This window comes from Lampris incognitus, chromosome 7 (assembly GCF_029633865.1).
Source record: "Lampris incognitus isolate fLamInc1 chromosome 7, fLamInc1.hap2, whole genome shotgun sequence".
Taxonomy (NCBI): Eukaryota; Metazoa; Chordata; class Actinopteri; order Lampriformes; family Lampridae; genus Lampris; species Lampris incognitus.
In genome coordinates, this window is record NC_079217.1 from 27,636 (window position 1) to 99,001 (window position 71,366).

The window sequence follows — 71,366 nt, forward strand, 5'->3', positions numbered from 1 at the left end:
TAAAGCTCTGAATCATATGGGAAACTGCTAAGGGTCATAGATATACGTTTTAGCTGGGTTAGCTTAGTGTAAACTACTAATAAGACACGTTAGTCCCTAGCTAACGGTTCTGACCCTTTAGCCGAGCGGTTAGTGATGTCGCCTTGTGGTGCAGTACACCTCATATCGAATCCCGCACCGGGCGAGAAAATAACTGGTTACATTAGCTTAGCAACCAACCCAGCAGCTGAGGATGCACAAGCCAGCGCATCCTTAGTGCCGGTCCCAAGCCCGGACAAATGGGGAGGGTTGCGTCAGGAAGGGCATCCGGCGTAAAATCTTTGCCAAATCAAATATGCGGATCATAAATAAGACTTGCATACCGGATCGGTCGAGGCCCGGGTTACCAACGACCGCCACCGGTACTGTTAACCAGCAGGGTGTCGGTGGAAACTATGCTACTGTTGGGCGAAGGAGAAGGAGAGGGGGGAAAGCATGTCCAGAGGCAGCTAGAGAGGAGGAAGGGTAGGCATGTGGAGGTGAGAGTTGGAACTTTGAATGTTGGCACTATGACTGGTAAAGGGAAAGAGCTGGCTGACATGATGGAAAGAAGAAAGGTAGGCATACTGTGTGTGCAAGAGACCAGGTGGAAGGGGAGTAAGGCCAGCAGTATCGGAGGTGGCTTCAAACTCTTCTACCATGGTGTGAATGGGAGGAGTAAAGGGGTAGGGGTAATTCTGAAGGAAGAGTATGTCAAGAGCGTGCTGGAGGTGAAGAGAGTGTCAGACAGAGTGATGAGTATGAAGCTGGAAATTGAAGGTTTATTGCTGAATGTTATCAGCGCATATGCCCCGCAAGTTGGGTGTGAGATGGATGAAAAAGAAGAATTCTGGAATGAGTTGGACGACATGGTGGAGAGGGTACCCAAGGAGGAGAGAGTGGTGATTGGAGCGGACTTCAATGGACATGTTGGTGAAGGGAACAGAGGTGATGAGGAGGTGCTGGGAAGGTATGGAGTCAAGAAGAGAAATGTGGAAGGACAGATGGTGGTGGATTTTGCGAAAAGGATGGAAATGGCTGTGGTGAATACATATTTCAAGAAGAGGGAGGAACACAGGGTGACGTACAAGAGTGGAGGAAAGTGCACACAGGTGGACTATATCTTATGGAGAAGGCGCCATCTAAAAGGGATTGGAGACTGCAAGGTGGTGACAGGGGAGAACGTAGCTAGGCAGCATCGGATGGTGGTCTGTAGGATGACTTTGGAGACCAAGAAGAGGAAGCGAGTGAAGACACAGCTGAAGATCAAATGGTGGAAGTTGAAGAAGGAAGACTGTTGTGTGGAGTTCAGGCAGGAGTTAAGACAGGCACTGGGTGGTAGTGAAGAGTTGCCAGATGGCTGGAAAACCACTGCAGAAACAGTGAGGGAGACAGCTAGGAAGGTACTTGGTGTGTCATCAGGACAGAGGAAGGAAGACAAGGAGACTTGGTGGTGGAATGAGGAAGTACAGCAACTTATACAGAGGAAAAGGTTGGCAAAGAAGAAGTGGGATAGTAAGAGAGATGAAGAAAGTAGACAGGAGTACAAGGAGATGCAGCGTAAAGCAAAGAGAGAGGTGGCAAAGGCAAAGGAAAAGGCGTATGGTGAGTTGTATGACAGATTAGACACTAAGGAAGGAGAAAAGGACTTGTACCGATTGGCTAGACAGAGGGACCAAGCTGCAAAGGATGTGCAGCAAGTTAGGGCGATCAAGGATAGAGATGGAAATGTGCTGACAAGTGAGGAGAGTGTGCTAAGAAGGTGGAAGGAATACTTTGAGGGGCTGATGAATGAAGAAAATGAGAGAGAGAGAAGGTTGGATGATGTAGGGATAGTGAATCAGGAAGTTCAGCGGATTAGCAAGGAGGAAGTGAGGGCAGCTATGAAGAGGATGAAGAGTGGAAAGGCAGTTGGTCCTGATGACATACCTGTGGAGGCATGGAGATGTTTAGGAGAGATGGCAGTGGAGTTTTTAACTAGATTGTTTAACACAATCCTGGAAAGTGAGAGGATGCCTGAGGAGTGGAGAAGAAGCATACTGGTACCGATTTTCAAGAACAAGGGCGATGTGCAGAACTGTAACAACTACAGAGGTATAAAGTTGATCAGCCACAGCATGAAGATTTGGGAAAGAGTAATAGAAGCTAGGTTAAGAGGAGAGGTGACGATCAGCGAGCAGCAGTATGGTTTCATGCCACGAAAGAACACCACAGATACGATGTTTGCTTTGAGAATGTTGATTGAGAAGTATAGAGAAGGCCAGAAAGAGTTGCATTGTGTCTTTGTAGATTTAGAGAAAGCTTATGACAGAGTGCCGAGAGAGGAGGTGTGGTATTGTATGAGGAAGTCAGGAGTTGCAGAGAAGTATGTAGGAGTGGTGCAGGATACGTATGAGGGAAGTGTGACAATGGTGAGGTGTGCGGTTGGAATGACAGATGGGTTCAAGGTGGAGGTGGGATTACATCAAGGATCGGCTCTGAGCCCTTTCTTGTTTGCAATGGTGATGGACAGGTTGACGGACAAGATCAGGCAGGAGTCTCCATGGACGATGATGTTCGCGGATGACATTGTGATCTGTAGCGAGAGTAGGGTGCAGGTTGAGGAGAGCCTGGAGAGGTGGAGATGTGCACTGGAGAGAAGAGGAATGAAAGTCAGTAGGAGCAAGACGGAATACCTATGCGTGAATGAGAGAGAGGACAGTGGAATGGTCAGGATGCAAGGAGTGGAGGTGACAAAGGCATTTGAGTTTAAATACTTGGGTTCAACTGTCCAAAGTAACGGGGAGTGCAGTAGAGAGGTGAAAAAGAGAGTGCAGGCAGGTTGGAGTGGGTGGAGAAGAGTGTCAGGAGTGATTTGCGACAGAAGGGTACCAGCAAGAGTTAAAGGGAAGGTTTACAAGATGGTTGTGAGACCAGCTATGTTATATGGTTTGGAGACAGTGGCACTGACGAAAAGACAGGAGGCGGAGCTGGAGGTGGCAGAGTTGAAGATGCTAAGATTTTCACTGGGAGTAACGAAGAAGGACAGGATTAGGAACGATTATATTAGAGAGACCGCTCAGGTTGGACGGTTTGGAGACAAAGCAAGAGAGGCAAGATTGAGATGGCTTGGACATGTGTGGAGGAGAGATGCTGAGTATATTGGGAGAAGGATGCTGAATATGGAGCTGCCAGGGAAGAGGAGAAGAGGAAGGCCAAAGAGGAGGTTTATGGATGTGGTGAGGGAAGACATGCAGGTGGCTGGTGTGACAGAGGAAGACGCAGAAGACAGGAAGAAATGGAAACGGATGATCCGCTGTGGCGACCCCTAACGGGAGCAGCCGAAAGTAGTAGTAGATTAGCTTAGCAACCAATCGAAAATTGTCAGTCTTTAGATTTCAAGATTTTAAACTCTTAGCTCACCAGGATTCCAGCAGCGTACAACACACAAGAGACAAGAGTCTTCCTTCAACAGGAGATCATCTGTCTTTGGATAAAATCAAGATATCCTACGTAAATGGCTATGATTACATGGAACACAGGAAGCTGCTTACTTTTAGCTTTAGCTAGCGGCTCACCAAGGAAGCTTCGTGGGAGGATCTTTATGTCGTAGTGCAAATGTCCTGTAGTTCAAATATCCGTAGTTCAAATATCCGTAATTCAAGTATCCGCAGTCAAAGTTGTCCGTATTTCAAAATATCCGTATTTCTCTTCTCTTCCAGTCTTTCTCTCGTCAGATTCGCTCTCTCTTCTCTATTGTTGACGGTTGTTTGTTATGGTTTAAACTCTGTAGCTCGTGTGCCTCCTAGAGGCTACTAGTGGAACTTACATATGTCACAGGGTACATGTAATCATGTGGGTTACATTCGCACCTGGTCAACATATCTACTCATCATCTGTCCACTGTCAGGAAACGGGACCAGAAGATGACTCAACTGCAGCTGGAATCCATTTTGGTCCTAAGCCATAATTCCTTGTGTATATGGCATCCCCAGGCGCAAATCTTCTCAGCTTGGTCGTTTTGTCATGTTTTTTCTGTTTCAGCTGTTTCTGTTGGATTTTCAACATTAGGTCAGTTTTCAGTGGGTCAAACGCAGATCTCAGTCGTCTGGACAGTAGTCTGGTAGCTGAACAAAACCTGAAAACTCTGGCCTTGATGCTATCTCCTCTCATCTTTTTCATCCCTTCTTTAAAGGTCTGCACCGCCCACTCTGCTAAACCGTTAGATGAGGGGTGGAACGGCACTGAGGTGACGTGCTGAATCCCGTTCTGTGACATAAAATGGCTGAATTCGGCACTTGGGAAGAAACTGCCATTGTCAGACACTAACATCTGTGGCAATCCATGGACTGCGGAGCACTGCCGTAGCTTTTCAATTGTTGCATGTGTTGTAGAGGCCTTCAGCGGATAAACCTCTAGCCACTTCGAGTGTGCATTGATTATCACCAAGAACATCTTGCCCAAGAACGGCCCTGCCTAGCCCACATGAATGCGAGACCATGGCAGCTCGGGCCATTCCCAGGGGTGCAGTGGTGCATTAGGTGGCGATTTTCTGTTTTGCTAGCATTCCATGCATATGCTGACCTCCTTTTCGATATCCTCGTCCATCCGTGACCACCACATGTAAGACCTTGCTAAACCATTCATATGAGACATACCCGGATGTGACTGATGGAGCATCCTCAAGAGAACAGACCACCCCTGTGGAAGAATCACCATTCTGGCACCCCACAGGACACACTCATCTCACATACTCAAGTCCAGACGGCGGGTGTGATATGGCATGAGTTGAGGATCCCTTACCTCTGGCCAGCCATTCAAGACATAGCTGTGCACCAGGGACAGTGTGGCATCCCTTGCCGTCCACTTCCTGACTTGTAACATGTTCACCGGTACATCGTCCATATGATCCATCATCAGCACTTGATCCTGTAGACCGTCATCCTCAACCAGCTCTGGAACCGGGAATCTACTGAGAGCATCGGCTTACTATGATCCTTGCCCGGCTTGTAGATTATCTGATACTCGTATGCTCTTAGTAGAACTGGTCATCTCTGAATTCTTGGGGAAACCATCTGGGGGACAGGCTTCATCTCATGGAATAAGGATAGCAAGGGCTAATGATCAGTGGTGATCATGAATCTACAACCATAGAGCTATTTATGAAATCTCTGTATTCCAAAGATCACGGCCAGGACCTCTTTGTCTAGCTGAGAGTACCTTTTCTCAGAAGGAGTGAGTGTCCTTGACATAAACCCCAGTGGTTTTCTGTGCCACCGGGCATCTTGTACGAAAGCACTGCTCCCACCCCATACGATGAGGTGTCGCATGCTAGGATCAGTTCTCTGTCCACAGAGTAATGGACTAGCACGCTTGCTGATTGGAGCTCTTTTGACTTTTGGAAAGCTTCATCTTGCTTTGCAGTCCATGCCCATTTTTCATCTTTCTGGAGGAGCTGGTGCATCGGTCCAAGCAGCGTGAAGAAGTTGGGAAGGAAACGGTTATAGTAGTTAGTAAACCAAGATATGCCTTGAGCTCTGTGACATTGGATGGCGACGGAGCTTCAACAATGGCTTCAACCTTCGACTCCATGGGATGAAAACCCTGCGCGTCTACTTTATGTCCCAGATAGTACACCTCATTTTCCAGCAGTTGGCACTTGCTTCGTTTTAGCCGTAACCCAGCCTCCTCCATCCTACTAAGCACTTCATCAAGGTTTCGCAGATGTTCTTCCTTGCTAGCCCCAGTGACGAGAATGTCGTCTAAGTATACTGTGACTGTGGGTATACCCTGTAGAAGACCCTCCATTGTTCTCTGAAATACGGCCGGCGTAGACAATGCCCCAAAGGGTAGGCGGTTGTAAGTAAAAAGGCCTTTGTGAGTATTCACCGTGAGGTACTTTTTAGACTCGTCATCCATGAGAATTTGAGCGTATGCATGGCTCATGTCTAATTTAGAAAATTGCTGCCCTCCCGACAAGGCCGCAAACAAATCTTCAGTTCTCGGAATAGGATACTGCTCTAGCGGAGAGACATGATTGACAGTTAGTTTGTAGTCTCCGCAGAGTCTAATTGAGCCATCCGGTTTCAAAATTGGAACCACAGGACACACCCACTGCAAGTGTTTGACTGGCGTAATGATCTGCTCTTCTAACAGTCTGTTGATCTCTGCTTCCACTTTGGGCGCATTGCGAATGGAACAGATCGTGGGTGGAAGAATCTGGGCGTGGCGTCAGGTGCAACATGGATTGTGGCCTGAACCCGCTTTAAGGTCCCAAACTCATCTTTAAAAACATCCTCGTGCTTTGCAAGCACCTGTTGCTCTAGCCAACCTCTACCCAGCAGATGTGGACCAGTACCACCAACTACATAGACAGGTAAGATTTTCTGTTGGTTCTGGTATTGGACATTTAACTCTGCGACCCCTAATAACTTTATGCTTTCTCCTATGTAAGTCTTTAATTTAATTGCTGAGGGCTTTAATGCAGGCTTTTTTTTGCATTTGTCCACTGCACCTTACATTTTGACTCATTCATCAAAGTGATGCTACATCCAGTGTCCAGCTCAAATTCCGCCATTTTCCCATTGATTTGCATGTCCAGAAATGCAAAACCATTACAGAATTTGTTGAAAAAAAAATTCTCACACCCTTATACGAAATTAGGCAAGCCCAATAATGACTGTTGCAAGCAAGCATCGGGAAGCTGTGGATGGCCTGAAATTTGCTGTTCTCCTCGTGTCTGCGTGGGTTTCCTCCCACAGTCTAAAGACATGCAGGTCAGGTGAATCGGCCATACTAAATTGTCCCTAGGTGTGTGTGTGTGGGGGGGGGGGGCTGTGATGGCCTGGCAGCCTGTCCAGGGTGTCTCCCCGCCTGCTGCTGGGATAGGCTCCAGCATCCCCGCGACCCTGGGATAAGAATAAGCGGTTTGGATGATGGATGGATGGAAATCCATCAGTAACAGAAGAACCATGGTGTCGTATTTTACATGGAGGGGGTGATATAAAAGTATTTCTGATTCAACGTGGTATCATGTACAACATACTTTCATGTCATATACAACATCGTTAATCCCAGATGACGTGGTCGGGTGGTAACACCAACATCCTATTAGGGAAACATTGTTACTTCTGCACTGGTGGCGCTGGTTGCAGGCTGGGGATTGATGGTAGGAGGAGGCCCTTAAAGCTCAGAGCAGCTCATTTAAAACAAAAAAGAAATGAATGTGAACTTAGTGTAAAATTCAAAATAGTGAACATGAACTAGTTCATTTTAATCTCCGTAACGTTAATGTCTTTGTCTTTCTCCCCCTCACACACACACACACACACACACACACACACACACACACACACACACACACAGCATAACGTCGGTCCGACATGAACTCGACAACAGAGAACACAGTTCCACTGCTTAACCTTCAAATGTAGCTAGGCTGAAAGAAAAAGCTAACGAGTGTTATTTTAGTTACACTACTACTACTACTACTACTACTACTACTACTTTCGGCTGCTTCCGTTAGGGGGCGCCATGGCGGATCATCCGTTTCCATTTCTTCCTGTCTTCTGCGTCTTCCTCTGTCACACCAGTCACCTGCATGTCCTCCCTCCCCAAATCCATAAATCTCCTCTTTGGCCTTCCTCTTTTCCTCTTTCCTGGCAGCTCCATATTCAGTATCCTTCTCCCAATATACCCAGCATCTCTCCTCCACACATGTCCAGGTGATGTCCATGTCTCTCAATCTTGCCTCTCTTGCTTTGTCTCCAAACCGTCCAACCTTAGCTGTCCCTCTAATATACTCATTCCTAATCCTGTCCTTCTTCATCACTCCCAGTGAAAATCTTATCTTCATCTCTGCCAACTCCAGCTCCACCTCCTGTCTTTTCGTCAGTGCCACTGTCTCCAAACCATATGACATAGCTGGTCTCACTGCCATCTTGTAAACCTTCTCTTTAACTCTTGCTGGTACCCTTCTGTCGCAAATCACTCCTGACCCTCTTCTCCACCCACTCCACCCTGCCTGCACTCTCTTCTTCACCTCTCTACTGCACTCCCCATTACTTTGGACAGTTGACCCCAAGTATTTAAACTCATATGCCTTCGTCACCTCCACTCCTTGCATCCTCACCATTCCACTGTTCTCCCTCTCATTCACGCATAGGTATTCCATCTTGCTCCTACTGACTTTCATTCCTCTTCTCTCCAGTGCATACCTCCACCTCTCCAGGCTCTCCTCCACCTGCACCCTACTCTCACTACAGATCACAATGTCATCCACGAACATCATCGTCCATGGAGACTCCTGCCTGATCTTGTCCCTCAACCTGTCCATCACCATTGCAAACAAGAAAGGGCTCAGAGCCGATCCTTGATGTAATCCCACCTCCACCTTGAACCCATCTGTCATTCCAACCACACACCTCACCACTGTCACACTGCCCACATACATATCCTGCACCACTCCTACATACTTCTGTAACTCCTGACTTCCTCATACAATATCACACCTCCTCTCTCGGCACCCTGTCGTATGCTTTCTCTAAATCTACAAAGACACAATGCAACTCTTTCTGGCAGTCTCTATACTTCTCCATCAACATTCTCAAAGCAAACATCACATCTGTGGTGCTCTTTCGTGGCATGAAACCATACTGCTGCTCACTAATCATCACCTCTCCTCTTAACCTAGCTTCTATTACTCTTTCCCATATCTTCATGCTGTGGCTGATCAAATTTATACCTCTGTAGTTGCTACAGTTCTGCACATCACCCTTGTTCTTGAAAATCGGTACCAGTATGCTTCTTCTCCACTCCTCAGGCATCCTCTCACTTTCCAAGATTGTGTTAAACAATCTAGTTAAAAACCCCACTGCCATCTCTCCTAAACATCTCCATGCCTCCACAGGTATGTCATCAGGACCAACTGCCTTTCCACTCTTCATCCTCTTCATAGCTACCCTCACTTCCTCCTTGCTAATCCACTGAACTTCCTGATTCACTATCCCTACATCATCCAACCTTCTCTCTCTCTCATTTTCTTCATTCATCAGCCCCTCAAAGTATTCCTTCCACCTTCTCAGCACACTCTCCTCACTTGTCAGCACATTTCCATCTCTATCCTTCATCACCCTAACTTGCTGCACATCCTTCCCAGCTCGGTCTCTCTGTCTAGCCAATCGGTACAAGTCCTTTTCTTCTTCCTTAGTGTCCAACAACTCACCATACGCCTTTTCCTTTGCCTTTGCCACCTCTCTCTTCACTTTACGCTGCGTCTCCTTGTACTCCTGTCTACTTTCTTCATCTCTCTGACTATCCCACTTCTTCTTTGCCAACCTCTTCCTCTGTATACTTTGCTGTACTTCCTCATTCCACCACCAAGTCTCCTTGTCTTCCTTCCTCTGTCCTGATGACACACCAAGTACCTTCCTAGCTGTCTCCCTCACTATTTCTGCAGTGGTTGCCCAGCCATCTGGCAACTCTTCACTACCACCTGGTGCCTGTCTTAACTCCTGCCTGAACTCCACACAACAGTCTTCCTTCTTCAACTTCCACCATTTGATCTTCGGCTCTGCCTTCACTCGCTTCCTCTTCTTGGTCTCCAAAGTCATGTGATATTTTAGTTAAACACAGAGTGTCATTGTCGGTGTTGTGCATGAACGTGTCAGTCGGCCTTTTCATGTGGGACTACATTCTCAAGCGCAGAACGTCCGTCTGATTCTGCTGATCTGCGGTGTAATAATTTGCGCTGCATGGGTGCACTGATGGGTAAACTGATTTTATTTTTTAGGTGAGCCTTTTCTTAAGTGGCTAAAATGCGTTTTATCCGTGCCCCATTCCTCAACTTCTGTGCCGGCTACTCCTGCTGAACCTCCAAACTGGGAGCGCACAGACTCCCATCGACTGCAGGTAATACACTGACTATCGATAAGTACCTCATACAATCCCACTTTAAAACCCCCAGCCTCCACTTTAAAGATAAGAGAAAGGAACATGCCGACACTAACGCACACTTTTCCATTCAGCTCAGTCACAGCCTGCTGGAGCACTTTGACCAGTTTATGTGGCATTATTTTAACATTATAATTATTCAGTTTGATCAAAGTTCACTTCCTGCTGCCCATGCAGTTTAATTCATTCCATTTTCATGTTTTGGAAGTTATTTACTTTTATTTTTTAAAAATTCCACTCATTGTTATCTTGTGCCTTGAACATCATACATTTTTTTTTTCAAATATGTTCTGTTTTACACAAAATTCAATCAAAAATATGTTCATTTAAAGGCAGCCTTGTGTTGGGGGTTGTGTTGCTGTAAATTTTGGCAAAAATCTTTTTTTTTTTACATTTACTGCAACTGAATATCGGCCCCAAATATCGGCTAGCGGCCTCCATAACTTACCAATAATCGATATCTGTATTGGCCCTGAAAAAAAAACATATCGGTCGACCCCTAATTGTTTCGCAAGTAGCCGATACGAGTCAATGTTTCTTCAAACAATACACAAACATCGATACTTTTGTAGGTGTGTTAGGTCCAGACAACATTTCGACCTTGCGGGCTGTTACCCTTTATGCAACAAAGCATGATCCTGTAGAAATCCCCACCCACTCAAACGTGATTAGTCAGTACTACTCGAACTAAAACAGAACAGATTATATGTATACATCTATGAAAAAAAATCTCCCTCACCCTTTTTCAGGTGGTGTGTCTTCCTCAAGCTTAGGTCCTTTACCAGAGGCCCTAGGACTGTCCCTAGGACTGCACTCTTCTGGACAGAGACCTCAGATGTTGTTCCTGGAATCTGCTCTCCCAGTTTGGGGGTCACAGCCCCTAGTGCTGCTATTACCACTGGGACTACTAGGGAATTTCCCCTTTCACATCCAGTTCTTCCCTCAGCCCTTGGTGTTTCTCTAGCTTCTCATGGTCTTTCTTCCTGATGTTGCCGTCGCTCGGGATTGCTACATCCATCACTAATGCCTTCTTCTGTTTCTTGTTGACCACCACACACACACACACACACACACGTGTATATATTGTGGCAACCACGGGGGAACTTAGCACCCGACCCAGCAACGAAACAGAGACCGTCGGCAGGCTGGCCCGCTGTGGGAATTTATTCCCAAGACAAACCGAAAGAACGCTCAACACAAGTGCTGCTCCTCGTCTGAGCCGGCTGACTCCCGTCTTCGTTGGCGCCTACGCTGGGCAGCCAACACAACTCTAGCTTGCTTTCTCTCTCCCCCCCCCGGGCGGCTGTCTCTGGCTCCCTTTTATCCTGGGGCTCCTCATCAGCCTCCGATTGGGGCCAGGTGTGTCGCTCAGTCTCCCTCTCATTGAGGCCAGGTGCGTTTCTGGGCTGTGCTGGGTCGCTGGCCATGGTGCTGAAGCCGGGCTGACCCCGGGGTTGTCACTATATATATATATATATATATATATATATATATATATATATATATATATATATATATATATATATATATATATATATATATATATATATATATATACACTACCGTTCAAAAGTTTGGGATCACCCAAACAATTTCGTGTTTTCCATGAAAAGTCACACTTATTCACCACCATATGTTGTGAAATGAATAGAAAATAGAGTCAAGACATTGACAAGGTTAGAAATAATGATTTGTATTTGAAATAAGATTTTTTTTACATCAAACTTTGCTTTCGTCAAAGAATCCTCCATTTGCAGCAATTACAGCATTACAGACCTTTGGCATTCTAGCTGTTAATTTGTTGAGGTAATCTGGAGAAATTGCACCCCACGCTTCCAGAAGCAGCTCCCACAAGTTGGATTGGTTGGATGGGCACTTCTTTGAGCAGATTGAGTTTCTGGAGCATCACATTTGTGGGGTCAATTAAACGCTCAAAATGGCCAGAAAAAGAGAACTTTCATCTGAAACTCGACAGTCTATTCTTGTTCTTAGAAATGAAGGCTATTCCATGCGAGAAATTGCTAAGAAATTGAAGATTTCCTACACCGGTGTGTACTACTCCCTTCAGAGGACAGCACAAACAGGCTCTAACAGGTACTATTTAATGAAGATGCCAGTTGGGGACCTGTGAGGCGTCTGTTTCTCAAACTAGAGACTCTAATGTACTTATCTTCTTGCTCAGTTGTGCAACGCGGCCTCCCACTTCTTTTTCTACTCTGGTTAGAGCCTGTTTGTGCTGTCCTCTGAAGGGAGTAGTACACACCGGTGTAGGAAATCTTCAATTTCTTAGCAATTTCTCGCATGGAATAGCCTTCATTTCTAAGAACAAGAATAGACTGTCGAGTTTCAGATGAAAGTTCTCTTTTTCTGGCCATTTTGAGCGTTTAATTGACCCCACAAATGTGATGCTCCAGAAACTCAATCTGCTCAAAGAAGTGCCCATCCAACCAATCCAACTTGTGGGAGCTGCTTCTGGAAGCGTGGGGTGCAATTTCTCCAGATTACCTCAACAAATTAACAGCTAGAATGCCAAAGGTCTGCAATGCTGTAATTGCTGCAAATGGAGGATTCTTTGACGAAAGCAAAGTTTGATGTAAAAAAAATCTTATTTCAAATACAAATCATTATTTCTAACCTTGTCAATGTCTTGACTCTATTTTCTATTCATTTCACAACATATGGTGGTGAATAAGTGTGACTTTTCATGGAAAACACGAAATTGTTTGGGTGATCCCAAACTTTTGAACGGTAGTGTATGTGTGTGCGTGTGTAAGGCTTTTAGGCCCTGCCCACAATGCCAGAATGATCACTAGGACAACTTTTGTTTTGTTTACATCAGTGTCAAAGACCTGATTTTGCCTTTTGTGTCTGAACCGTCTGTGACCGTCCAACAGGCTTTGTGACAGTGGACCAGATTCCATCTGTCTCCGGACATGAGAGGCAGATGTCTCCCGTTGTGGTCTGCCTCCTCTGGGAAGGAATGCAGGCGTGAGGGTAAGGCCGTTTCCAGACTAACATGTGAAAACACGTCTTTTTTGTGTGTGGCTTTTTTGGCATTTTCAACCACCAAAAACCTGTCTTTTCCAAAACGCTGTCCAGAGTCGACGGATTTGAAAACACCAGTCTCACGCTGACGAGTCGACAGGGAAAGTGGAACTTTTTAAAGAAAGCTGATGTATGATTTTTATGCCCAACAGAAGAGACTTAAGTGTTTAGACATGGCCAATTGTGTCTAGGAACGCCTGACCAAGCTGGAGGTAACGCGGGTATTCGAATCAGCGATCCCTGTGTTGGTAGGTAATGGAATAGACCGCCATGCTAGCCGGACGCCCCCAACCTGTTTTTGACATGAAAACAGCTTCAGTTGGAAAACTGGAAAAACGGTTTCCCTGTTTCTCCGATTAGCGTGGACGTGGTGTAAATCAGCCCACATAGCTTCTCTTGGACCCTTGGCACTCGAGAAGAGGGACCCGTGCTTTATATCCACCACTGTTACAGTGTTGTCAGTTGTTGCAGAGAGGATCCATAATGTCTAGCCATGGTCCCATTAAAACCAATCACTGCCCCACTTGTGTTATTGACTCATTGTACTGAGAGAGATGCAGCAAAGCTTAAACATCAGCATAAACTTACCCCACCCTAACCCCAGCAACCTCCAACATCCTCTATTTGGCTTTTACTCGCTCGTCACCTGATGCACAAACCTCTTCCATAACCTTCACTTCCCCACCATCCTGCATACCACTCTGCCCTCACATATGAATTCACAGCCCCGTCTTCAACGTCTACCCGCTACACACAGAACACATCAGCAACCCAAAATATCCTCTCACTCTGCCCCCACTGGGCCTGGAGAAGGACGGGGGTCAGGTGTCGGAGATCGGGCAGAGGTCAACAGGAAATGGCTGATCTCGCAGGCATTTAGGTCTCTCCACTTTTAATTTCTCTTTCTCCCTCACCACAATCCTTTTGCTTTGTCTGTTTGTTTGGGTGGGTCCCTCTCTAATCCTCTCTTTCACCGTCACACTTCTTCTTCTTCATGTGGTCTTTCCCGAGGCACAATTATGAGCCCATAGCAGGACATGGACATGCAAGAGATTCTACATACATGCACAACACTCCTACACAAAGTTAAGTATTATGCATTCATAGCGTGTCTCACAGCAAGCGTTCCCTAGCCTAGGCTCTGTAAATGTTTATGGCGCCTCCTTGAAACACGCAAGTCATTTAACGGTTCATTTGGAATTCAATTTCATCCTCATCACATAACAAATTCTGCCCTCCGCTGGAATAACACAGAGTTGACACGTATAAAAACTCACTGCATTTGTAAAGTATAGATATTACATTTCTTTAAAGGACAGCTGTCTTTTCCTGTTCAACGACCTCAAAATAGAGACTTCTACATTTGGGGTTCTGCAGAAGTAAGTCCCCGGACAAGGATCCCTTGATGTGAAAGAAAGACCACACAGGTTGATCATGGTATAGAAATAACTCATGCATCAGACAACAGCAGTCAGTTGTACAGTTGTCCATATATTCAGTTTATGGTTGCTTCAAATGGCCATTCTTATGGTTGCTTCAGATGGCCCTTCGTATGGCTGCTTCGTATGGCCGCTTAAGATGGCCGTTCATATGGTTGCTTCAGATGACTGTTCTTGTGGTTGCTTCAGATGGCCGTTCTTGTGGTTGCTTCAGATGGCCGTTCTTATGGTTGCTTAGGATGGCGAATTCTTATGGTTGCTTCAGATGGCCGTTCTTCAGATGGCCGTTCTTGTAGTTGCTTCAGATAGCCGTTCTTGTGGTTGCTTCAGATGGCCGTTCTTGTGGTTGCTTCAGATGGCCGTTCTTGTGGTTGCTTCAGATGGCCATTCTTGTGGTTGCTTCAGATGGCCGTTCTTGTGGTTGCTTCAGATGGCCATTCTTGTGGTTGCTTCAGATGGCCGTTCTTCAGATGGCCGTTCTTGTGGTTGCTTCAGATGGCCGTTCTTGTGGCTGCTTCTGGTGGCCGTTCTTGTGGTTGCTTCAGATGGCCGTTCTTATGGTTGATTCAGATGGCCGTTCTTGTGGTTGCTTCAGATGGCCGTTCTTATGGTTGCTTCAGATGGCCGTTCTTATGGTTGCTTCAGATGGCCTTTCATATGGCTGCTTCAGATGGCCGTTCTTATGGTTGCTTCAGGTGGCCATACTTGTGGTTGCTTCAGATAACCGTTATTGTGGTTGCTTCAGATGACCATTCTTATGGTTGCTTCAGATGGCCGTTCTTCAAATGGCCGTTCTTATGGTTGCTTCATATGGCCGTTCTTGTGGTTGCTTCAGATGGCCGTTCTTGTGGTTGCTTCAGATGGCCATCTCTTGTAGTTGCCTCAGATGGCCATTCGTATGGTTGCTTCAGACGGCCGTTCGTATGGTTGCTTCAGATGGCCGTTCTTATAGTTGCTTCAGGTGCCCGTACTTGTGGTCACTTCAGATGGCTGTTTTTCTGGTTGCTTCAGATGGCTGTTCTCGTGGTTGCTTCAGGTGGCCGTTGTTGTGGTTGCTTCAGATGGCCATTCTTGTGGTTGCTCCAGATGGCTGTTCTTCTGGTTGCTTCAAATGGCCGTTCTTGTGGTTGCTTCAGATAGCCGTTCGTATGATTGCTTCAGATGGCCGTTCTTGTGGTTGCTTCAGATTTCAGATGGCCGTTCTTATGGTTGCTTCAGATGGCCGTTCTTGTGGTTGCTTCAGATGGCCGTTCTGTCATAGCCTCTCGCCCTTGACATCAAAGCGATCACCCTTGACACCTGCTACATCAGCTGACACCTGCTACATCAGCTGACACCTGCTGCCCCCTCCTTCACCCCGGCACACCAGCTGACACCTGCTACACCAGCTGACACCTGCTGACCCCCCTTCACCCCGGCATGCCAGCTGGCCTTCAAGCAATCGCCCTCACCCTTAAAAGGCCTCCACTGTGGACGAGTCTTCGCTGGAATGTCGCCATTCATGGACTTCTGCCTGCCTGCCTACCTGCCACTGAGCCAACTCCTGCTCTACCCCGAGATCGGTCACTTCAATAAAGACTTGATTCTTCCCTTACCTGGTTGTCCCGTCTGCTTTTGGGTTCCTTCCTGATACGTGACACGTTCTTATGGTTGCTTCAGATGGCTGTTGTTATGGTTGCTTCAGATGGCCGTTCGTATTGTTGCTTCAGATGGCCGTTCTTGTGGTTGCTTCAGATGGCCGTTCTTATGGTTGCTTCAGATGGCCGTTCGTATTGTTGCTTCAGATGGCCGTTCTTGTGGTTGCTTCAGATGGCCGTTCTTATGGTTGCTTTAGATGGCCGTTCATATGGTTGCTTCAGATGGCCGTTCATATGGTTGCTTCAGATGGCCGTTCTTGTGGTTGCTTCAGATGGCCGTTCTTATGGTTGCTTCAGATAGCTGTTCTTATGGTTGCTTCAGATGGCCGTTCTTGTGGTTGCTTCAGATAGCCGTTCGTATGGTTGCTTCAGATGGCCGTTCTTGTGGTTGCTTTAGATGGCCGTTCTTGTTGTTGCTTCAGATGGCCGTTCTTATGGTTGCTTCAGATGGCCGTTCGTATTGTTGCTTCAGATGGCCGTTCTTATGGTTACTTCAGATGGCCGTTCTTGTGGTTGTTTCAAATGGCCGTTCTTGTGGTTGCTTCAGATAGCCGTTCTTGTGGTTGCTTCAGTTGGCCGTTCTTATGGTTGCTTCAGATGGCCGTTCGTATTGTTGCTTCAGATGGCCGTTCTTATGGTTACTTCAGATGGCCGTTCTTGTGGTTGCTTCAGATGGCCGTTCTTGTGGTTGCTTCAGATGGCTGTTCTTGTGGTTGCTTCAGATGGCCGTTCTTATGGTTGCTTCAGATGGCCGTTCTTATGGTTGCTTCAGACGGCCGTTCTTATGGTTGCTTCAGATGGCCGTTCTTGTGGTTGCTTCAGATGGCCGTTCTTGTGGTTGCTTCAGATGGCCGTTGTTATGGTTACTTCAGATGGCCGTTCTTGTGGTTGCTTCAGATGGCCGTTCTTATGGTTACTTCAGATGGCCGTTCTTGTGGTTGCTTCAGATGGCCGTTCTTATGGTTGCTTCAGATGGCCGTTCTTATGGTTGCTTCAAATGGCCGTTCTTATGGTTGCTTCAGATGGCCGTTCTTATGGTTGCTTCAGACGGCCGTTCTTATGGTTGCTTCAGATGGCCGTTCTTGTGGTTGCTTCAGATGGCCGTTCTTGTGGTTGCTTCAGATGGCCGTTCCTATGGTTGCTTCAGATGGCCGTTCTTGTGGTTGTTTCAGATGGCCGTTCTTGTGGTTGCTTCAGATGGCCGTTCTTATGGTTACTTCAAATGGCCGTTTGTAAGGTTGCTTCAGATGGGAGTTCTTATGGTTGCTTCAGATGGTCATCTTGTGGTTGCTTCAGATGGTCATTCTTATGGTTGCTTCAGATGGCCGTTTTTATGGTTGCTTCAGATGGCCGTTCGTATGGTTGCTTCAGATGGCCGTTCGTATGGTTGCTTCAGATGGCCGTTCTTATGGTTGCTTCAGATGGCCGTTCTTATGGTTGCTTCAGATGGCTGTTCTTATGGTTGCTTCAGATGGCTGTTCTTGTGGTTGCTTCAGATGGCCGTTCTTGTGGTTACTTCAGATGGCCGTTTGTAAGGTTGCTTCAGATGGCCGTTCTTATGGTTGCTTCAGATGGTCATCTTGTGGTTGCTTCAGATGGTCATTCTTATGGTTGCTTCAGATGGCCGTTTTTATGGTTGCTTCAGATGGCCGTTTTTATGGTTGCTTCAGATGGCCGTTCGTATGGTTGCTTCAGATGGCCGTTCGTATGGTTGCTTCAGATGGCCGTTCTTATGGTTGCTTCAGATGGCCGTTCTTATGGTTGCCTCAGATGGCTGTTCTTGTGGTTGCTTCAGATGGCCGTTCTTATGGTTGCTTCAGATGGCTGTTCTTATGGTTGCTTCAGATGGCTGTTCTTGTGGTTGCTTCAGATGGCCGTTCTTATGGTTGCCTCAGATGGCTGTTCTTGTGGTTGCTTCAGATGGCCGTTCTTGTGGTTGCTTCAGATGGCTGTTCTTGGCTGACAGACTCCAACACAGTAAACTGGTGTTGTATGAAAACTGACTGGACTTTGGGGCAGGAAAGGGGGGCAGGAAAGGGGGCAGGTGGGGGGACTTTGAAATGTATTTGTATTTTGTTTGTGTGTGCATGTGTGCGTGTGTGTGTGTGTGTGTGTGTGTGTGTGTGTGTGTGTGTGTGTGTGTGTGTGTGTGTGTGTGTGTGTAGGTCAAAAGAGGATGCGTGCCTAGTAGACATAAGGAGGGGGATTGTATGCTTTCTGCACAACTACATATGATATTTTGGAAATCACCACAAATAAGAAAAGCACCAATTAAACATTTCTAATGAAAAATTAAAATATTTTGCAAGATTGATGAAGTTTCAGGTAAGCTCACAAACTGTAGAATTCGACCATATTCACATTTTTTATTGCTGTCAGACATACAAAGCGCAGCACATTGCTCAACAACATCTCCATCACTTTTTGACCCCCCCCCCCCCACAGTTTGAATTTCAACATGCGACTGCCAGGGTATTGAAACAAAATGGATACATGTGTGTAATGTGAACACATGTATGCCTGTGTGTGTCAGTACATGTCTGTGTGTGCATAAATATGTACAATTTCATCTTAACACAAAATGTGTGTGTATGTGTGTGTGTTGGGGGGAGTTGTTCTTGTGGTCATTAATCATTCAATTACACACCTGTCAGAGTTCAGACAAGTGGGGGGAGGCATGGAAGTGCTGCAGGGTGAGGGAAAGCACAGAGGAAGGTGGAGAGAAATAAAGGGAGGAAAAGAGAGTGAGAGAAAAGTTGGAGGCAGAGTGAGAGAGAGTCTGCACGTTACCAAACCAAGATTGATGTGGTAACGTGCAGACAAATTCACACACATCCACCCACACAGGATCTTGTTGCCATGACATAGCTGTATAAGTTGTTGTATTGCATGTGTTGATGTTGTGTATTCGTGCATTCTTATTGTCCTTTATGTGAAAATGCTTTGCAATACAAATGTATATTTGTCATGCTAATAAAAGCACATTTGAATTTGAATTTGAGAGAGAGAGAGAGCAAGAGAGAGAGAGAGAAAGGAGAGAGCGAGGTAGAGGGAGAGAGTAAGAGAGAGAGTAAGGACAGAGCGAGGGAGAGAGAGAGAGAGAGAGAGAGAGAGAGAGAGAGAGAGAGAGAGAGAGAGAGAGAGAGAGAGAGAGAGAGAGAGAGAGAGAGAGAGAGAGAGAGAGAGAGAGAGTAAGGACAGAGCGAGGGAGAGGGAGAGAGAGAGAGAGAGAGAGAGAGAGAGAGAGAGAGAGAGAGAGAGAGAGAGAGAGAGAGAGAGAGAGAGAGAGAGAGAGTAAGGACAGAGCGAGGGAGAGAGAGAGAGAGAGAGAGAGAGAGAGAGAGAGAGAGAGAGAGAGAGAGAGAGAGTAAGGACAGAGCGAGGGAGAGGGAGAGAGAGAGAGAGAGAGAGAGAGAGAGAGAGAGAGAGAGAGAGAGAGAGAGAGAGAGAGAGAGAGAGAGAGAGAGAGAGAGAGAGAGAGAGGAACAAAGCGTGGTGGGAGACAGAAAGCAGCGATTAAGAGAGAGAGAATAGGAGAACGTTGTACTGGGGGGGGGGGGGTGAACGGCCTAATAACAGTCCACTGACAGAGCCAAGCTGTCGGAGGGTGACAGCTGCTGAAAGGGGACAACAGACAGATAAGGACAAGGCAGAAACAGGGAGAGAAAAGCTCTTCAGTGTCTCCCACATTTCCCCGGCGACTGACCTGATTGGTGACAGCAGCAGAATACCCCGAGTCAGACACCCCCGGTGGCAGTCTGAGAACTCAGTAAGATCAAATCTGAAAAAACAAGACATTTTTGACAAGATGTTTGTTCACTGCCCCACAGCGTATTAGAACAAGTCTTGATGAGGACACACCACTGTACAGACTGTCAGTCGGGGTCGGGTAAACTCAGATTCTACAGGCTCAAGACAAATGAAAAGTGTAATTGCAGTGTGTTTGTGAGTAAAACATCCCCTCTCGTTTCTCGTGGCAGAGCGGATGTTATGAACCTTCAGTGCAGTATATTGACACAACTGGAGAACGGACTAGAAATGAAGTGGATTCAAACGAGGCAAGTCGGAGCCCTCACGTCTTTTCATCAATCTTGATGTGGTAACGCGCAAACAACAAAGGAGCGGCACTTTACCTCCTCTGTGCACATCGGCGTTGTGCATATATTGTGCGTTTTGCATTTGTAGATGGGCACATCTACCCCTCCGCTGGTCCTCTATACGGGATGTGTGTGTGGCTGTGAAGCCTCCATGTTTAGCAGCACAGCAGTGCCCAACTCAAAGTGCCTCAGGCCATAGCCATCTGTGTCTCGTCACTCCTCTTCTCCTCTCTTCTCATCTCTCCTCTCTACTCCTCTCCTCTCCTCCTCTGCCCCCTCTAACACCTCGCCACTGCCGCCATATATCTAATTTATGGCCGCCATGAGTGTGCTGCACAGACTCATGTATGCATAATATATCACACATGAAAACTGTATGGAAGGGACTCGGAGGTGACTCTCCCCAGATCTGACGATGCTAATGCACAATGCATGTGTGTGTGTGTGTGTGTGTGTGTGTGTGTATGCATAACACACGTGTAACGTTGGATGGTATTTCTTCTCTGTCTTTTCCTCAAATCTGACGATAATGTAGGAAGAGAGAGAGAGAGAATGTATGTGTGTGTGTTCTTGTACTTCTATCTCTGTGAGGACCAATTTGAGGTTTAACCATCACATTGAGGACATTTTTGCAAAGCGAGGACATTTTGGCCAGACCTCACTTCTTTAAGGGTCTGTTTTAGGGTTAGGACTTGGGTTTAAGGTGAAGGTTAGATTTAGAGTGAGGTTAAGGTCAGGGTAAGGATTAGACACAGTTCTGACGGTTAAGGTTAGGCTTAAGGGCTAGGGAATGAATGTAGTCAATGAGGGGTCCTCGCAAAGATAAGTGTGTGTGTGTGAGAGAGAGACAGAGAGAGGGAGAGACAGAGGGAGAGAGACAGAGACAGAGAGAGGGAGAGACAGAGGGAGAGAGACAGAGAGAGACAGAGACAGAGAGACAGAGAGAGGGAGAGACAGAGGGAGAGAGACAGAGACAGACAGAGGGAGAGACAGAGGGAGAGAGACAGAGAGAGACAGAGACAGAGAGACAGAGAGAGGGAGAGACAGAGGGAGAGAGACAGAGGGAGAGAGACAGAGACAGAGAGAGGGAGAGACAGAGGGAGAGAGACAGAGAGAGACAGAGAGAGGGAGACAGAGAGAGGGAGAGACAGAGGGAGAGAGACAGAGAGACAGAGACAGAGAGACAGAGAGCAAGCCTGAGAACATGCGTGAGTGTATGAAGGTCCAGCTGTTTCTGGGCTTGGCATCCATATGCAGGCACAATGCCAGATGTCTCATTAGGCAAATTTGATTGGCTTGGTCATTTAGAATTCAGCAATGAGACGGTTCCATATGTGGAGATGTGTGAAGCTGTGAGTATTTATGTGTGCTTGTGCCGAGCCCAGACATCTTCATAAGAGGCCGCCTGTATTCAGAATTTACAAGTGTATGTAGCAAATGCATATGCACTGATTAAGTCTTTGTATGTTTGTATGTTCGTTTGTGTGTGTGTGTGTGTGGGGGGGGGCGCATGTTATTGTGTGTACTTAATTTGTATGAGAATACCTAAAAGAAGACCAGCGGGGGTATGATCTAATCAAGCCATATGAAGTGCTCATGTTATGAATCTTGATTTGGAAGTTGCAGTAACATTTCTGCATTCTGCCAGTGTCATCACATGCTGTTCATAACACGTCACGTGCCTACACACTCCGAGTACGTTATAGCACCGCTGCACCATCTGCAGCTAGACATTACCGTCAATGAAACTATGTAAAGTCCCCAATGCCCTCTCAAGGCGTGCAATGCTGCGCCCTTGTGGTCAAAAGAGGGAAAACACATACCATTTCACCCGTGACAAATCTAACAGCTTTAAGGGAAACAAACAGAAGAGTTGGTATTGAGATTACTGCAAGAGTTTAATTACATGTTATGAGAACTTGTTGTTTCGATTTCGTCTTCTCTGGGTCTTGCCTTAACAGGTTTTTGGTTGCACACAAGGGAGTAACAGTAGTCTACAAGTCGTTAAGGACGAGGGGGATTTACTGTGTAAGGTGAAGCACGAACAGTTCCTACAGGACCAGTACCAATGTAGTTTACAAAGAATGGCAAGGGCCGACCTTTAAACCCAGAGCACAAAAATACCAGACATGTTCAAAAAGCATGTTGTCTTTGTTCAGTTTTCACTACAAGTGAGCCACATCAGTGTTTTTCATTTGTCTGTGCTTTATTAATTTTGTCTGATGGAACGTTATTTGTTACATTCACCAATACAAATACATAAATATAAATTAATCAACATACCATATGAAAGACTTTCTACTGCATTTCAGAAAAGCCACTTGTGTGGCTACCAAACCCTACATCAACATCGCTCCTGAATCAGCTTTATGACATTGATCAGCGTGTTTGCTGATGGTCTCTACAGGGATAGAGGGGGGGGGGGATAGAGAAAGCGAGAGAGAGAGAAGCCTAATCCCGGTGTGTCGGTTGAAGATCCAGGGGTGTCTGACTACATGACAACTTGTAACAGCTGGTAAGCTCACTCACTACTCCCCTGCCTCTAACTACTTGGTCCATGGAGTATGAAGATAATGGGCCCTCCCGTGGACAGGGGCCTGCTGCGTCTCACCCTCAGCACCCTTCCTTTTCTTTCTTCCTCAGTGTTCTCCACTGTCCTTTCCTATCTCTCTTCCTTCTCCCCCTCCTTCGCAGCAGCGGCCTCCTCACTTGCTCTACTAACTGACTGCGGATCATCATCTTCAAGCAATAGTTTCTTCTGTCCCAGAGGTGGGTGCTGCAATGATGAAGCTAACAATTTTGATTCGTCCTCAGCTCCCTGCCTTTTCTTCGTCTCCTCTCTGATTTTCTCAATGGCCTCCGTGTTGGGTACTGTCTGCTGCTGCGAGTCAGCATCATCACTTGTGGCAGCCATTTTCATGGAGTCACTTTCTCCCCCACTTTTGCCTTCCTGGTCCCCTCCTGCCGCTACCTCAGAGCTTCTGCTGTTCCTCTTATCCTTGTAGGCCTGCCGGCGAATGGTCTGGCGATGCTTGGTGCGCCGTGACTGGTTGCAGTATAGTGTGCGCCTGCGATGCCATCGGTTGATAGACTGCTGGGCTTCTATGCTGAGTTGGCGGGCAGCCAATCGTGGCTGGAAGCTGCTGATATAATAGAGAGAACTGTATAGAGTTGTCAAGTAGTAACCACCTGTTGGGATGGAGGAACACAGAGAGACAAGATGAGAGAGAGAGCAAGAGAGAGATTATATGGTGACACGTGTGAGCACAGTGGAGTGTCTTTGTCTCTGTTTGAGGAGTTCTGTGTTGGTGTGTGTGCGTTTGCCTCACCCTCTCCCTGTAGCTGTGTGGGGTCCAGCAGCTCCATCATGTAGTCAGTGTCCAGCTGTAAGGTGACCAAGTCACTACGGAGCAGCACCCATGTCAGACAGGGCAAGAAATCATCTGCTCCAAACACCACACCTAGAGGAGATGAGAGGAAAGTATAAAGTATGTTAGGAGAAAATGGGAATAAATGTGACTTATCAAAAGAAATAGAATGCACACAGCACAAAAACTTTAAATCAGGTGCTGGACCAAAAACAAAGATGTCCAAAATTTATTTGGACATCCACAAAATGACGTTTCGAGAACGTCACTTTGTGGATGTCCAAATAAATTGTGTATTAGGGAGAAAGAGTGCGGACCTTCGAATAAACGTGACTTGACATTTACAGATGGATGACATATGGCAGCCCCCAGAACAGTTTCAGTGCTCCTTTTGATAGATTCTACAAATCTCTGAACTCTACTGGAGGGATGGACACCATTCTAGGTGTTTAATTGGGTTGAGATCTGGTGAGTGTGAGGACCATAGCATATGATTTACATCATTTTCATCCTCATCAAACTGTTCAGTGACCCCTCGTGTCCTGTGGATGGAGGCATTGTCATCCTGGAAGAGACCACTCCCATCAGGATCGAAATGTCTCATCATAGGATAAAGGTGATCACTCAGAATAGCTTTGTATTGATTTGCAGTGACCCTTCCCTCTAAGGGGACACACCATGCCAGGAAAATGCCCCCCACAGCTTAACAGAGTCCCCTTCCTTTAATTTGTCATATCTGTATATCCAACAACTTAACAGACTTCCAAAAACAAGGCCAGCAGGAAGGTAAACAGGAAAAAGCGACAGACAGGCACAATAACAGACCCACCCAATAGCGAGCTCTACATAAACACCATACACTTAACTCCCGCCTACCTGGGCTAGTATTGGCATTCATGCTGTGGTAGATGCTCTTGCAGACCTTGAGCAGGATCTGGACCTTCTTGCTTGGGGAGTAGGCAGAATGCATACGGCCCCACCTCTGTTGTATGTGCTCCAGGGTGGGGGGGTCAGGCACTCCTGCTCCCGCTGACCCACCCAGCTCTTCCACCCCTCGTCCCTCCAGCACTCGCTGGTTGCTCTGAAGATGCAGCAGGGTGCCATTGTGGCTACGGGCGACGTGGATGGAGGAGTAGAGTTGGGTGGAAATAGGCTTCAGAGCCACCTTGTGCAGGGACAGCTCCACCATGGAATCTGCAGGAGAATGGACCAGGAATGAAAAGTGGATAAGTCAGCAAAGAGAAATAACAGCTGTCTTTAGTTAAAATTTAAAAAAAAAAAAAATTTTAAATCTGTAAATTGTGTGAATTCAGTGTGTAAGGGCAGAATTACAGCTGATGTTTTTTGACTGAAACTGAGCTTTAAAGGGGCCAAATTCTATCTTCTACATAGCAGAGACCAGATAACCTCTGTGAGTTTGTTGTCTCACCTATCTCCGAGTCAGATGTGTCAGTCATGCTGTCCAACAGCGCCTGGATCTCTGGATAGTCCAGCAGGGTGTCTCTCAGCTCTGACAGCGATGACCTCACTTTCTGTAAGAACTCTGTCCCTGTGACCTCACTGGGGTCAAGCCCTTCCCTCAGTGTTGCCTCAATGAATTCTCGAACCGCCTCCGCAAATGTCCCGTCCTTCCGCTGGCTCAGCTCCACCACCCGGTTGGTCAGTCTTTTCTCCTGACAAACCAGCCCGCCTATCACCTGCCCCACTGCTGACAGGCGGTGCTTGACCTTGTCAGCCAACCGTTGTGCGGATAGTTGGTTGTGGGTGGAGCCTGCGGATGGCGTCTCCTGCTCCTCCTCGACACTGCTGATGGACAGTGAGTCCAGTTCTGTCAGATTGGGCTCCTGGGGGGGCCTGGGAGGGGCCAGCCAGACCCCGTCCTCAATCCAGGACACTCTGTGAGGAGACTGGGGCACGGGACTGCTGAAATACTGCAGCTCGGAGACTGAGCTAGCTAGTGTCCCAGATACTGAGGGGGTAGAGGAGGTGGTTGCTGGTACGCTCGCCTGGCTCCCTGCTCTCGAGCGGGGATTGGAGGAAGTACCTAGGCTGGTTTGCCTCAGGACCACCTCTGCTATGGCAGCTGGTGTTGGGGTAGGGGGGAAACTTGTTGAATCGGCTGACTGGGCTCTGATTTGACCTTGATAAGGCAAACACAGACTGTGAACGCTATGAAAAAGATCATTTGTACACACTCAAACCACTACTTGAATCTACACTGAGCTTTAACATATGTACACAGCAGATCAATAAGAATATGATTGTTGAGTAGGAGTTTGTGTGTGGTAGCGCTCACAGAGAGGCCAAACTGAACGAGTAAGCGGCTGTTTAGCCCTCCAAGTGATGGCAGAAACTAAGGTGCAGGTTTAAAAGCGAGTCATAGGGCACAGGCGAGTTCACCTGCAACAACCATTTTTACAGAATGGCAGCTGATGAATCAATTAACCACAAACATGAACAAGCTTTTTTTTTGTTGCTGCCATATTGCGTTTAGAATTTGGAGAAAATGTTCTATGCTCTGAAAAATGAAACAAAAACATAAAGAAAATACAATACAAGGTATCAAATATGTGTCAGTGTGTGTCATGTCAGACATTATAACCTTAGTTACTTTTTTTGGTAGGCCGGTGGTGTTGCACTCATTTCTGCCCATATGTGTTGGTCTGTTCCTCTTTATGCAAGTATAACATGCAGTCCTTTATGCACTGTAGGAACTGACATACCATATCGACACAAAAGGTGGGGAATTTATATCCCCTCCCTCCCCAGCACTTCTCCCCCTAGTGGCCCTCACTGGTACTTCACTTGCACTCAAACTCAAGCATCACTCCAAAACGAGGTCTAGGGTTAAGGGGGCGGTTTGTAGCACGGCTCTAAACTATTTCTGTCTGCTTGTAGTGAAACCCCGACCACATTCACAACCAAGACCTGACTGGCCATAGAGGCTCAACGGTTCCATGAAAAAGGGCTGGTAAAACTGTAAACTGTTGATTCTTTTTTTTTCTTTCTTTTTGGCTGTTAACAGCTACCGTGCCTGAGATACAGACACTCTCTGATCCACGGTCCATCTGGCTGAGTTAAACCATGTCATAATGATTACAACTTCCTTACTTGAAATGTCAGGGCTAGCAGTATAACTTTCCTGGTCCAGTGAGATGGCTCGTCTGTTCTTTAGCCCCACCCCTTCCCATGGCCTCGTGGAACTAAGGCGTCTCTCCTGTCTTTTACTGGTCAGCTGTGAAGGGCACAGAGGAGTAGGTGGCTGGTTTGTCAGCCAGTCATCGCCTTGCTCATGGAGGTAAAGGGGGTTGATGAAACAAAGGGCTCTGCTGCCTGATGTAAGCTGAGATAACAAGCACACACACACACACACACACACACACACACACACACACCCACACCCAGTGAAAGATTTAAGGAAGTGCAACATTATTACTTTTCTGAGTATGAAGCAAAGTGGAACCCACACACAAGTGTCATTGCAAAACACAGCCACTGTGTTCACTGTTTGGTAAGGTGTTGGGACACTGGCAGTAACCGTGGGTTTGATTTCTAAATATATGACCAAATTAGTTGCTTCCGACATGCACTGTCTACAATATATCAGACATATAATTCTATAACCTGTGCAGTCACATGCAAGCACAGTTACACAAACACACATGCACACACCTGCATTAACATCAACATGAGCAAGCCACACACACATGCACCCACACACACACAGCTCCATACCTGTATTGTGCACATGACAGTGTTTGGGGCTTTGTGGGTCAGGCACTCTGTTTGCAGATCAGGGAGTGTGTAGAGCCAGGATTCTACATAAGAAAGATTAAAATAAAATAGTTGTGTGTCAAATATAAGCCTAAGCAATGATTACCAAATATGGGTTCAACAAGTCAGCTGGTCCCCAACATCCAAACGTTTACAAGGTAAAAAAAAAATTACTGGCCAACTCACTAACCCACTGAGTGCTTAAAACACCTTTCCACTGACATCCCATACAACACAGCTTCTGGCATGTAATATGAGCAGAGGGATTGTTAAGAAAAGAAAAGATTTACTGGGCTCCAGCTGAGAGAGACGGGCCTGTGTCTGTTCTGTTACACTGTAGATCCACGAAGGAATGGACAGACAAGCGGCCAACACATCCCTGAGAGAGAGAAAGACAAGGATAAAAACAACTTAGCGTTTGTTTGACAGCGTGGGTTAAAAGTGAGTTGGTCAGATGTCCAGGTGACCCCCGAGACCACAGTCTCACAAACTGTCCCCACTTTGAACACACGTCAGTACAACACATCTCGCCACTGAGATCGGGTATTTACAAAGTTACCAAAACGTGTTTCTGAGGAACTCTTTTGCAATCAACTCAGAATTGTGAGTATATCTTCTTAGATTAGAATGAAACATTTTCCCCCCTTTTTCTCCCCAATTATATCCAGCCAATTACCCCACTTTTTTCAGAGTTGTCCCAGTCGCTGCTGCACCCCCTCAGTCAATCTGGGGAGGGCTGCAGACTACCACATGCCTCCTCCCATACACGTGGAGTCGCCAGCCGCTTCTTTTCACCTGACAGTGAGGAGTTTCACCAGGGGGGCGTAGCACGTGGGAGGATCACGCTATTCCCCCCCAATTACCCCTCCCCCCAAACAGGCGCCCCGACCAACCAGAGGGGGTGCTAGTGCAGCGACCAGGACACATACCCACGTCCGGCTTCCCACCCACAGACACGGCCAATTGTGTCTGGAGGGACATCCGAACAAGGCGGAGGCAACATGGGGATTCAAACCGGCGACCCCCGTGTTGGTAGGCAACAGAACAAGAGTGCCATGCCACCCGGACGCTCCCTTAGAATGAACTTTTGATGACATGCAACTGACACAACAGAGACATTTCTTCTCCCCATTATTAAATACGTGAGAAGACCATGACTTCTTTTTCCACACGGGGACTTCCGTGCTGCTGCTGAACATGTTGGAGGGTTGTTGGATCCTTTGCGGGGAAAAGGAATTTTTAGCATTTGCTGATTATTCAGGTGCATCTATCCAAAGTGCATGGCAGTATGTGAAGTGCATGCCTTTCTTCATGAGCGTTTCCTGGAACAGGGAACAAAGCTGTAACCCGTAAAGTGTTAAAGCCACGTGACATCTGTTCGGCCACATGGGATTACACGGTCATCGCTGCATCTTTATCCTCGCTACCAGACTGTCTTTCACCGTCTGGCTGGGTTTGCATGTGATAAACCACACAAACCGATGGATATCCACATGGAAATGAGAACTTACTCGCCTTGTCAGAGAGTAGAAGAGCACGAGCTGAGACAAGTCACAGAAACCTAGCTGAGACTGGCAGAGCTGGATGTCTGGAACAGAGAGAGCGGCAGAGACAAGACGTTATGAGGGAGCTTGGACATATGGCCAAGATACACAGCACCCAACAAATGGTTGGCAAAGCTGTAATTTATGATACTGGGCTATACAAATAAAATTGACGTGACTTGACTTGACCTGTCCATAATAGGGTTTTTCTTTATTTTCACTAATTTCACTCAAGAACTAAATGAAGCCATGTTGGGGTGGGGGGCATTTAAAATTGTTTTATTTTAAAATTGTTTTGGAAAGACATTCTGAAATATGCACTGACTTCAAGAATCATTCAGCTGTGTCCAAACTTTTGACTGGTACTAAATGTGTATGTGTGTGTGTGTGTGTGTGTGTGTGTGTGTGTGTGTGTGTGTGTGTGTGTGTGTGTGTGTGTGTGTGTGTGTGTGTGTGTGTGTGAGAGAGAGAGAGAGAGAGAGAGAGAGAGAGAGAGAGAGAGAGAGAGAGAGAGAGAGAGAGAGAGAGAGAGAAACATATCCAGCATCTTGAAAAAAGAAGTCAAAATATGGAGATTTGACTTTCAAAGAAAAACAATGATGATGGATTACATTTTATTGCACTTCATCTAGACACCCAAAGTGCTCCACATTGAAGGGGGGAGCCTCATCTCAATCCCCACCAATGTGCAGCACCACCTGAGTGATGCATGACAGCCATTTTGCGCCAGAACGCTCAGCACACGTCAGCTTGAAGTGGAGAGGGAGGAACCATTGAGCCAATTACATGGGAGGATGATTAGGTGGCCAGATGAGAGAGCCAGATTGGGAATTTTGCCAAGACACCAGGAAACCCCCTACTCTTTGTGATAAGTGCCATGGGATCTTTAATGACCACAGTGAGTCACGACCTTGGTTTAACGTCTCCCCCGAAGGACAGCATCTCCTACGGCACAGTGTCCCCGTCACTGCACTGGGGCATTTGGGATTTTTTTCTTATTAGGGCCAGAGGGAAGACTGCCTCCTACTGGCCCACCAACACTACTTCCAACAGCAACTCAGTTTTCCCAGGAGGTCTTCCATCCAAGTAATAATAATAATAATAATAATAATCACAACTTTATTTTTAAAGTACTTTTCTAAAACAGTGTTTAAAAAATGCTGTACAAAGAAATAAAACCAGACAAGGCAAAAAAAGAAGAGTAAGCCCAAATAAGTAAGCATAAAAATAAAAACAGTATAAATAAATAAAAACAAATATCAAGCATTTGTAAAAGCTTTCATAAAAAGAGAAGCCTCAAGACAAGATTTAAACGCATTAGAGGCTTGTTTCGACTTAGTTCGACAGGAAGAGAATTCCCTAGTGTGGGGCTCTAACAGCAAAAGTCCGATCACCCTTTGTAACTAACCAAGACCTGGGAATAACCAGCAGGGCTCCATCTGTGGATCTTAATGGTCGAGAGGGTGTGTATACCAGGTCAATAAATCAGAAATGTATGTAGGCACAAGACCATTTAAAGCCTTAAAAGTGAGCAATAAAATTTTAAAATCAATTTGAAATATAACAGGGAGCCAATGCTGGGAAGCAAGCACAGCAGTGATATGGTCATGCCTCTTTGTCCTGATGAGCCAAGCAGTGGCTTTTTGTACCAGCTGCACGTGGTAGAGGGAGCCCTTGCTGATACCAACATAAAGTCAATAGTAAAGCCGAGAGTAGATAAAAGCATGCACAACTTTTTGCAGGTCAGCAATTGATAAAAATTACCTAATTTTGGAGATTAGCTTGAGCTGGAAAAAGCATGACTGAACAACAAGTTTGATTTGATTATCAAAACTGAAGTTAGCATAGAATATTACCCCAAGATTCCTAGCAGCCTGCTTAATACTACCTGACAGATCACCAAGATTAGTAACAAAAGGGCTGATGGACTATTCGGGGCTGAATAGAGTGACCTCGGACTTATCATCATTAAATTTGAGAAAATGTGCAGACATCCAGGATTTAATGTCAGAGAGGCAAATTGTAAGATTTGCTAGGGCGCTAGGATCTGTGGGTTTTAATACCATGTATGACTGAGTATCATCAGCATAAAAAAGGTAAAGCACTTCATGATTTTGAACAACCTGGCCAAGGGGCAGCATGTATATACAAAAGAGAAGGGATCCAAGAACTGAGCCTTGAGGGACACCACAACTCAACTGAGCCACTGAGGAGGTAGAGTTACCCAGAACAACAGAAAAAGTTCTGTTGGTGAGGTAAGAGTGTAATAAACTAAGAGTCGAGCCCTTGATGCCAACCCAAGTCTCTAAGCGATGTAAGATGTTGTGATCGACTGTGTCAAAGGCAGCACTTAAGTCTAAAAGAACTAAAATCGAGCAGTCACCTCTGTCTAGTCAGCAGTAGGTCATTAGCGACCTTAACAAGAGCTGTCTTGGTACTATGAAGTGCTGTAAAAACCAGACTGGAAACTGTTAAAAACACTATGAGGGTTCATAAAGGACATCAATTGAGATGAAATTACTCTCTCCAGAACCTTAGATAAAAAAGACAACTTGGAGATTAGTATTTAGTTACTTAAGGACAGGGGATCTAAATTAGGTTTCTTCAGCAATGGGTGAACAATGGCATGACCGGGATTTCACTCCTACCTAAAACGACCATGGTTGGTCAAAATGACCGCTGGTTTTTAAACTCTATATTCTGTCAAGATAAATACGCAATTGAGATATCAATGCATTGCATATGTTAGTATGTCTGTTAGGAAACGACTGACACCAAAATGAAAATTTTAACAACTATAATACTATTTTTAAACAATTTACACTTCAGAGACATGGTCGAACTTGTATACCAAAATTGAAAAAGGGAAAATATTACCTGAAAAACAAAACGGAAAACACATATTGCTAATCTAACAAACGTAACAAGGCCTATAAAACGTGACATGTAAAAAGAACTGAAAATAACCATTGAAACAGTCCCAAACAACGACCGGAACTTAAAAACTACTAGAATGACCATAGGCGGTCATTTTGACCACCACGGTTTTTAAACTCTATATTCTGTCAAGATAAATATCCAATTGAGATATTAATGTATTACATATGTTAGTATGTCTGTTAAGAAACTAACTGACACCAAAATTAACATTTTAACAACTTTAATACTATTTTTCAAACAATTTAAAATGGCTGCTGTCCAATGCCTGTAAATACTGCAGTGCCTTGGTGGTAGTCATGGTGTGTCTGTAATGGCGTCTGTAACCAGACATGTTGGCAATAATCAGAAATCAAGTTTAGACTATTTCTCTGCTCTGGGGAATGCTAGTGTGTTTCTAGGACCGAGCAATGAACTTAACGAAGGAAACGACGTGACCAACACACGTCATAAATACTGGTATGACACGCACGATCACACGCAAATTACAACCGCTCATGTTCGTTTTAGGTAGATTTTATCATACCTTTTTTTCGTGCAGTTGATCTACTCATTTTAAATGCAAATATATGTAATTTTAGGAGAATTCAGTGAGCGGCAGGTCTGTATCTTTATTTATCTATTTATTTATTTTTGGACAAAGTTATTAGACTTTGAAAATCCAGAATGTGGAGAGGACTGTATGGCGTGCTGTACTAGCTGAAGTAATACTTGGGGTAGTATTGGTCGAGGATCAATGACCACACCGGGTTATAGAACTCAGGTTTAATCGTGGCTCAATAGGCAGACGTAATAACCATACATGGTAGTGGTGTAACCATAATAACAGTCCGGGTAGTACATAACACCTAGTGTAGTTCCAGTGTATATACATGGCGTTATATCACTACACTAGCCAAGCCCATACCTGCTTAGCTTCTGTCATTCGGCACAGCCAAGTACATGTTGGTGTGGCTGCCGCCGACAGCTTTATTATGTCTTCTTTTCATAAAGTTGTAGAATTATTTAAGTCTTTCATTACACACAAAGCAGTTTTTGTGCCACAGGGCACTTTAAACCAGAGGGTTCAGCCACCCTTGTGGCCTTTGGCCAGGATGCATTTGTCTGCAATGTAAGGTATATAAAGGTGGAGGTGTGTAGGTCTGACCAGTGCTAAGGGGGAGTTGGCATTGCGGTTACCAGAATGTACTAATGAGCCTTACTAATGAGGTAGGAAGAACATTAAGGAGACATGCTAATTTGATAACCCTAGTGGCCCAACTGCCCTAAACTGCCCTACTTTCCTCTGCCAACCAAGTGAGGTTTTCCTGTTCATCGATTAATCCTCGCATCACAAAGACAGTTATATTAGACTCTGAGAATTTGCCAGCATTAGAAACAATGGATGATGCACGCCTAACAAGAAAAAGACTGGGCAAATGCAGACAAAAGGTAAAAAAAAAAAGACACCACACCACCAACCAAATACAAAAAGTGAAACGAGAAGAAAACGGACTTTCTTACCCTCTGTATCGCTCTCTCTCTCGCCCTCCCTCTCTCTCTCTCTCTCTCTCTCTCTCTCTCTCTCTCTCTCTCTCTCTCTCTCTCTCTCTCTCTCTCTCTCTCTCTCTCTCTCTCTCTCTCGCCCTCTCACACTCTCTCTCTCTCACACACACACACACTTTCTGAAGGAGATATATGCAAGATACAAGGCAGTATGTGCAGTGAGTGAAATGTTAGTGTGTTTCACATGTGGTGTGTCCCTACCTGTGCTGGTGCATTTTATATGGTAATCCTCAACTCCTTCATTCTTTTCTCCTGTAGATACACACAGTAGAGCTGGCTGAGACGTCTTGGGATCCCTCAAAACCAAGAAACTCTGAAGAGAGACAGACATACACACAAACAGACAGAAAAAAACCCACCTCAGTGTATGAAGTGATACAGAAGCTGTTTCGCAGGGAAACTTTTTTTTTAAATCAAGTTTTTTCACTAAGAGACTGACAGCCTACAGAGAGCCGTTTTCCATACCTAGGTAGGTGAGATGGTGGGCAAGTAGAAATGTATCTAGATAGCTAGCTAGCTAGGTAAATAGGTAGGTAGTATGTAGATAGATAGTATGCATGTAGGTAGGTATGTAGGTAGGTAGATAGTAGGTAGGTAGGTAGGTAGTATGTCAGTAGATAGTATGTAGGTAGGTAGTTTGTAGGTAGATAGGTAGATAGTATATAGATAGATAGATAGATAGATAGGTAGGTAGGCATGTAGGTAGGTAGGTAGGTAGGTAGGTAGGTAGGTAGGTAGGTAGGTAGGTAGGTAGGTAGGTAGGTAGGTAGGTAGATAGTATGTATGTATGTAAGTAGGTAGGTAGTATGTCGGTAGATAGTATATGTAGGTAGGTAGGTAGGTAATATGTCGGTAGATAGTATATGTAGGTAGGTAGGTAGGTAGGTAGGTAGGTAGGTAGTATTTCAGTAGATGGTATGTAGGTATATAGGTAGATAGTATATAGGTAGGTAGGTAGGTAGGTAGGTAGGTAGGTAGGTAGGTAGGTAGGTAGGTAGGTAGGTAGGTAGGTAGGTAGGTAGGTAGTAGACAGCCAGGTAGGTAGGTAGGTAGGTAGGTAGGTAGGTAGGTAGATAGTATGTAGGTAGGTAGTTTGTAGGTAGATAGTATATAGGTAGATAGATAGGTAGGTAGGTAGGTAGGTAGGTAGTTTGTAGGTAGGTAGGTAGGTAGGTAGGTAGGTAGGTAGGTAGGTAGGTAGGTAGGTAGGTAGGTAGGTAGGTAGGTAGGTAGGTATGTAGGTAGTTTGTAGGTAGGTAGTATATAGGTAGATAGGTAGGTAGGTAGGTAGGTAGGTAGGTAGGTAGGTAGGTAGGTAGGTAGGTAGGTAGATAGGTAGGTAGGTAGGTAGGTAGGTAGGTAGGTAGGTAGGTAGGTAGGTAGGTAGGTAGATAGGTGCTACTTATGTGCTGTACTTCAAGCAACGACTAATTGTAAATGGAAAAAGACAAATGGAGAATGAGAGGGTAGAAGTCAGAGTGAGAGAGGGGGGCAGGGGAACTGTGCTGCCCCTTCTGGAAACAGTGAGTAAGCCTAACCGTTGGAGGACTAGAGTGGAAATAAGCTATTAGGTAGTTCTATAAAGTGAGATGATTTTGATGACAAGTACATCAACTCATAACAAGGCACATCAGTACCTATAAAGGAACTTGGCTCTGCTGTCAAGCACAAACACGTTAATACTTCACACAGAGGAAATGGCTCTGTTGACAGATATAGATGTGTGAGAGGCATGTTTACTGGAAGTCATCAAGTCAAACTTTAAAACATGCACCCGTAGCATGGCTGCAGGGAAATATAGATATGGCATATATCACAAGTCTCAAAACTTTGATCAGATCTACTTGTTCATTATTTCAATTTATAAGCACAAGCAGGACTATATACATAATACCATAGGATTACTTTTCTTACAGTGTTGTCATCTATATAGACGCTTTTATGAAGCTCTGAGGTCTTCATCAAACAGTCCACTCATGTCCCATGACCCCATGCTTACATGTCAGCGACTTGCTGCGGGCAAAGATATACATATGCATTTCTAGAGACATAACGCTGTCTGTCTAAATATGTACCTACATGTCCTTCAAGCCATAAACAATTCTGAATACACTTCCAACTACTAAGACATACTGATCTATGACTTTCAGTTTTCCTCTGACCTGCAGCTACTCATATTCTTTTGACAGCGGACCGTATCCATCTGCAATGGTCTCCCTGCTATACACACCCTCTTATCTAACCACTTCTGCATTCACTCTCCTCTTCTGCTCAGTCTGGGCCGTTTTTATTCAATGACCATAAACAGAGCAACTTCCTTCGAGGAACATCCTTTTACACACGCCATGCGCACGTCACTGTGGAGTCCAAAAACCCCAACACCGAAGTTGTCCCTCACCATTTCATTTAAGGCTAGGATTTCATCCACGTCGGACATGGTCTCGTGCTGCGTGAACAGACCACTCTCATGTATGTTTTGTCAAGTGAATGGACCACAGACGTAAGACTGAAAAGGTAGCTATGGCTACATCCAGAGCCACTTCCTTTCATTTTGGAGGAAGCTAGGGTACCAGTTAAGTGGCTGGGTCAAATGAACTGAAAACTCAACTACAGGGTGCTTTTTGGGTAGGCCCTAATGAATTGGAGGAAGGCAAAGGAAGGATGAAAAAATAAGATAATCCTGACAGAGACAGAAAGGTCAAAATTGATAGAAACAAGGTGTCCACCTGGCCACCGCTCCTCTACACAAGAAAAAGACAGAGAAATGAGACAGAAAACAGAGGCGGGGGTGCTTACTCCAGCAGGCTTTCCCAAAAGTGCACTGTGGGCTTCTTCTTTATCCCAGGGTACTCCGGGGCACCAAGCCTCCTGACAGGCCCTCAGTCGCTTCAGGAAGGATAGGAGGGACTGGCTTCTTTCACTGCTGCACCATGGGATGGCTGTCATCCCATTGACTGCACTACTTACAGCCCTCAAGTGCCACAAATAAGTCATTTCAACACATGAATGCAAACATCTGTGCATGTATGCAGAGCGCATAATAGGCCTAGCCGCGTGCACTACAAACTGACAATAGTTTAAAAAAGACAGCATCACTGCTCCCGACGTGTTCACATGGCATAGTTCAGGTTAAAATGTTGCTTCTCAAAATTTTTACTCAGCATTTCGTATTTTCATGTGAAATTTAGTAATCTGCGACTAATAATTTAAGGTTTTTTCATTTGGACAAAAAATTTGAAAGAAAAATAAGGCATCAAAAACCCTACTGAGTCTGCACAAGAGTAATACTTACATCTGGCTGGCAGATACAGGTAGCTACTGCGAGTTTCCTTCTCCCCCCGCCACTACTCACGCACTTCTCCACATGTCGCAATCGCTCTCCTTTCTTGAACCCTTCCGTTGTATGCTGGCTGTGAATCTTGCTTAAGAACTAAAATGACTCGAGCAAAAAAGGCGGAAGGTCACAAATGTCCTGAGCACAAAATGTAGAAGTTCATGATTGTAATGCACATGTTCTGTGACACTATCTCAGAAAGCAGGGTGCAAAAATAGACGAGTTTTGAATGGCAATTTGTCATTTGCTCTTACTGACGTTTGCATGTGAAGGCTTTTCTCACCCCCCCCCCCCCGCCTCACCAATTCTACATGTGGTTAACCTAGCTCTGAGCATCCTCACACAACCTATGAAGATGCTCTCCACAGCCTGTAGAACAAAGTGCAGCGCCTCTCCCCTGCTTCTCCGTCTTACCCCCTGCAGCAGAGCCTCTTCTGCTCCTTCACGTGATACCACTTCACAGTTAGGGAGAGGAGATGGTGGCCTTGAAGGCACTAGTGTACTGCAACTTTACGTTTGCGTGTGTGCATGTTCCTCTTTGTTGGTTTTTGACCAAGGGATCTCATTTTGCTGGAAACGTTCAAGCTTGCATCAGCCGAACTTGGAAATGAGTTCACAAACAAGGTTTCAGGTACTGATTGAAAGAAGAAGAAGGGCCAGGTTTCATGAGTGCACAGGATTACTTTTTATTCATTTATTTACTTTAAATGCAGGTTGGCTATAGCTTTGCTTTCCAAAGTAAAGTTTTCAAGAGAATTATGCCTGACTGGTTGACATCTCCTGGGCAACTAAACTCACAGCCGTCACTATTTTACTTCCTGTTAGATACAGTCATGCACACAGTGAAAACCCATTTCCTGAGAGCACCATCACAATAATTAAACCCTAACTTAACCCATGTCCCAAGCACAGATGAAGCAAAGTGTACAGCCCAGGACCTGGTCTCCAAACCGCTTCACGGACTTGTGGTGGAAAAGTACAGCATCATTCTGGCAAAGACGTCGCCACTGATAGCCAAACATGAATATGCTGCTGGGTATGCCTCAACTATAAAAACAGGCAAAGTGTGCAACATATTAGGAACAGTTTCTAATTTTGTTTTGGATTATTTTTTTCTTTTTTATCTACCCCTTTGTATTTTTTTTTCTTTGCTTCATGAATTAAGTGGCTTTAAAGGTTAAATCAATACGAGCTCAGAGCCTTCACCTGGATTTAGCTAGCCAGCCTTTCATGGATGTTCCTGATATTTTGCTGACTTACAGAGTTTGTTCCACAACAATGGATAAATAAAACAAGAAAACTATCACAAGATTAATAAACTTAAAAATAGTATACTGACAGACATCACAGATATGAGAACAGGAATTCAGGATTATGGAGGAAATACAATATTAACCAAAATTAAATAATAAAAATTGTGTACATTATAATTATTATTTTGGTATTATATTTACAGTCCTATCAAGGTGTCAACCACAGTGAATGTATTAAGATCAAAATATGTGGCGTATTCTGATGTTAGAAAGTCACTTCATTCCTGTCATTGCACAGGTCACAATGAATTTGTCTTCTGCATGTAACCATCCTATTGTGTAGCAGCAGTGGGCAGCTACAGCGCCCGGGGACCAACTCCACTTCTTCTTTCCATCGCCTTGGTCAGGGGCACAGGCAGGAGTAGTAACCCGAACATGCATGTCTTTTTGATGGTGGAAGATGGTTAGTTGGATTATTTAAACTTTGTTTACACCTCATTCACACTATTTCTCTCAAAAGGTGTTCTCACAAAGCTTTCCGGCACTCATAAGAGCTGGACAAACGACACTCATCTGGTGTTGGCAAAGCTACTGTTTACACAGAAAAATAAGCAAATACAAGAAGGGTTCTCAGTACTTTTGGGCTGTTCCAATCCTAAATCTGTCCTCAGGTTTGATGGGGGAACGGGGCATTCAACATTAATCATCATTACCAGAATTATCCTTAGTCGCATATAAAGTGTAATCAAAGTAAAGTTTTTTCACAAAATTTCAATCAATAACTTAATTGTACATTGCACTATTGTGTTATTTAGCAAAAAAAAACCTGGATCTGGTAACTGCGTCCATGTAAACACAGTCAATTTTTCCAACTGGGGTTTGTATGAGGATAAACACCATCCGGCCATCGTAAGATCTGCAACCTTACAAGCACCAGAATCATGACAGACGGTCACTCATAATTTAGCTGTGTGGCTGCACAGTAAGCAAACATGAACAATATCGCAGTTCTTTGCACTAAAATCTGCTTATGCATAGAATTACCTGCCTCGAGAAGAGATAAAATGTATGACACAGAAAGATGCGAGTTAATTTAATGATCATAAGAAAGTAAAGTTATTAGTTAGTAAAGTGCACCTAACTGACATGAACCAAGGAAAAACCACAGAGAGATGCCAGAAGTCTACTGGGTTTGTTCAGTAGGATAACAAGTCTTTAGATGGGACAACGTCTATATAGAGATGACATTCCTCTCTCATCTATATATACATATACACACACATAATATATATATATATATATATATATATATATATATATATATATATTACACAATTATTTTTGATGCTTCATCAATTGAAGATAATACCCCCCAATATCCTTATCTCTTTTTAAAAGACAACTCCAAAATGTTATGTCATCGATTGCCATGGCAAAAAATTGATCTTTCTATCTGGTTACTCTTCTTTCTTAGTTTCTGGTACCACGGATGCAGAGCTTGCCCTCCCTTCAGCTCCTTTGCTCTCTTTGGCCTCGACTTTCTTGTCCTGGCTGTCGATCCTTGCGTGCTCCCTCTGCACCATCTCTTCCAGCTCCACCTGAAGGAAAATCGAGGAGAGAAATGAAGGAGGAAGAGATGAAATCAATCAACAACTCATGCTTGAAATTGTATGTAGTCTAGTCAGTGTCCACTGTTTTTGCAAACAGGCAAATTGCAAATGGATTTTCCAAACTTTTGCTACTAACAAGTGTGCATGGTATCAGGTTTGGTGCCACCACAAATAAGGCACCAAACTGTGGGAAATGCTTTGAAACCAAACTAATGAGTCAAGTCAAGTCAATTTTATTTGTATAGCCCAATATCCTAGCTCAATAATGAGCTTAGTCCTATGTGCACTTGTTACATCCATTTACACTTAGGCTTGTGCTTAACGGTTTATTGACTTTAAATGTTTACCTGTAAGGATCCATAAAAAATACCAAATTTTGAAAAATGTTGTCAATTTTAGTCTTAACTTAGCCTTACGTATAAGCAACACATCACATACACTGACGAGCCAAAACATTATGACCATTCACAGGTCAACCGAACAAGGTTGATCATCTCCAAACACAGGCACACGTCAAGGTCTGGGTAGATTAGATGACAAGTGAACAATCAGTTCTTGTAGTCAACATGTTGGTTGCAGGAGAAATGGGCAGGAGTAAAGACCTGAGCAACTTGGACAAGGGCCAAACTGTTATGGCAAGACGACTGGGTCAGCGCATCTCTGAAACAGCAAGGCTTGTGGGGTGCTCCCAGTCAGTAGTGGTGAGTTATCTACTGACAGTGGTCTGAGGAGGGACAAACCATAAACCGCCAACAGGGTGTTGGGTGCCCAAGGCTCATCAATGCATGAGGGCGATGAAGGCTATCCCGTCTGGTCTGAATCAAGAGAAGATCTACTATGGCACAAGTCACAGAAAATTTTAATGATGATTACAGGAGGAATGTGTCACAACACACAGTGCATTGCACCCTGCTGCATATGGAGCTGTGCAGCCACAGACGGTTGGAGTGCCCACAATGACCCTGTCCACCGTTGAAAGCACATAAATTGGGCATGTGAGCATCAGAACTGAACATTGGAGCAATGAAAGAAGTTTGCCGGGTCCGATGAGTCCCATTTTCTTTTAGATCACGTGGACAGCCGTTTACGTGTTCGCCATTTACCCGGGGAAGTGATGGCACCAGGATGCTCTGTGGGGAGACGACGAGCCGGTGGAGGGAGTGTGATGCTCTGGGCAATGTTCTGCTGGGAAACCCTGGGTCCAGCAATTCATGTGGACCTCAATTTGACACACGCCACCAACCTAAACATTGTTGCAGACCAGGTACACCCCTTCACGGCAATGGTATTCCCTGATGGCAGTGGCCTCTTTCAGCAGGATAATGCGCCCTGCCACACTGCACACATTGTTTGGAAATGGCTTGAGGAACATTATAAAGTGTTCAATGTGTTGCCCTGATCTCCAAATTCTCCAGATCTCAATCCGATTGAGCATCTGTGGGATGTGCTGGACAAACAAGTCTGATCCATGGAGGCCCCACCTTGCAATTTACAGGACTTGAAGGATCTGCTGCTAATGTTTTGGTGACAGATATAGTCAGGCGGCTTAGGACCAGATTTGAGAAGGATGGGGACACGCCGGACAAAAGCACCAAATTTTTTCCACATGCTCTCCATCACCATAGCTTTCCATTTTTGATGGGAGCCACTTCATCAAGATGGCGGATGGCGGCCCGCCATGTAAAATCTTTAAGTGCCAATATCTCAGCTTCCAAGCCACTTAGAAGATCCATCTTGGTGTCAAAAGATACATTTTCTGGGTCAATGAAGGCATTAAAACTATTGAGAATATCACTAGATGATTATTTGTGCCAAGATCAAATAAATATGTTCATTCTGACAATGTATTTGCATAATTTTCAACTCAGTTCCTAAACGGTCAGACATACATTAATATAGGTCATATACATGTACACTGAAAAACTGACAACATGCATGATTGAACTTTATTATCTTCACTAAGATAATATATAATATTCTAAGATAAAGTATATTCAAATTATGTCACATTTACAACTGCAAAGATCTGTGCAATTCCAGTGTGCCTTCTTGCATGAGCACCTTGCACCACAACCACTTGTGCTTTGACAACTGCACTTGACTAGTTCATTGCAGGCTTTTGCCGCCATCGGTAGAATGCTCCACACAGGAAGCCAGACCTGGCTGTCTCCATCCAGTGTCCATCCCCATCCTTCTGGACTGGGTGCCGGCTGCTGGGCCAGTTCAGATGTCGCCCAGATCCCAGACTGGTAAGCAACTCGCTTCATGTGCTGCAGCAGTGAATCTTGCGTTGGTGGAATGTGTTCCATCATTTTGTTCTTCTGGCAGAACAACTCTCTCCGTGCTTCATTGACAGATTCCAAATCACTCGTCTTGTTGTAAAGGACAACTGTGTTGCGCCCCAGAAGTCGAAAGTGTTGGGCATCTATGGTCACGGGAGAGTGCAGATTCGCTGCCATGTAGTTGAAGGCCTGCGTGAACTTTACTTACCTTATTGTCTACTGGAATGCTCACGCTGTGTGTTACAAAAATATGTTGTGCATAATGTACATAATTGTGTAGATATATTACCAGAATGAACTAAATTATCTAATATCAGAAAAAATAGTCACCTATTGATATTCTCAATAGCTTTAATACATTTGTTGACCCAGAAAATGTATATTTTGGCTGCTCTGGTGGCCGAGCGGAATAAACCGCCGTTCTTGCAATCCGCTCGTCATGTGGCTGGGAGGTTCGTATCCCAGACTCGCCGTAACCGGTCACGGCCAGAGCGTCCACGGGGTAAGGCATTCATTAGGCCATCCTTACCCGAGGGATAGTGGGTGTAGATCGGTGTAGTGTTAGGGGACTTGTCGTTCTCCAGCGACCCCTCTGGCCTACCCGGGCGCCTGCAGCCAAGCAACTGAAAGCATTCTCCCTACGCCTCCTTCGCGGCTTGAAGGTGATGCAATCCATGCGAGGCTTCAGCGTGTAAAATATTAAGAGCAGCCGACACAAGTTTGAAGGAAGCTGGTGTTACGCCTATCTCCTTCCTGTGGAAACATGAGCCAGGGGAGTTATTCAACAAGAGTTCCGGCCTTATGCCATTGGGTTAATCGGGTGGGATAAGGGGAAAAACTAGAAATAAATTTTAAAAAAATGTATATTTTGACATCAGGATTGACCTTCTAAGTGGCTTGGAAACTGAGATATTGGCACTTATCTTGAAATCCAAGATGGCCACCATCCGCCATCTTGATGAAGTGGCTCCCATCAAAAATTGAAAGCTATGGTGGTGGAGAGCATGTGGAAAAAATTTGGTGCTTTTGTCCGGCGTGTCCCCATCATTTTGCTAAGCCACCTGACTAATACCACAGGACACCTTCACGGGTCTTATGGCATCCATTCCTCAGTGGGTCGGCGCTGTTCTGGCAGCACACGAAGGACCAACAGCATATTAGGCAGGCAGTCACAATGTTTTGGCTCATCAGTGTATGTCTCACTGTATAAAATGTAAATGAAAACAATGTATCTGACTGCTATGATGTTTTAATTTCCCTGCGGGGATTATTGATAAAGTCATCTATCTATCTATCTATCGATCTATCAGTCTATCTATCCATCCATCCATCCATCCATCCATCCGAGGGGCTGTACAAGCCATAATATATTCTGGCCCTCTCATATACACACATTCTCCTTTCACATACATATATTTCCACTCTCACGCACATACACATATGTACGTATATGAGAGAGCCAGAATATATTATGGCTTGTATGGCCCTTCATCTATCTGTCTATCTATCTATCTGTCTCGCTATCTATCTGTCTGTCTGTCTATCTGTCTGTCTAGAGGTGAAACCTGAGGAACAATTCATGACATTGTATACGGTTACACATACAGTACAATTCTGCCTATTTCTGCAGTTCCTACTTTGTGTCTTACTGTTGCTGTTACCATCTTTGTGAAAATGCAATTTCACGATAGCAAGGTAGTATGTGAAGATTTTTTCTTACCTTCCATCCCAACAGGTCGGCTAGAGCCGTACAGCCGTCATCACATGTACTGATGTGGGCTACATCTCTGGAAAGGGTGAGAGAAATACCACCATGTCAGATTCATCATCATGACCATTATCATCATCGCTATATAAGAATAGCAGTTGTGAGTGAATGTGTGGGGACAAGGAGTTGACTGGGCAGCATCCCTCACCGGTAAGCCTTATCCGAGTCAAAGTCCATCCCTCCTCCAAAGCCTAACATCCCTAAAAGCGGATCAGCCTACAGAAAGAAATACACAAACATGCTGCTGACACTGCTGTTGTTATAATTATAACATAAGTATATAATGTAGTATATAAATATATAATAGATAATAGATAAATATATAGTATATATTTTTAGCAGATAACACAATAGAAGTATATAAAATTATATATAAGCATAAGTTATAAAGTTATTAGTATGTAATATAACATATAAGCAATAAGCATGTTATTCATTATTCAATCATAACAAAACTGTATAGTAGTGACATACCTGTTGTACATACATACATACATACCTCCAGTATTTTATTTATTATTCCATTTATTTCCTTTGTTTTTATTTTTATTTTTGGTGTGTGTGTAAGTAATATATGCAAGTACTAGAAGCTGCGATAAACCGGAGTCAAGTTCTTCGTATGCATGAACACACTTGACCAATAAAGTTGATTCTGATCCAAAATGCAAATTACTACTACTACTACTACTACTACTACTACTACTTTCGGCTGCTCCCATTAGGGGGCGCCACAGTGGATCATCCGTTTCCATCTCTTCCTGTCCTCTGCATCTTCCTCTGTCACACCAGCCACCTGCATGTCCTCCCTCACCACATCCATAAACCTCCTCTTTGGCCTTCCTCTTCTCCTCTTCCCTGGCAGCTCCATATTCAGTATCCTTCTCCCAATATACCCAGCATCTCCCCTCCACACGTCCAAACCATCTCAATCTCATCTCTCTTGCTTTGTCTCCCAACCGTCCAACCTGAGCGGTCCCTCTAATATACTCATTCCTAATCCTGTCCTTCTTCATCACTCCCAGTGGAAATCTTATCATCTTCAACTCTGCTATCTCCAGCTCCACCTCCTGTCTATTCATCAGTGCCACTGTTTCCACACCATATAACATAGCTGGTCTCACAACCATCTTGTAAACCTTCGCTTTAACTCCTGCTGGTACCCTTCTGTCACAAATCACTCCTAACATTCTTCTCCACCCACTCCACCCTGCCTGCACTCTCTTCTTCACCTCTCACCTGCACTCCCCATTACTTTGGACAGTTGACCCCCCCCAAGTATTTAAACTCATACGCCTTTGTCACCTCCACTCCTTGCATCCTCACCATTCCACTTTCCTCCCTCTCATTCACGCATAGGTATTCCACCTTGCTCCTACTGACCTTCATTCCTCTTCTCTCCAGTGCATACCTCCACCTCTCCTGGCTCTCCTCAACCTGCTCCCTACTCTCACTACAGATCACAATGTCATCCATGAACATCATCGTCCATGGAGACTCCTGCCTGATCTTGTCCATCAGCATTGCAAACAAGAAAGGGCTCAGAGCCGATCCTTGATGTAATCTCACCTCCACCTTGAACCCATCTGTCATTCCAACCACACACCTCACCACTGTCACACTGCCCTCATACATATCCTGCACCATTCCTAAATACTTCTCTGCAACTCTCGACTTCCTCATACAATAATCCTTCCTGATCCAAAATGCAAATAAATCTGAATAAAAGATGTACGAGAGAGAGCGCATCTATGAGGGAGGGAGAGAGAGAGAGAGAGAGAGGAAAAGAGAGAGGAAGGGAGGAGAAGAGAGAAGACAAAGGGGTAATGGGCTGGCAAAAGAGTAGAAGTTCACCTGTCCTGCCTTTTCCATGTTGATGAGCAATCTGGGACAGCTTTTTGAAACCCTGAACTCCAAAAACACACAAAACACACAGAAAGGGAAAAAGGTAGTGAGAAACACAAACAACAGTGTCCTGAAGAACACTGAGACAAAAAAAACACAACAAAAACTTCACCTGGAAATGTTTGGGCACTTGTGGGCACATACCAAGGCAGTAACTCTACCGGCTCTGTTGTAGCTAGAGTAATCCAACACACAACAATCCAACGAAAGATTATAGCCATATGAGGTCATGTATGTACTACCTGCCAACCAGACCAGCAAATGGCTGGACCTGCAGGGACGTCCCCATGATGATGAGAAGATCACATCGAGGAAAGTCCTGAGAGGGAGGGAGGGAAAGAGGGAGGGGAGAGAGCGAGATCGTTAAAAAGTGAAAGCTACCTACTATTGTATAGGCGTCATACCGCCTCTCATCCACACCACTTTCTCACCATCTTCATTGAAGTGAAAAAACGGACAGGTAGATTCTCTCCAAAAAAGACAATGTCTGGATAGGGAGAGGACAAAAAAAGGAATAAAGTATGCCATAGCAATTTGAAACATAACTGTGTTGTATTTTCTGAATAATCATATTTGCATATAAGAAGAAAAAGAGAGAAATATGGGACAAAATCCAGATATGAATTGAGAAATATGAGTTGTAGTAGTGCAGCAGACCTGACAACAAAAGATATTTTAATCAGCTGAACAAAACTGACCTGGCTTGACCAGACTGTTACACTTGTCACAACTCGGAATGTCATCAGAGAAGATCTTTTCTGCAGCACACAGACAGTGTTAGAGAAGTCCACACTGAAGAAGTACGCACAACCAGGCAAACCCATGTGTGCGCATGTACGCACGCACGCACGCACACGCACACGCGCGCACACACACACACACACACAAAATACCTTTCATCCATTCTAGGGTGTATTCTTTGCGACAACAAAAGCTGACACAGTGGGAGGTGTAGAATGTGCCATGGGCTTCAATCAAGTCTTCTCCTTGGAGACCGGCCACACGCTCCAGGGTGTCGATATTCTAAATGAATGTATAAGAAAATGAGTATGTGCCTTTAGTAAGCTATTGTTGTTGCTATTCAACGTTACATGATCTGTGTGTGTGTTTCTTCATGGGTGAGCAGTTTAAGTGATCTGAAGTGAAGATAATGATTGTTTTTCTAACCTGTGAGTAGCAACGTCTCAGAAGCCCTTTGTCCTTTAGCAGCTTCATGAAGTAGTGACACACTGTTGGCTGACAAAAAAACAATTACCAATGATTTTGATAATTATAAACAGTCTAAGACCATATCACCGTTCTTCGTATTACATGATAAACTTTGTGTAAAAATGTTTTATTGCCAAAATTGTTTTATCTATAAGAAAAGCATCCAATATCAATTTAGTACCTGTGTTTTTAATTCAGATGCACTCTTTGTTTTTATGTTCTTTGCCGAACAAGAAGTCAAGCTGTATATAAATAGTGAAAATAACAATCTAATCGTAATTGTTAAAAGAAAAAAATTTGGCTCAAATAAAAAACCAGTCATAACAGGGAAAGGTCAAATACAGACTGCTAGCCTAACAAAAAGCAGGAAATGGCAGTACCTTAAACTGGCCAGGGTAAAGTTCCCTGGCCAAAGCAAAGAATGGCTCCGGATGTTTCTGCAAGACAGGAATTGGAGTAAGTTGGACAGATACACTCAAGCATGACAAAAGTGGAGACTACTAATGTACCTTTAACGAACATAAGACCTGAACATGTTCAATTGAAGGTGTGACGTGTATTTTTTTTTTGGATACTTTTATTTTTAGTTTTTGTATGAACACAGAACAGACGAGGTTTGGGACATAACAACAGTCAGTGGAAAAAAAGAGGCACAGGTACAGTTCATAATGCATTTATGAAGGTTCAGACAAAAAAGAAAGAAAACTTTAATGTCTAGGTGATTATAGCAATCCCATTTTTTCCAGTATGTATCCCCTTTCTCCTTTTGAAGTCGGAGTGTGAAAGTCAGTCTCTCTATTGAGTGGATAGACTTAATAATATTTATAAGGAAGGCAGTGGTGGGAGGGTCCCTCTGGAGCCAGCATTTTGTGATTTTTTTTTTACATGAGGCCATAAAAATCTTCAAAAGATATATATCGCTTTTACTGAGACCTTTATGAATATTTCCAAAGTACAAAAAAGTGAAAGAGAAATCAGATTTTAGGTTCAGAGTCTCTAGAGATTAAATGGTTCATCCCTTTCCAAAAAGGCTCAACATATGGACAAGACCAAAAAATATGTCTATGGTCCGTCAAAACTGATCCACAATCCCTCCAGAGAGGAGTGCTGAGACCCACATAATTTGGATTTCTAGTTGGGGGTAATAAAAAACGGATCCAAATTTTCAAGCAGAAATCTCTCCAAAACAAGGAGTTTAGTGGAAGTAGACTAGGTTTCCCATACTTGAAGCCACTCTTACTACGTTAGCTTCCTTTTCCCAGCACTGCCTTAAGAAATTGGTTGAATTTTTATTCATTGAGGTGAAGCCCTTGTATAGTTTGCCTATGATGCCTTTAGTATTTTTTAAATTATAAGCATCAATAAATATCTGAGTTATTCTTGAGGGCTCAACAAAATCAGGGCTCCTTATTTCCTTTAGAAAGAAGTGGCGGATCTGTAGATACCGGTAAAAATCCTCTTTGCCCAGCTCATAAGACTGGTGTATATCTTCAAAATTATTAAGATTTCCATTTGTTATTATTTGACAAAAGGAGGTGAAGCCTCGCTTGGCCCATTGTCTATACGTATGATCTTATGATGCTGGGTGGAAGTGTGGATCGTATGCTGGCCAGCTCAGCAGTTTGAGCTCTTTGTGGAGCTGAAATTTCTTTACCACTTCTGATCATATTTTCACTGAAAAAGCAACCCATTCATTTTGAGCTGGAGTACTTCCTTAAGTCTGATGGGGTAGGCCAGTACTGACTGTATAGGTATGTTCGTTAAAGATAGTTCAATGTCCCTCCACTTATCCTCATAGGCTGGGTTACACCAACACACGAGGCCTCAGCTGAGCTGACAGGTAGTATAATCTTGAGCCATGCTGCCCCTCTCCCCCGACAGCTATAATGTTGAATATCTCACTCTGGGTCTTTTATTATTCCAGATGAATGAATGTGTGACATGTATGATACTATAGTATATCATAGCTACCCAACATGTCTAGACATAATCTAGTTCTGTTCCTCAGTTTATGCAACACTACACAGTACTCCAAATTTCTCCAGCTACTCTTGACAAACCTTGAAGTAGTCTATCTGGAAGATGGCCTCTGGGTAGGGAAGGTTGTATTTCTGCAGGTTGGCATAGAGACCGGTCCCTGGGGAGCGGAAGTCAGGAATACCAGCCGCTGTGAATGGAAATGGGGTACAGAGATAAGATACATTTTTTTTAAATTTAATATTCAAACAATTATATTCACTTTTTAAGCAATACTAGTAATGTAGAGATACTCACATGTGGATATCCCTGCACCCACCATGCAGATAATGTTTTTGCCTGTATAGCATAGCATCCAACAACCCATCATTATATTCGCATTAATAACAAGGGTATTCATGCTATGCTTTTACGGATAAAAATGAAATCAATCAACTGTAATCCTATCAGAACCTCAATAGATAAGGTAAATAGATGCATTAAGAACTAGAAACACACTTACATTTGCCACTCTGTATGTACCGAGCTATGCCTTCCAAGGTTAACTCGTCAAGAACTTTCTCTGCTGAGCCTAGGCCCAGGGTACTAGAGAAAAGGTTACGCAGGAAGTCCACTGAGATGAACAAAGGGCAAGATCAATACGTTTAGTATTGTGGAACAATTATTGAGAGCATTTCTTGAAGAAATATTAAATGAGGTATGGCACAAGTTGAAGGCAATATTTGTAACTACAACGGTTATTTGCAACTTTTATTTATGACTATGGAAAATGCAGTGTTGATGAAGTATGTTTTCACATACTCTCTCTGTCTCCAGAGGCCTCTTCTTCACTACTGTCGTCAGATGGTTCCTACAGAGAAGTGGAAATCGATGTCCTCCGTTGAACTATAATGACTTTATTGGTAACGCACCTGTGCTCAGTGCACCCACTGTGGAAATCTTAAAGCACACTGCAAAGCATATCACAATGCACTGTTTCCTGCCAACAGCTGTCATATTAAACCATGACAGGCACGTCTCCGCCATACTTATATTAACCAATAAGTGGGAGCTACCCGGCCTGAATAAAAAAAAGCACATTTCCCTGCTCGACCAGCAGTGGCAGTAATATAATTTAAAATACAAATATCACTGTAACTTTTGCTTACTTCTGGTTCAGGGTTAGTGTCCTCCTCTTCTTCCTTTCTTGAAATTTCTACAAGAACAAGATAAAATGAGTGTTAGTGCATCCCTCCACAATTAATTAATTTCACCGAAAAACAACATTAGCTAAATGGCTAAGCTAAGCTGACAGCTAGCTTTAAAGCTGCCGCTAGCTCAGGTTGTCCGAGTGGCACCCAGAATGTTTGACATGCGCACAACTGTCAAGACAAACGCTGCACCTGCTGCATCAGACATTTATCCGTTTAATGCGGTTTCAACCAGCTTCCCCGCTGCGACGTGTGTGACTCGCCGCCTTTCCGTGCTGTCAGATGGAGAGAATCAACTCGGTGGGCTCAGATTGTTGTTGTCCGTCATGAATTACGTCCGTGTTTGTTGTGTCCCAGTTTCCATGGTTCCTACTTAATAATATATATTTCCCTTGCATTTACCTGATGTTTCACACAACTCATTACTATTCTGCATATCAAGTAGCGAAACTACTAGTTATTTAATTCTACTTCAAGATAGGCAAGCATACTGGTACTTTAACCAATATGGATTAGCATTAGAAATTCTACAGCGCTTTAAAGTAGCTGACCACTTACAGGAAGTTACGTCACAAGTGGCGAGCACAAATTTGTAAAAGAAAAAAAAGTATCGTTAAGTACAAAGCAGCGGTGCGTTCTTCATCTTCATACCGTTTTGACCCAATGCTAGAATGTATTTCACCCTTTCCGGGGCCCAGCTCTTCTCTCCTCATTGGATTACAGGCTTTACTTCGCCAAGTTAATAGGCTTCCAGAGGTGCTTTAAAATCATAACGTATGACCATGTTTTGTTTTGTTTTGTGTCTGCAACACATTACAATCGATCAATTCAGACTACAGAGATCATTTTATCATAATTGCACATTTTAAATTATGCAACCTTTATTCAACAAAATTTCAAATACAATTATATTCACATTAGAGCAAGATTGAGTCTATCACTTGGTGATTAACTAACCTATTTAGAGCCATGTACTTAATAGAACTTTACACTGTACAGAACGTAAAGTGAGTATGAATTCCTTTCAGTGTTTACAGTTGTGAAATACTTAACTTTTTGTACACGTTTCTCTGCTTTAAAAGTCACACTCTTTTTTTCCTCAATGTCCCTTAGTTGTGGTTGACTGTAGCAAACTTCCAGTTTTAACCCAGTGTTGAGGTCCTACTTTGGGTCTAGAATGTGGATGTACCAGCAGGAATGCTAAAATATTTGAGGACATGTCCTCCCACCACCAACCCTGAATTGTTAACAAGCCCATGCCCAGTCTACAACCTTTACCTTTTAAGTCTACATTTCCTTTTTCTGTTTGATCAGTTTCCTCTTCACATCAGCTGGCTTCATCACCATTCTCTTTTTTATGGAGTTGTTCCTTATCCGATGCGAGGGTCTACGGACAGGATGTTGTGTTGCTGTAAAGTCCCTTGAGGAACATTTGTAATTAGTGATATTGGGCTGTACAAATAAAATTGACATGACTCTCTCCCAAGTCAAAGCTGATTCAGTAGCAGTTGATCTGACAGTAGAGCTCTGTGCGATATATGCTTGCTTCTCTTGATTTCCATCCATGCTTCTCTCTGTACACTACCTCTGCCCCTCTCATCCCTCTTGTGTTAGGCTGTGGTCATAGCCATTTGCAGCGATTTGGCAGTGTGGAAGCATTTCTTCCAACAGGATGATGACCAGTCCAGGATTTGCAATCCTTGGGAGGGACGACACATCTAGATGGCGCAGTTTCCTGGAAATCAGATACACACACATACACAGACAAATGCACAAAAGACAGATATTAACAGAACAAGTGTTTTTCTGCCAATGCTGATTAACCAGTGCTTTGAGTGTGGGACTAATTACTTGAGATTTCTTAGCGCGGCCAGCCCGCCAATGGTGATGCGGGGACAATGCGATATGTCCAGTTCCTCCAAGGTGTCCTGGAACTCATGGAGTCTAGCAAGGAACCAGTCGTCTACCTCAGAACATCCCCGTACTGACAGAGTACGCAAAAATGGCTGCCCAACTGAGGAAGGATTAGGTAAACACGAAGTGTTAAGTCAGTGAACTATCACGTTGAAAATCATTTAACTACATTTATACTTGCATGCCAGAGAATGAGACAGAGACAGAATGAGACAGAGACAGTCTGAGACTGAATACATGTTCAGAGGGTTGGAAAATAGATGGAATAGGAGAAAGACAGGGGGAAAATGACCAATGAAATAACTAGAGTTCATACCCGTGAACTATTAAATCCTGGTTTTCATATCACTTCCTCAAACTTAATAGTGATAAAACAGGTCCTCCTAGTTGGCACTAAATCTACTTTGGCCAAAACTGATAGTTTTTCCTCTTACTATTGACAATTCTATAGTTCTCCCATTGCCTCAGGTTAAGAGTCTGGGTGTCATCCTGGACAGCATATTATCTTTTGAAGCTCACATTAACAATGTTACTCAGTCTGCATACTTCCACCTACGCAATATTAATCGTCTTTGGCCGTCACTTACACCTAGAAGCACAGCCATACTCACTCACACCCTGGTTACATCCTGTATTGACTACTGTAATTCTATCCTCTTTGGTCTTCCCCTAAGTGTCTTCATAGCTTCAATTGGTCCAGAATTCAGCTGCCCGTATCATTACCAGAACTCCTTCCATAGATCATATCACTCCTGTTCTTCAGCAACTCCACTGACTCCGTGTTAAATACTGTATTGACTTCAAGATCCTGCTCCTCACCTTTAAGACTCTTAATAACCCAGCTCCTTCATGTCTTTCTGAACTCCTTAATAGCCACACGCCTCCCACAGGCTCAGATCCTCTTCTGCTCTCCATCTCAGTACACCATCGGCCCGCTTGACTACCACGGGGTCTAGAGCCTTCAGTCATTCTGCCCCCCACCTTGACTACCATGGGGTCTAGAGCTGGACTACCATGGGGACTAGAGCCTTCAGTCATTCTGCCCCCTGCCTATGGAACTCTCTCCCACAAGACATTCACAACAGTGACTCTCTTTCAACCTTCACATCCCATCTCAAAATGCACCTCTTCAAACTGGCATATTCAGTCTGATCCACACTGCACCGAGTTTTGTGCAGATGATGATTTTATACTTATCTGTCGTGTTAACTTTTTATTGTCTACCCTGCTTTGTTTTAATGTTATACTGTCTGATACAGTGCTGCCTGTGTTTTACTGTGTTCTGTAAGGTGTCCTTGAGTGTTCTGAAAGGCGCCCACAAATAAAATGTATTATTATTATTATTACCCAGGTTATCCAGCCCAATGTGGTTGATGATTGTGTGGCTCATGTCTACTTCCTCTAGGGGCAAGTCTTTGTGGTTCAGGAAGTCCCAGTTGAACTTGCCCCTCTTGTCTGTGTGAAACCACTCCGACTGGCCAGCATACCTAAAACCACAATTGAGAGTAAGAAGCATAGACCAGTTAACTGGATGATTTCAACCCATGAAAAGCAATAACAAACAATGTACTCCTCAAAGATGAACTGCATTAATACAGATTCTAATCAAACCACAGACTAAAAGAAGACCAAGGGGTTCACTGTTGAGGAGGCACCCGTCTATGTGAACGAGGCACTCACCTAAATCCTCCCTTCAGGCTCAAGACATAGTAGGCTGATGCTATCACGTCTCCATAATACCTCTGAGTGTAACCATAATAACTGTGGAGGAAAAAGGAAGCCGTGTTGACTAGTGGTTTCAAATAGCTCACAAATTTTGTTTGGGACGCTCCTTCACCTCTTTGTCAATCAGATGAGTAAACTCTAAGTAATGTGCAATATCGGGTACGAAGCCAATCTATCCCTTTAAGTTACCAATATGACACCAGTCCACAAGTTTGATGCCATATTGTTATTTGTAGCTGTTCTATACCATTAGAAGATGCACTCCATTTTCTACATTTAAGACTGATCATCCTTGTCATGGTCAACCTTCTTACTGTGAACCTCAGAGTGCCAGACTACACTGTTTTCAGCCCGTGTCTGTCAACTATTTATTTTTAAAAACATGAATAAGTACAATAGAGTGCCTACACTACTAGGGAACTGGTATTCAAACAAATTATAAAGTTGTTCATCTGCCTAAGGACTAAGCATTTAAGGTACCTAAAGCTCTTTAGTATTACATCATGGTCAGGGTAGCCAGATTATCTTTAGAGTTTTTACCATTAACCAATAGAGGACAGGAAAACATAATACTTTATGCTTTAAAAATAGTAGCATAAAAATGGTTTAAAGTTCATTTTCTCTTGAATATGATATTCTAACATTGGTAAATTTGTCTCGCATCCCATTTTAGACTGGCTTAGACCCAACATCAAACACATACATATATCAGTAGAAGGGCATCAGCAGCTTTGGGACATCCCATGTTGTATAGTATTCTTGGACTTACGCATTCTTCTTTCTTAATTGGCTGCTCTTAAACTTAGAAGTCCAAATGAGGAGCTCCTGAACGTCGTGAAAATGTTGTGCGAGGAAGATGAGAAGCCTTTTGGGCAGAGAGGGTGGCCTCACCGGACTGGAATTCCATGTTTGTCTGGCAAAAAAGAGGTGAGATGCCTGCTTCCAGCCTCGCCGCAAGGGCTGAGCAGTGACCGAGGGGAGGGAGAGAGAGAGAATTTGAATTTTAAAATTTTTTTAAAACAAGTCTTTATTTAACAAAAAAAGTTATCAGAAAACAGACTTGAAATCTTTTTGACAACATAAACAATATTTGTCAAATTATAAACAGTCAACACACATCTTTTAACAATCCCCCCCCCCAAAAAAAACATTCAACAATGAGAGAGAGAGCGCGCACGTGGGAGAGTAGCACTCAAAAGAGAGAGAACGTCTGCCAGATCTATGTATTCTCGCGAGAGAGAGAGACAGAGATTTTTTTTATTTTTAAAAAGTAACTTTTATTTAAAAAAAACATATTCAGACCACAAACAATAAATAGATATTTAAAAATAAAAGTAAATCACATCAATTCTCCAGAAAAAAACAAGTTAGTTGTGTTTTACTGAGCACAACACATCCCCATTATTCTAGACAACACAACACGTCCCCTTGAGCCCAGACAACACAACACATCCCCATGAGCCCAGACAACACAACACATCCCCATGAGCCCAGACAACACAACACATCCCCATGAGCCCAGACAACACAACACATCCCCATGAGCCCAGACAACACAACACATCCCCATGAGCCCAGACAACACAACACATCCCCATGAGCCCAGACAACACAACACATCCCCATGAGCCCAGACAACACAACACATCCCCATGAGCCCAGACAACACAACACATCCCCATGAGCCCAGACAACACATCCCCATGAGCCCAGACAACACAACACATCCCCATGAGCCCAGACAACACATCCCCATGAGCCCAGACAACACATCCCCATGAGCCCAGACAACGCAACACGTCCCCATGAGCCCAGACAACGCAACACATCCCAATGAACCCAGACAACACAACACGTCCCCATGAGCCCAGACCACACTGAGCTGCTAGGTATCTTTCACTCCTGTGTGAGAAGTGAAGTCAGCCATCATCTTGGCTTTCACCATGCTAGTAAACAGCAGCTTTACATCAGTGTCTACTGAGTTGTCCATCTTCCTCCTTCTGCTTACATATGGAGACATTTCTGCTTGTCCCAGGATAAAGTTAATCAGTTGACATTTTTCTTTTACAGTTTGTTTATACTTAAACCCCAAAATGAACACGTGCTTGGAGAAAACCTCCCCTACCTTGCTGAATCAACTCTCCAACAACATGAACAATGGTACCAGGCGCACGCACTCCAGCTAACAGTGGAAAACAGTTTCTTTGTAAGAGCAAAAAAGACATTTATCACTCACACCCTGACCAATAACAGAAAGAAAAGCATTAACTGCTACTATCCCATGCACAAGTCTCCACTGTAAGTCAGCAACCTTCTTTGTTAATGGTGGTTTGTATAAACCCCTCCAAGCAGGTCTGACATCAACTGAGCAAGCAAGAGAGAGAGAGAGAGAGAGAGAGAACATTTGCCAGATCTATGTATTCCTTTTTTGTTTGTTTTTTTTTAGTTCTCTGTTGACCTGTTTTGCTTTGGCAACATTGTAATTAATGCAGTCATGCCAATAAAGCATCATTGAATTGAATTGAATTGAAAGAGAGAGACAGGAGAGATGGGGGAGCGAGAGAGAGGGAGAGAGAATGACAAAGAGCGAGGGACAGGGAGAGCATGACAAAGAGAGGGAAAGAGCGAGATGGGGAGAGAGAGAGAGAGAGAGAGAGAGAGAGAGAGAGAGAGAGAGAGAGAGAGAGAGAGAGAGAGAGAGAGAGAGGAAAAGAAATGGGGGAGTGAGTGAGACAGAGAGAGGGCAAGAGAGAGAGGGGGAGAGAGAGAAAGAAATGGGGGAGTGAGTGAGACAGAGAGAGAGGAAGAGAGAGGGCAAGAGAGAGAGGGGGAGAGAGAGGAAGAGAGAAATGGGGGAGTGAGTGAGACAGAGAGAGAGTGGAAGAGAGAGGGCAAGAGAGAGAGAGAGAGAGAGAGAGAGAGAGAGAGAGAGAGAGAGAGAGAGAGAGAGAGAGAGAGAGAAATGGGGGAGTGAGTGAGACAGAGAGAGTGGAAGAGAGAGGGCAAGAGAGAGAGAGAGAGAGAGAGAGAGAGAGAGAGAGAGAGAGAGAGAGAGAGAGAGAGAGAGAGAGAGAGAGAGAGAGAGAGAGAGAGAGAGAGAAATGGGGGAGTGAGTGAGACAGAGAGAGAGAGGAAGAGAGAGGGGGGAGAGAGAGAGAGAGAAGAGAGAGAGGAAGAGAGAAATGGGGGAGTGAGTGAGAGAGACAGAGAGGGGGGGAGAGCGAGCGAGCATGGCCAGCAAGTGAGAAAGGAAAACGATGCCGTGGTGTTTAAGCAAATCCGTGAGGAGGGTCAGACAGATATAACTGAGGTGTCGTAGACAATAAGCATGCGTATTCTGCCCACCAGCAATGCTGTGTGATGTCCGTAGGACCGCATCTTATTTGACCGTTCTTCTCCTGCTATGGACGCTATCTGCCGTGTTGGAGCGGTCAGCTAACCCGAACGGTAGATGTGGGTTACAGAAATAAAGACAGCCAGGCCTCTGGTGCTAAACTCTATGACACTGCAGCACGGTTCAGCTCAAAGCTTTGAGCGGAAGTTTACATCCTGTCCTCTTGACAAACCTGCTACACTTCCAGCTCTTGGTTTGTTTCCTGCCCCCGACACACGGTTCCCCGCCAGCCTGCGAGCAGGAGCAACGGTGTTGCTAGCGGACGGACGCGTTACTTTCTGCTCGTTTTCGGAAGGTGACTGCGACAGCAAAGCACAGCGTGTGACGCGAGTAGCGGTGCGCAGATGCTAATTTACGCGCTACAGCACAGTCAGCTGTTATTATCCAAACACACTGCGACAAAGCCTCAGTCCTTTCAACGGAATCTGAAGGGTAAACTTACCAACAAGGCGGTCGCCATGATGTTCGCCACCCAACGGAGTGTCGTGAGGGACAAAAACAGCGCTTCGCGCTACAGTTCATGTAGTTCCTCATTTCTAACACAGGGGGTCGCTCATTTCACGCTGCTAATTGCAACTCCCTAAACCGTCATAATGTGACCAGGGAAGTTGCGGAAGAGCGCCAGTAAATGAAAGTTAATCACTAGCCCCACGTTTGCGATGAAAGCTGACATTCACTTATCCCGACCATCAGAAAAGTCTTTTAACTACTGGGATTGCCACTGTCATTTTCATATAACTTACAAAATAAGAGAACGTCAAAGATGCACAAGGATGAATGAATGCTTGAAGTTGCATTGGCTATCCTGACATTTCCCCCCAGATATTTCCTCGCAGGTATTTACATCTCTGCAAATGAAGGCTTCTATTTTTCTGTGGACATCAAATATATCATAGGCCACATAAATCAATCAGTCCTCATAAAACAGGAGAGCAGTAGGTAGCCTCTGCCTGCCTGCAGCCCATTTATTTCCTAGACTAGACATTGCATGTCTAGTCACATTGCTTGTTAGTCCAATGTCCTTCTAGACCTTAACTTACCGAGCTCCACTCTTGGGGGTTAGTATAAAACAGTCTCTCTCTCCCACACACACACACACACGTGTGTGTGATTTGCAGCTGTGAGCCAACTCGCCTTTAGTTTCAGTGTCGTATTGGAGACAAGCGTGCTAAAGTGTGTGTTTAGCACGCTTGTCTCCATTACGGCACTGAAACTAGAGGCGAGTTGGCTCAAAGCTGCAAATCAGATCATCTGCACTTGCTTTTCCTGCATGTGTGAGATGAAGTGAGAATAAAAGCGGAGACATGGATGAGGGGCAGAGAGATGGAGTGGTGGTGTGAAAGATAAAGGAGCAGTGATGGGGCAGAGGGGCTAGTATAATCAATGTGTTTAAGTGAGTAAACTATCAGCTCAAGTGGGGCACAACTGAAAGTAAAAAGACAGTGTTTTATGTAACTTCAATCTGTTCTGTACTATTTACCACAGGAAATTTAGATCAGCGTGATTTTTATCCACCTAACAAGGCGGGCAAGTGCTATTTGATAAATAGGAAGTCAGGTAAACTGAATGATGAGATGAGGAGACTGAGGGATATATAGTACGGGAGACGGGTTGGTTTATTCATTGTCATGGCTAGAGCCATAAATGGGTTCGAGCAATCACAGTACTGAATGGTTGACTGAATTAATATATGGACCAACGAACCAATGGATGAATGACATTGAGAATGAATGGATTGATTAGGAGATTAATAAACAGAGAGAGGAATGGTAGTTTAGTGGGGCAGAGGCTCAGTGGTAGGAACATATGGGCAAAGTTGAAGTGAAGTGTTGAACTGTCTTTGTGCTGCCAAATACTAAATTTTGGAAAACCTCACCAACTCTTGACGCGTGTGTGTGTGTGTGTGGCATGTTTGTTCATCTATGAACTCACTTAAGCGACGAGCCATATTCCTGACTGCAGCACACACTGAGATTGATGATCTGATATTAATCCATTTGAGCTCGAAAAACCAAATACTCTGTGTGCAGCCCTGAAAACCCCTTTTAACTAATTTATATTTGCCTGGGTAAGATGGCAGTGTTTCACTGATGTCAGTCTAATGAATATTAATGCTTTTGTTTACAATGAAACCATTCTGCTCTAAAATCCCTCCGTAAATACCTCTTCCTTAGTGTTTGACCCATTCATGCACGTTATCGATTGTGCATTTAATTGATTGCTGGAAAGCCGCACAATCACGAAGCGTTTCATCACAACATCACAGACTCACCAATACACATACATGTCTGTGAATGTTCTCATTCATCCAGGTCATGGTTATCCAAAGGAATTGAATCAAGTGCGACTTGGTATATATCCGTGAAGATGTTTCACCTCTCATCCAAGAGGCTTCCTCAGTTCCTGCCTTTCTGACCAGACCAAGCTAGTCTGACTGGCTGGTGATGAGGCTCAGATATTTCTCCTCTTTGGAGTCGTTATCAGAGCTAACGATGCCCTTCTTGGACTGCGACGTCCACATTGGGGAAGACAGGAGCCTCCACGTTGGGGTTTACAGGAAACCTACACACACAGACCAATATCTACTTTTCGACTCACACCACCCACTGGAACACAAACTGGGCGTCATCAGAACTCTGCAACACAGAGCTGACAATGTGCCCAGCAGCACTCAGGCCCAACGAGAAGAACACAAACACCTGGGGGGAGCTTTAAAAACCTGCGGCTACCCCAGTTGGACCTTTGTGAAAACTGCAACACGTTCCAGAAAGACCAACCAGGTGAGCGATGAGGAGAAAAGGAACAACATAGTCATCCCGTATGTTTCTGGGGTCTCCAAGAAACTCAGGAGAATTTTCAACAAACACCAGATCCCGGTACAATGCAATGAGGACTGCACTAACCTATACATAGGAGAAACCAAACAACCACTACACAAACGGATGGCCCAACACAGAAGGCCAAACTCCTCAGGACAAGACTCAGCAGTCTATCTACACCTAAAGGAGAAGACACACTCCTTCCAGGACAGCAACGTACACATTTTGGACAGGGAAGATAGATGGTTTGAAAGAGGGGTGAAGGAAGCCATCTATGCGAAACTGGAAAAACCATCCCTCAACAGAGGAGGAGGTCTGCGACACCACCTATCTCCCACTTACAATGCCGTCCTTTCATCTCTACCCAGCAGACTCAAGAAGCCTAGCCTCCAAGAACAACAGTCGGTCACTAACGGCTACAACCACTCTCATGACCACTGAATGGAGCACTAACGAAGTCGAAACTAACAGCCCAATGACCGTCGCTGCTTAACATTGGAACACAAAAGAGCCACGCACAAACATAGCTCTGATAACGACTCCAAAGAGGATAAATATCTGAGTTTCATCACCAGCCAGTCAGACTAGCTTGGTCTAGTCAGAAAGGCACGAACTGAGGAAGCCTCTTGGATGAGAGGCAAAACGTCTTCACGGATATATACCAAGTCCAGTTGCACTCGATTCAACTCCTTTGGACATACACATACACATGGGGGAGAGAGAGAGAGAGGGAGGGAGATGGAGAGAGATAAAGATTTTGATTTTTCAGCAATGCTTTAATAATAATTGTGGTGATCGCTGGCTAGCGTACCCAGGGCTTGTTATTCGAGCGTTCGCCTCCGATACTGTCTCTGTCTCCGTTATTCAGTCACCTCTTTACATGGTGTCAGAAGTGGTCAAGACTACTCCCCGCGCCTATAACCACCCAGTCACCGGTAGAAGAGGTGCTTCTTTACAGTCCACTCAGAGGTTTGTGTAATTTACAAGATTACAGATGTACACATCTGGCGTTAGCATGCTAACGATAGCCTCATGAACGTAGCAAAGCTAGCTAGTTAGTGTAAACTACTAATAAGACACGTTAGCCCCTAGCTAACGGGTCTGACCCTTTAGCCGAGCAGTTAGTGACGTCGCCTTGTGGTGCAGTACACCCCGTATCGAATCCCGCACCGGGCAAGAAAATAACCGGTTACATTAGCCACGAGAGAGATGCTTCTTACCTCACCTACAAACTTCCGCGGGGACGTAAGAGAAAGACTCGCCCGAAAGCTGTCATGGCGGACGATCAGCAGCAAGTCGGCATTTTTCCAGATCTCTCCTCCTTCAGAGTGTAGGATATGCAACTATTCTGAGTATAGTCATATAGGGTTGGTATCAGGCAAGCGTCCTCCATTGTAGCCAATCAGAGTGAGGCTCTCTAACACACCGGGGGGGGGGGCAGAGAGGCGGTGTGCGAGAGCGCTGCGGCTGTGTGTGGATCGCTGAACAATACGAAATGTAGAGAGACAGACGCGTACTGTACGTGGAGTGGACGTGTTACCGTCTACCAGAATCCTCTGGGGCGAATCCGTGTTTCCTGGCCTGGGGTGCGTCGGAGAAGGTGTCCTGCTTGGAGGCTGCGAGGGACCACCAGCTAGCATGAATTCCCCCGGCTAGCAGTGGAGTGTTTGACCTGGTCCTGGACTGAGGACGTGGAAGTCGGTGCTTCGTCGGTGCCGTGAGTTTCAGAGCAACATTCGCCATTGTTGTAGTGCGCATGAGGGACGAAGAGGATTCTAGACACGTTAGTAGACATTAGTGTTTAGTGAGGGACTCTCTCCAGCACTAGCTTAGTACCGCACTGGATTAGCCTATAGCACCAACGTTAGTCTACGTGTCGGTGAAGCTAGCTAGCTAATAACTGGTCGCAGTGGCTCGTCAATTCTCAGTGCGTTCGGATGAACTGTTGGATGCTGAGAAGAGGACTCGGAGGACAGTCGTGTTGTTTAGTTTGGTGACGGGAGATTTGCTGCGTGAGTGAAAGTTATTTCAGGAGCAGTGTGAACATTGAACGCGTTGCATTGCTGGTGGCGCCATCTAACGTCTACAGTGAGTCACGTAGACTGCACGCACGTCACGTGGTTTGCCCTGCCGTACAGGCGTCTCTCCGGCGGCTCATCTCGTGTGCCCAGGATCCATCAGACTGGTATTTGTGTCAGTTTCGTTATTATTCATTACTAGACTGTGTTAGAAAAACGTACTGAACTGTTTATGTTTGAACATTCATTGGTTTTGATACTCAACATTTAGAGTGAGTTTCTCATTTGAGGTTTTGTTGATATTGTGTATACCAAGAGATACTGTGTATACAAAGAAAGTCAAACTCTATTTTTTTGTGCATTTTTTTGTTGTTGCTATTATCATCCTATAGTATTACATTCAATTAATGCTAAACTGTTGTTGCCTATTGATTCATCTTTACTGTGGTTGGAGTTTAGGACTTATTACAACACTTACCTGAGGGTTTATAAGTATTTTGGAGTTGTGTACTTACCTTGGAGTAGGGGCGTCTCAACTGTCCTTTTAGTTCTGGGGAGGGAGGGTTATGCTGAGTTGGACTCATAGCACAGCATACACTCTACACGTCAGGGGCTGCCGTGTCAAATACCTTAGCGTGAAGCCCACTTCACGATATCTTATAGGGTGTAACATGAGATGAGGGGATTAGGACCAGTACCTTCTCACCTGGCTGGAAGGTACACACTTGGGCCCCTCTGTTGTACACCCGGGCCTGGGCTTGCTGGGCCTGTTCCAGGTGCGTCCGCACCACCGGCCAGATCTGGGCCAGTCTCTTCTTCATCCCCTCCACGTGTTCGATGACGGAGTGGTGGGGGGAGGGACGGCTCTCGCAGACTTCCTTCGCCAGGTTGAGCAGCCCCCTCGGTCTCCTCCCATACAGCAGCTCGAACGGGCAGACTCCAGTGGAGACCTGGGGTACCTCCCGGATGACGAACAGCACATGTGGCAGGAGCTGGTCCCAGTTCTTCCCATCAAGGTCGATTACCTTCTTCAACATATTCTTGAGGGTCTTGTTAAATCTCTCCACCAGCCCGTCTGTCTGGGGGTGGTACACAGACGTCCTCAGCTGCTTCACCTGTAAGAGACTGAGGAGATCCTTTAAGACCCTGGACATAAAGCAGGAGCCCTGGTCTGTTAAGATTTCCCTGGCAATCCCCGCCCGGCTAAACAGCAGCATCAGCTCCCTGGTTACAGACTTGGAAGAGGCGGCACGCAGTGGCACGGCTTCAGGATACCGACTGGCGTAGTCCACAATCACCAGTAGATATCTGTGGCATCTGCTGGTCTTGGGGAGGGGCCCCACTATGTCCATAGCCAGTCGCTCAAATGGGGTTTCGATTATCGGCAATGGGACTAGGGGGTTGCGCACGGTAGGCCTAGGTGCATTTTTCTGACACTCGGGGCATTCTCTACAATAATCACAGACTTCCTTCTTCAACTCAGGCCCATAAAACCTTGCCTCAATTCTCTCCCGGGTCTTCTCCATTCCTAGGTGCGCCCCTAATAGGTGGGTGTGGGCCATGTACAGTACTTTGGTTACATATGGCCGGGGTACGACCAGCTGCTCTACCACGTCCCCATTGCTTTTCACTACTCTATATAGTAGATTGCGCCGAGTGGCGAAGGGAGGATAAACAAGGGGACTCACCAGATCTAGGGGCTTCCCATCATGGACTCGCACCTGCGCCCAGGCATTCCTCAGGACCTCGTACTCCAGCTGTGCCGTTGCGAATCGCCCTTCTCGGGCGGCTCCATCCACCGCAGCAAATGGGAAGTCCGACAGCGTGGTGAGGGGGGAGCTGTCCGGGTCCAGGCCTGTCTGCTGAGCTGGGGCTGGCGAGGCCGCGGCGGTGTCAGGGCTGTCCCTGGCGGGCGGTGGGCGGGCCTGCTCACTGGCGGCATCCTCTCCTCCAGGCCCTTCATCAGTCGAGTGTGTGGAGGACATCAGAGTTGCGCACGCAGCGGGACGACAGTCCCTGCGCCTCCGGGTGACGCGTGGCCGGCCTCGGCCTCTGTCGCTGCATTCACCCCAGTACTTCTCCAGCAGGGGGCAGTCTCGGCCCAGGAGGAGGGGAACCGGCAGCTCTGGGACCACCCCCGCCTGTACCGCATAGTACCCTTTGGGGTCTGGATCACGATGTGATGAATCGGGTAGCTGCGGACGTCGCCATGTATGCAGGTCACTTCCATCATCTTCCCTGGGGTGCCATCGATGAGGTTGGGTGGGACCAGGGACAGGTGACTGCCCGTGTCGAGAAGAGCGCACGTATCCTGACACCCCACTTTTACTGGTAGGCTGGGCGCTTCGGACCCCCCGAGGTCAGGCAGTCGGAGAATAAACAGCGTCCGGCTGAAGGGGGTTCTGTGGCGCTGGCAGTGGGCATGGAAGCTTCGCCTCCGCCGGGGCACTGGCGAGCGAGATGTCCCTTGTCTCCACAGGAATAGCAGCGCCAGTCCTCTCAGGGTGATGGTGCTCGGGTTCTTCTCTGGGCGGCGGTGGGCGGGGCTGGCGTGCCCCGCTCCCCACCCCTCGCCTGTCTCTCGGGCCGCGCCTCCCTAGGACGAGTGCTTTGGGCGGCCGCGCCCTTCATCTGCTGGGCTACCTGGTATGCTTCCAGCACTTGAGCTAGTTCCTCAATTGAGGTCGGGGATTTCTGGGTGGCCCACCTTTGGGCCTCTGGCGGCAGGGAGCGCACACATTTATCAAGTACGACCCTGTCAACCACGGCCGGGCCATCCCCCTCTGTCAACCAATTACGTGTTAGCCTTCGCAATTGATCCAACTGGCTGCGCACCGGCTCGGTGCCATTACATTCCCACGAAAAAACCCATTGGGCCCTAGTAGCCAAATTGTGTCCATGAATGTTCACTTTTATAATCGGCTGAACTTACAGTGTCCAAGTCCTGGTACGCTCGCTGCGCGTCTCCCGTGAGGAACGGGGCGACGATATTCGCCCATGGTGCCTCGGGCCAGCCCTCTCGCGTTGCCACCCGCTCGAAGACCTCCAGGTACGCCGTCACATCGTCCTCCGGTGTTTGTTTGGTGAGACGGCTGGCTGGTGTCCCTCCGGGCAGCGTCGCGGTGTGTCGGGCGCCCAGCTACGCCACCATCGTCTGGAGAGTGGCCATGCCCTCGGGCTGCTTGGTTTGGGCTTGGATCAGTAACTGCATTGCTGCCTCCATGTTTCGGCTGTTCACGGTCTGCTTCACTGAATCGGGTGTTCTGGTAGTGGTTTCACTCTGCCCGCATCCTCCACCAACTGTGACAACCACGCGGGAACTTAGCACCCGACCCAGCAATGAAACAGAGACCGTCGGCAAGTTGAGCCCGCTGTGGGCATTTATTCAAACCAAAAAGAGAAAACGTTCAGCAAGAGTAGTACTCCTCGTCTGAACCGGCTGGCTCCCGTCTTGTTGGCTCGTACGCTGGGCAGCCATCATGACTATCGCTTTTCCCCCTGGCGGCTGTCTCTGGCTCCCTTTTATCCTTGGGCTCCTCATCAGCCTCAGATTGGGGCCAGGTGTGTCACTCAGTCTCCCTCTCGTTGAGGGGGGAAGTGGGTACAGGTGTGTTTCTGGGCTGTGCTGGGTCGCTGGCCATGGTGCAGAAGCTGGGCTGACACCGGGGTTGCCACAACACACACACACACACGCATGTATGCATACACACACACACACACACACACACACACACACACACACAGAGCTGCAGCAGTCTCAAGTCCATTTGCAGCTGTCAGGACTGCTTTGTTGGACCCAGGTCCCATAAGGTGGAACCAGCAAATCACTGCAGTCGGACAGCATGGTTAACGTTGAGCACTCATGTCAGGCTGTGTGCTTAATGTGCCTGTTGAGGGATTTGTCGCTGGAAGAGCAAACTGGGGGACTTGGAGGGCTGTAACATGAGTAAACAAAACAATAAAACAAATAGTGTTTGAAATTACATTGAAAGTATTTGTTTGTGGTAGCTCAGTTGTTCAAACACACTGTGGACCTATTCCTCTAAATTTGGTGTAACAGTCAGCTACAGCTCCTCTGAGAATCGAACAGACAACACAGCTCCTCCGAGAATCATCACCTTAACTTGGTGGAGGGGTTTGTGTGTCCCGGTGATCCTGGGAGCTGTGTTGTCGGGGACAATAGCCCCTGGTAGGGTCTCCCAAGGCAAATTGGCCCCAGGGGAGGGGCCAGACTAAGAGCAATTCCCAAAAAACCCAATGATTTACACCAGCAGAGTTACAGCCCCTCGTCCGGAAAAGGGAAACCGGGGCCCCCTCCTGGAGCCAGACCTAAGAGGGAAGCTCGACGGTGAGTGTCTGGTGGCCGGGCCTTGGCCCATGGGGCCCGGTCGGGCCTGAAAAAACAACATGGTGCCACCAACCCATGGACCCACCACACGCAGGGATGAGCATTGGGGTAGGGTGCAATGCAGGCCGGGCAGCAGGCAAAGGTGGGGCTTGGGGCGTGCCGACTTCCGGCATCACAGATTGGTCTTCGGGATGTGGAATGTCACCTCTCTGGCAGGGAAGGAGCCTGAGCTGGTGTGGGAGGTGGAGCAGTACCAACTAGATATAGTCGGGCTCACCTCCACACATAGCATGGGCTCTGGTACCAAACACCTGGAGAGGGGCTGGTGACAGGCGCTGGGCAGGTGGGGGTATACTCACAAGTCCCCAGTTGAGCACCGCCGTGTTGGAGTTTCCCCAGAATGAGAGGGTTGCCTCTGTACGACTGCGAGTCGCTGGAGAAAGGCTCTGACTGTTGTGTGTGCTTATGCACCGAATAGCAGTTCGGTGTATACGGCCTTCTTGGAGTCTCAGGGTGGTGTCCTGGGTAGGGCTCTGCCTTAGGACTCTGTAGTTCTGCTGGGGGACTTCAACACTCACGTGGGCAATGATGGAGAAACCTGGGGGGGGCGTGATTGGGAGGAACGGCCTCCCTAACCTGAACCTGAGCGGTGCCTTGTTATTGCACTACTGTTCGAGTCATGGATTGGCAATAACAAACATCATGTTCGAGCTGTGGCCGTATGTTTTGGACACTCAGGTGAAGAGAGGAGCAGAGCTGTCAACTGATCACCACCTGCTGGTGAGTTGGATCACATGGCGGGGAAGGCTGCCGGAGAGACCTGGCAAACCCAAACGTGTAGTGAGGGTGAACTGGGAACGTCTGGCGAAGGCCCCTGTCCGTGAGGTCTTCAACTCCCAGCTCCGGAAGAAGTTCTCGTGTATCCCGAGGAAGGCTGGGGACATGGAGTCTGAGTGGGCCATGTTCAAAGCCTCTATTGTAGATGCGGCAGGAAGGAGCTGTGGTCAAAAGGTCATTGGTGCCTGTCGAGGCGGCAACCCAAGAACCCGCTGGTGGACACCAGTGGGGAGGGAAGCGGTCAGGCTGAAGAAGGAGGCCTTTCAGACTTGGTTGGCCCAGGGGTCTCCTGAAGCAGCAGACAGGTACCAGGAGGTCAGAAGGGCTGCTGCTTCGGCAGTCGTGAAAGCAAAAACTCGGGTGCGAGAGGAGTTCAGCGAAGCTATGGAGGAGGACTTTCGGTTGGCCTCAAGGAAGTTCTGGCAAACCATCCAGCGACTCAGGAAAGGGAAGCAGGGCTTGGTTCAGGCTGTGTTCAGCTGGGGAGGGGAACTGTTGACCCGGACTGGGGATGTTGTCGAGTGATGGAAAGAACAATTTGAGGAGCTCCTGAACCCGACTAACACATCCTCAGTGGAGGAGGTAGAGTCTGAAGACTCAGGGGAAGCCCCACCCATATCCCTGCAGAGGTCTCTGAGGTAGTTAAAAAGCTCCTCAGTGGCAAGGCGCCGGGTGTGGATGAGATTCACCCTGAGATGCTGAAGGCTCTGGACATTGTTGGGCTGTCTTGGTTGACACGCCTCTTCAGTGTCATGCGGAGGTTGGGTACAGTACCTGTGGAGTGGCAGACTGGGGTGGTGGTTCTCATATTTAAAAAAGGGGACCGGAGGGTGTGCTCCAATTATCGGGGCATCACATTGCTCAGCCTCTCTGGGAAAGTCTACGTGCTGAAAAGGAGGCTCCGACCAATTGTCGAACCTCAGATCCAGGAGGAACAACGCGGATTCTGTCCTGGCTGTGGAACAATGGACCAACTCTTTACCCTGAGGGGGGCATGGGAGTTTGACCAGCCAGTCTACATGTGATTTGTAGACGTGGAGAAGGCTTACGACCGTGTACCCCGGGGCACTCTGTGGGGGGTACTGCAGGAGTATGGGGTACTGGGGCAGTTGCTACAAGCCATCCGGTCCTTGTATAACCAAAGTGAGAGCTGTGTGCACATTCTTGGCACAAAGCCAAACACGTTTTCGGTGGGTGTTGGACTCTGCCAAGGTTGTCCCTTGTCTCTGATTCTGTTTGTGATATTCATGGACAGGCTCTCAAGGCACAGCCAAGGTGAGGAGTGTGTCCATTTTGGGAACCTCAGAATTACATCTCTCCTCTGCACAGATGATGTGGTGTTGTTGGCTTCATAAGAACGCGACCTCCGGCGCGCACTGGGGCGGTTTGCAGCTGAGTGTGAAATGGTCGGGATGAGAGTCAGCACCTCCAAGTCTGAGGCCATGGTTCTCTACCGGAAAATGGTGGATTACTCCCTCCAGGTTGGGGATGAGTTGCTGCCCCAAGTGAAGGAGTTCAAGTATCTCGGGGTCTTGTTCACGAGTGAGGGTAGGATGGAGCGGGAGATTGACAGGCGGATTGGTGCAGCATCAGCAGTAATGTGGACGTTGTACTGGACCGTTGGGGCGAAGACGGAGCTGAGCTGGAAGGCAAAGCTCTCAATTTACCAGTCAATCTTCATTCCAATCCTCACCTATGGTCCTGAGCTTTGGGTAGTGACCGAAAGGGTGAGATCGCAGATACAAGTGGCTGAAATGAGTTTCCTCCGTAAGGTGTTTGGGCTCAGCCTTAGAGATAGGGTGAGGAGCTCGGACATCCGGGGGGAGCTTGGAGTAGAGCCGCTGCTCCTTCGCATCGAAAGGAGCCAGTTGAGATGGTTCGGCCATCTGATTAGGATGCCTCCTGGGTGCCTTCCTTTGGAGGTTTACCGACCCAGAACTCGCTGGAGGGACTACATGTCCAATCTGGCCTGGGAACGCCTTGGAATCCCCCAGGAGGAGCTGGAGGGCGTTCCTGGGGAGAGGGACGTCTGGAGTGCCCTCTTAGCTTGCTGCCACCGCGACCCGACCCCGGAAAGCGGCTGAAGATGAGATGAGATGAGTCAGCTACAGTTGACTCAAGGATTTGTGTGTGTGTGTGTTTGTGTGCATGCGCTTAAGTGTAACCATTGTCTAGTTGTTATCTCCATTTCCATGCATCTGTACTAATTTCTCTTTACAGAAAAAAATTACCATGATGATGAACAGCAGGCAAACCCAACCCATTATTATACACAGTACACACCCGACAATTATATAGTATCACACATTATTATACACAGTACACACCTGACAATTATATAGTATCACACATTATTATACAAACTACGCACCCGACAATTATATAGTATCACACATTATTATACACAGTACACACCCGACAATTATATAGTATCACACATTATTATACACAGTACACACCCGACAATTATATAGTATCACACATTATTATACACAGTACACACCCGACAATTATATAGTATCACACATTATTATACACAGTACACACCCGACAATTATATAGTATCACACAGGCAGCTGCCTGAAGTCTTGGCTCCTTTCACTGTGGTAAATGACTGTTGAAAATTTCACTAGTGACTTAAATGTGGCCCTCTCTAGTCTCCTCGATTCAGTTGCACCTCTCACTACCAGAGCTAGGCGACTAAAGACGCCTACACCCTGGTTTAATGATGAGACACGTGCTCTTAAGCGGACCTGCAGGAGACTGGAATGTAAATGGCGAAAATCAAAACTGGAAGTGTTTTACCTATCGTGGTATGAGTGTTTATTGAAATACAAGCGTGCTTTATCTACTGCAAAAACATCGTATCTCTCTCACTTAATAAATATTAGTAAACATAACCCCAGATTTCTCTTTGACACTGTATCTAAACTTACTAAAAAGCAGTCGTCTATTAGCTGCTCACCATTCACAGCCCATGAATTTCTAGATTTTTTCTGCAATAAGGTTGAGGAGATCTTAAAGAAAATTAGTTCTTCAACTCCATCTACTCCTGCAGATCCTGTCTTACTAAATTCATATCTATACAATGAGTCACTGATAGTCCCTGTTATCACAGCTTTTGAGACTATCTCTCTTGATACTTTGACTAAGTTTGTGTCAGCTTCTAAACCAACTGCTTGCCTACTTGATCCCTTACCAGCAAAACTTTTTAAAGACCTCTGGCCTTTTCTGGGACCTACAATGCTGGACATCGTTAACTTATCTCTTACTGCTGGCATTGTTCCCAGCAGTTTTAAGACAGCTGTGGTTAAACCTCTACTTAAAAAACCGCACCTTGATCCAGGGTCTCTTAATAACAATCGGCCAGTCTGTAATCTTCCATCCTTCTCTAAAGTACTAGAGAGAGTTGTTTATCAACAACTTTGGACCCATATAAAAGAAAACCATCTATATGAACCTTTTCAGTCGGCTTTCAGGCCCTGTCACTCCACTGAAACTGCTCTGACCCGAGTGGTAAATGATCTTCTACTGGCTATCGACTCTGATTCCACTTCTGTGCTTCTACTACTGGACCTCAGTGCAGCCTTTGACACCATCGATCACTGTATACGTTAAGATTGATTAAATTGTAATTTTGGTGTCTCTGGCTTAGCTCTCTCTTGGCTTAAGTCCTACTTATCTGGAAGAACGCATTGTGTCTGCTATAATAATATTATCTCAAAATTTTCTGACATTAAACATGGTTTGCCACAGGGCTCAGTACTTGGCCCTCTACTTTTCTCTCTTCAAATTACACCTCTTGGCCAAATTATACACAGTTACGGAATAAATTTCCATTGCTGTGCTGATGATACTCAGCTGTATGTGCCTATAAGGGCTGATGATCATACTCAAATCACTAACTTAGAGGCCTGCTTGGCTACTGTGAAAAACTGGATGTCACTTAACTTTCTGCTTTTAAATTCAGATAAAACCGAGATGCTGGTCATTGGCCCTGCTAGACACAGACACCAATTTGATCAAGTAACGATAACAATCCACAACTCTGTGGTTTCACAAAGTGTGGCAGCCAAAAATCTTGGTGTTACGTTTGATCCCAGCCTTTCCTTTGATAAGCACATTAAAGAAATCACCAAGACTGCCGTTCTTCACTTACGTAACATATCTAAAATTCGGTCTTTTCTCTCCATGACTGACGCAGAGACTCTAATACATGCATTTGTTTCATCCAGACTTGATTACTGTAATGTTGTGTTCTCAGGTCTGCCACATTCTAGTACTGAAAGTCTTCAGATGGTTCAGAATGCTGCTGCTAGAATCCTAACTAAAACTAGGAAATGTGACCATATTACACCAATCCTTGCCTCCCTTCATTGGCTTCCTATCCATGTTAGATCAGAATACAAGGTGCTTCTGCTGACTTATAAAATCCTAAATGGGCTTGCCCCA

At 45.6% G+C, this 71,366-nt stretch overlaps 3 protein-coding genes across 5 annotated transcripts; all 3 read right to left on the reverse strand.

The window, feature by feature from the left end:
• Positions 1–22,510: 22,510 nt before the first annotated feature.
• On the reverse strand, positions 22,511–36,328 carry rinl (Ras and Rab interactor-like). Its single transcript, XM_056283649.1, has 10 exons — positions 36,131–36,328; positions 33,536–33,647; positions 28,824–28,896; positions 27,599–27,687; positions 27,270–27,352; positions 26,646–26,877; positions 24,964–25,674; positions 24,411–24,728; positions 23,496–23,627; positions 22,511–23,355 (listed from the first exon to the last, which is right to left on the reverse strand). Exons 1-10 carry the CDS (start codon positions 36,326–36,328, stop codon positions 22,829–22,831), a joined length of 2,475 nt encoding a protein of 824 aa, XP_056139624.1. The 3' UTR covers positions 22,511–22,828.
• A 1,017-nt stretch (positions 36,329–37,345) lies between these two features.
• On the reverse strand, positions 37,346–50,176 carry sirt2 (sirtuin 2 (silent mating type information regulation 2, homolog) 2 (S. cerevisiae)). Its single transcript, XM_056283144.1, has 16 exons — positions 50,052–50,176; positions 49,818–49,864; positions 49,471–49,519; positions 49,172–49,282; positions 48,967–49,008; positions 48,753–48,859; positions 47,073–47,129; positions 46,651–46,719; positions 46,377–46,506; positions 46,182–46,241; positions 45,915–45,970; positions 45,726–45,802; positions 45,433–45,484; positions 43,730–43,797; positions 43,534–43,600; positions 37,346–39,519 (listed from the first exon to the last, which is right to left on the reverse strand). Exons 1-16 carry the CDS (start codon positions 50,065–50,067, stop codon positions 39,379–39,381), a joined length of 1,149 nt encoding a protein of 382 aa, XP_056139119.1. The 5' UTR covers positions 50,068–50,176; the 3' UTR covers positions 37,346–39,378.
• Positions 50,177–50,710: 534 nt separating this feature from the next.
• On the reverse strand, positions 50,711–57,354 carry dmac2 (distal membrane arm assembly component 2). Of its 3 annotated transcripts, none has more exons than XM_056283989.1 (6): positions 57,335–57,354; positions 54,268–54,458; positions 53,454–53,534; positions 53,121–53,260; positions 51,711–51,873; positions 50,711–51,594 (listed from the first exon to the last, which is right to left on the reverse strand). In XM_056283989.1, exons 1-6 carry the CDS (start codon positions 57,350–57,352, stop codon positions 51,456–51,458), a joined length of 732 nt encoding a protein of 243 aa, XP_056139964.1. In that variant the 5' UTR covers positions 57,353–57,354; the 3' UTR covers positions 50,711–51,455. The 3 variants fall into 3 exon arrangements, with proteins under 3 accessions (XP_056139964.1, XP_056139963.1, XP_056139965.1); XM_056283988.1 differs by lacking the exon at positions 57,335–57,354 and adding an exon at positions 56,844–57,141; XM_056283990.1 differs by lacking the exons at positions 53,454–53,534; positions 57,335–57,354 and adding an exon at positions 56,844–57,141.
• Between the last annotated feature and the right edge of the window lie 14,012 nt (positions 57,355–71,366).

Coding starts and splice junctions, on each gene's coding strand:
- rinl (XM_056283649.1), bottom strand. CDS start 36,328: ATGACTTATTTGTGGCACTTGAGGGCTGTAAGTAGTGCAGTCAATGGG. Junction 28,897..33,535: donor TATAAAATGCACCAGCACAG/GTAGGGACACAC, acceptor TCTCTGTTCCAG/ACATCCAGCTCTGCCAGTCT. Junction 27,353..27,598: donor TCTCTCTCAGCTGGAGCCCA/GTAAATCTTTTC, acceptor TTTCTTATGTAG/AATCCTGGCTCTACACACTC.
- sirt2 (XM_056283144.1), bottom strand. Junction 47,130..48,752: donor TCCAGATAGACTACTTCAAG/GTTTGTCAAGAG, acceptor CCTGTCTTGCAG/AAACATCCGGAGCCATTCTT. Junction 45,971..46,181: donor TAACAGTCTGGTCAAGCCAG/GTCAGTTTTGTT, acceptor CTCCCTATCCAG/ACATTGTCTTTTTTGGAGAG.
- dmac2 (XM_056283988.1), bottom strand. CDS start 56,876: ATGCGGTCCTACGGACATCACACAGCATTGCTG. Junction 54,459..56,843: donor GACATCACACAGCATTGCTG/GTGGGCAGAATA, acceptor GTCACTGCTCAG/CCCTTGCGGCGAGGCTGGAA. Junction 51,874..53,120: donor CATTGGGCTGGATAACCTGG/GTAATAATAATA, acceptor ATCCTTCCTCAG/TTGGGCAGCCATTTTTGCGT.